The sequence below is a fragment of the Otolemur garnettii genome, unplaced genomic scaffold, assembly GCF_000181295.1.
Source record: "Otolemur garnettii isolate 467f Iridium unplaced genomic scaffold, OtoGar3 scaffold00030, whole genome shotgun sequence".
Taxonomy (NCBI): domain Eukaryota; kingdom Metazoa; phylum Chordata; class Mammalia; order Primates; family Galagidae; genus Otolemur; species Otolemur garnettii.
The window spans coordinates 5,093,594-5,157,458 of record NW_003852425.1 but is presented as its reverse complement, the minus strand read 5'-3'; the positions used below and the strand labels follow the sequence as shown (position 1 = coordinate 5,157,458).

Here is a 63,865-nt window from a genome sequence, read left to right as displayed (position 1 = left end):
CAGGAGACTCGCTTGAGCCCAGGAGTTGGAGGTTGCTATGAGCTGTAATGCCATGGCACTCTACCCAGGGGGACAGCTTGAGGCTCTGTCTCAAAAAATAAAAAAAATAAAAAAAAATAAAAAAAAAAGAAGTGATGTTTCAGAGAAGTTTTCAGAGATGAGAGATAACAAGACAGAGAACTTTGGGGGAGAAGGCCTTTCAGCTGTCATTAATATGATACTTTCTTTCTCCTGCCCTTTTAGGGGCATAATGAAAGGAATATGGAATTTTCAGATTGTTACTTTGCCATGCCTTAGTGTGTGAAGTTGCAACTGGTATCTTTCAGCCTAAAGTCTTTTATCTATAAAATGGATGATAGTAATACTGTTACCACATTATCAATGTTGCATAAACTCATTGAGGGAGTACACAGCCCGAGGTATCTAAAAATACTATGCAAATTAGTTATGACTTCTGTGAAATTCTGGTTCCAATTAATATTAGATCACAAGCTTCTCCAGGACAGGGTCTGGGTCTGCCCAACGGGTGTGTTGAGCCCCAGGCTGAGCACATGATTGGCACTGAGTTGGTATAGATTAAAATGTGTGAAGGGACAAGCTGCCTCCATTCTACTGAGTGTTCTTAATATATCTGGGATAAGAAGCAGCAGAACCATAATGAAGAGGTAAATAAACTGGAAAAGAAAGTGAATGTAAAAACTCTTCTGGATAGTGGCCAAGGCAGAAAATTTATGAAAAAGACCCCACTGACAACAACAAAGATTAATAAATATTATTTGATTAAACTAAATAGCTTCTGCACAGCTAAGGAAATAATCAAAAGAGCAAATAGACAACTGACAGAATAGGAGAAAATATTTGCAAGCTACGTATCTGACAAATTCTGTGCATAACCAGAATTTACAAAGAATTCAAGCAAGGGCGGAGCCTGTGGCTCAAAGGAGTAGGCCGCTGGCCCCACATGCTGGAAGTGGCAGGTTCAAACCCAGCCCCGGCCAAAAGCTGCAAAAAAAACCAAAAAAGAATTCAAGCAAATCGGCAAGAAAAAACAAACAACCCTATAAAAAGTGGGCAAAGGCATGAGAACAGAGCTTTTCAAAAGAAGAAAGACAAATGGCCAATATAGATATGAAAAAAAGGCTTAGCACTAATCATCAGGGAAATGCCAATTAAAACACAATGAGGTATCACCTTCCCCCCAGTTAGAACGGCATTTATTAAAAAGTCCATCTTGGCGTGGATACAGAGAGAAAGGAACACTCACACTTTGCTGGGACTGCAAATTAGTCCAAACTCTATGGAAAACAGTATGGGGATTCCTCAAAGAATTAAAAATAGACCTACCATCCAATCCAGCAATTCTGCTACTGGGTATCTACCCAAAGGAGAAGTCGTCATTTTATCAAAAAGATGTATGCACAGGCCAGGCATGGTGGCTCACACCTGTAATCCTAGCATTCTGGGAGGCTGATACATGTGGATTGCCTGAGCTCAGGAGTTTGAGACCAGCTTGAGCAAAAGCAAGACCCTATCTCCACTAAAAATAGAAAAACTAGCCCAGTGTTGTGGCAGGCATCTGTAGTCCCAGATACTCGGGAGTCTGAGGCAAGAGGATTGCTCAAACCCAGGAGTTTGAGGTTGCTGTGAGCTATGACACCATGGCACTATACTCAGGGTGACAGAGTAAGACTCTGTCTCAAAAAAAAAAAAAAAAAGATATCTGCACTCAAACGTTTATTGCAGCCCAATTTACAATTACAAAGGTCTGGAATTAACCCAGTGCCCATCAGTTCATGAGTGGTTTAATAAAATGTGTTATATGTATACCATGGAGTACTACTCAGCCATAAAAAGGATAAATTAATATCTTTTGCAACAACTTGGATGGAACTAAAGACAATTTTCCTTCCTAAGTGAAGCATCTCAAGAATGGAAAAACAAAGTCCAGGCTTAGTGGCTCATGCCTGTTAATTCTAGCACTCTGGGAGTCTGAGGCAAGTGGATTGCTTGAGCTCAGGAGTTCCAGACCAGTCTGAGCAAGAACAAGACACCATCTCTAAAAAACAGCCGGACATTGTGGTGGGTGCCTGTAGATCCAGCTCCTTGGGAAGCTGAGACAAGAGAATCACTTGAGGCTCGGTGCCTGTGGCTCAAGCGGCTAAGGCGCCAGCCACATACACCTAAGGTGGCGGGTTCGAATCCCCAGCCCGGACCCGCCAAACAACAATGATGGCTGCAATCAAAAAATGGCCAGGCGTTGTGGCGGGCGCCTGTAGTCCCAGCTACTTGGGAGGCTGAGGCAGGAGACTCGCTTGAGCCCAGGAGTTGAGGTTGCTGTGAGCTGTAATGCCATGGCACTCTACCCAGGGGGACAGCTTGAGGCTCTGTCTCAAAAAAAAAAAAAAAAAAGAGAATCACTTGAGCCCAAGAGTTTGAGGTTGCTGTGAGCTATGATGCCACTGCACTCTACTGAGGGGTCATAGTGAGACTGTGTCTTAGAAAGAAAAGAAAAGGAAAAAGAAGAATGGAAAAACAAAGACCACATGTATGCACTATTAAATTGGAGCTAACTGATGAGCACAATACCCACAGTGGGAAGTAAAGCTCGGTTGAAATCAGCTGGGAAAAGGGGAAAGAGGGGAAGAGAATAAACCAACCTAATGGGTACAATGGACATGATTTGGGTGACCTGCACACCTACAGCCAGGACTCAAATATTACAAAAATGGTAATGGTAACAAGTGGTTTGTTGCACTTTGGCCCCAAATTGGATGGAGTTATCATTAGCACATAAAATCTCAGTGTTCAGGTAGTGGCCATTCATAAACTGGCACAACCTTCCCTTGAGTAGTTCGACAAAGTGCACAAAAATCTTGAAAACAAACACAATTTGCTCCAAACTCCAATTCAAGGAATATTTGGGAAATACTCAAAGATATGCACAAACATGTAATTATAAGGAAGTTATACTGGATGCGAGAAAACCAAGAGCCACATCCTTTGGCCAGTAATAGGGACTTGCAAAATAAATTATGCATATCCAGGCAATAGGACACAATGCAGCTGACCTAAAATGATTGTATAGAAGTATTAATTTATTGATAAGGGAAGTTGTATAAATTTTTGACTATAAAATATACTCAATTAAAAAGAGGTTGCCACGTGATAAACACAAAAAGAAAAAATATCCCGTCATGCATTGAAAAACAGCATTTCAATAAACAATGAACCATATATACAACTATGGTCCCCATGATATTACAGCAAGGCTGAAAAATTCCTATGGCCTATGACATCACAGTTGCCCTAACACCATAGCACAATGCACTACTCATGTGTTTGTGGTGATGCCAGCACAAACCTATTGGGCACATGCAATTATGCATAGTATGTAAATAATTGATAATGATTATTAACTACTGTTACTGTAGTTTACTGTACTGTTTACTGTGCTGTTTATGCGTTTACTGTACTATACTTTCATCATTATTCTAGAGTATACTACTTCTACTTATGGAAGTACACAGCCTCAGGCAGGTCTTTCCGGAGCTATTCTAGAAGAAGGCCTTGTTATCCCAGGAGATGACAGCCCCACAGACCACCTTCCAGTGGGACAAAGTGTGAAGGTAGCAGACAATGATACTGATGATCCTGGCCCTGTGTAGGCTTAGGCCAATGTGGGCATTTGTGTCTTAGTTTTAAAAATAATTTTTTTTAATAAGAAAAAGCTTATAGAATATATAAGCATCGGGGAAGGGGATATTAGACAGAGAAGGAGGGAGGGGGTGTGGGCAAGGAAAAAAAAATAAGAAAGAAATTAGTGACTAATTCTTATATAAACTGTATTTAATTTGGATCAAAGTACATTACTTAAACATTAATTTTTAATTCAACATGTTAATACGTTGCTTAGGATATTGCATCCTCATTTATAAGTGAAATATGTTTGTAATTTCTCCCTTATAATAATATATTTTCTCCAATTTTAATATCAGGTATATCCAGATAAAGTAGAATGATTTTGAAGTATTTCTTTTTCTATTATCTTTAAGATTTGGCATGATCTGTTTTTTTGAAATTATCTGTTACTTTCATTTATAAATATTACTTGTCTATTTTTTTGAGACTTTGGAAAAAAACAAAATAATAAGAAGAAGCTAACTGGTCAAAGTATTCTATAATAGACATACTTCTATCTGACAATGTGAATGTCACTTTCTTTGCATTATTACTATTATTATTGCTTAATATTTTGTTGCAGCAAATCGTCTGATTTCTTTTCTGAATGTATTTATGTTCATTCATTCTTTATGAGGTTTTTGTTCTCAGTCCTTATGTTAAATATTGTTGTCATTAGATTTAGCCTTTTTAATTCTGTAAAGGCAAAAGTGGAAACCTAATATACACATGTATAAGTAGGAAAAATAAATTTAAAAATGTAAAAAGCTTACAGAATAAAGAAAAAAATTGTACGGCTCTACAATTTGTGTTTGTGTTTTAAGATAAGTGTTATTACAAGAGTCAAAAAGTTAAAAGTTGTTTTGAGTCTATAAAGTAAAAAAGTTACAGTAAGCTAAGTTTAATTTATTATTGAATAAAATATCTTTTGATAAGCAGAGTGTTCATAAAGTCTATGACAGAGCACAGTAGTGTCTAGGCCTTCACAGCCCCTCACCACGCCCTCGCTGACTCATGGCAACCACCCATTCTGCAAGCTCCATTCATGCTAAGCGCCCTATACAGCGTCCCATTTTCTTTTTATCTTTTATGCTGTATTTCTACTTTTTTTTTTGCAGTTTTTGGCAGGGGCTGGGTTTGAACCCGCCACCTCCGGCATATGGGGCCGGAGCCTTACTCCTTGAGCCACAGGCACCACCCTGCTGTATTTTCTACTTTATCTTTTCTATGTTTAGATTTACAAATACGTGGATGGTGTTACAATTGCCTACAGCCTTCAGGGCAGTAACATGCTGTCTAGGTGTGTGGCCTAGGAGCAAGAAGCTGTCCCTATAGACCAGGTGTGCAGGGGGCTGTGCCGTCTAGATTGGGGTGTCACACAATTGACTCCATGGTGTCACACAGCAGCAGAGTCCCCTGAGGGTGCATTCCTCAAAACACATCCTCACAATTAATTGACATTTTGACTACACCTGTAACAAAATGTTAACAATGATTACTGCTTACCCTAATTTTTTTCATTTTGTTTTTCTGAATTATCTTACATTTCTATAACAAGCATCAATTCTTGGTGTAATTGTGTGAAAACAGCTAACAACAAGACAAAAAGAAAGAACAAGTGGTCTCGCATGTTTCATGGAATTTGGAAGCCTTGGGGAACACATTAAAAACATCTTAGAGGAAAAAGATCTATATTCAGAGTCCACCAAGGGTGAGGTAGAGTCTACAAGATGTCAAACCAGCTGGTAGGTGACTAATTTTTGTCCCATGTCATTTGGTTGAGGAAAATGCCAGAAGTCCTGACTCTCCTGCTTCCCCAGCTGATGCCACACTGACCTCTGGCCAGCCCCACTTGGGAACCTGTCAGCCTCGGTTCCTGTTACCTCTTGTTTGAGGTCTGCTGATCACTGCGAAACAAAGGGAGGAATCAGCCATGCTCTGGGTCACTCAGGCCAGGTCTGAGCATGGAGCCCACTACACCTCCTTCCCTGTTCTGCAGAGGAAGGTGAGGTAGGGGCTTCAGGACAAGCAGATAACCAGGGCTTGCCAAACCATCACCAAGACGGACAAGGCACAGGGTCCAATGCGGAGTGTCTGCTGAAAAATGTGATGACTCAATTTTTTAACTTACACACACACAAACAGTGCTCACACAGTGGAACAGCTGAGAAGTATCAGTTCTGGTTTTTGGCAGTTGCTACATTTTCCGGTTGATGATTGCTTCATTTTCTGCAAATGTCCTCCCTGTTCATCTCCTTAGCTGTCTTGCTTTACTGAGCACCCCGAAAGTCCTTGCATCTCTAGAGTGCATAAACCTGTTCAACACCCCTGACACAGCCATGGGAATACTACAAATTCCTTCCAGCCAGTCCTTTCTCTGAAAATGTTTTTGTATTGCTAAATCTCTAATAACCTTGCAGCACATAATGCCTCCCGAAATCCCCTCAGTGGGATTATGTTTAGACGGGTCTGAGAATACTTGGGTAATTTCAGGAAAGGTTTTGTTGCCCCAAGAATAAAGGCCCCTTAGCACAAGCATCACATTTGTCCAGGTGTGTGGCCTAGGATCCAGAATTCTGTTTTATAAAGTTCTGGAGAACCATGCCCAGTTCTTCTGAGCACAGATTTGCTTGTTCTGAGGACAAGACCAAAGCCAAGGCTTTCAAGGCCGTCTGGTAGGCCCCTGATCACTTTCTTGCATTCTGAGAAAGAGACAAAGGGAAGGAAGAAGAACTTCAGCATTTTTACTGTTGTCAGATGACAAGTATTTTCTTCTTGTGGGTGTGGGCTTACAGCAAGAGTTAGCAATGCAGTGTTGGGACACTTGTTGGATGAATGAGTGTTTCGTTTTGTTTTGTTTTTGAGACAGAGTCTCACTCTGTTACTCTGGGTAGAGTGCCCTGGCATCATAGCTCATAGCAACCTCAAACTCTTGGGCTTGAGCAATCTTCCTGTCTCAGCCTACCAAGTAGCTGGGACTGCAGGTGACCGGCACTATATCTGGCTAGTTTTTCTATTTAGTAGAGATGGGGTCTCACTCTTGCTCAGGCTGGTCTGGAACTCCTGAGCTCAAGTAATCCACCGACCTGAGCCTCCCAGAGTGCTAGGACTGCAGGCATGAGCCACCATACCCGGCCTGTGAATGAGCTTGTAGAGGCTCTTTGAGTTCCAAATGAGAAAAACTCCAACATAAAATTAAGTAAAGGGAAACTTAGTGCCTCAAGAAAATGAAAATTTTAAGAGTTAATTTGGCTGATACATAATTCAGGCAAAAATAGAATTCGTCAGTCTCTCTCTTGCTAAATACAGTACTCATCTAATTTCCTCTATGTTGGCTGCATTCTTTTTTTTTGCACTTTTTTTTGGCCAGGGCTGGGTTTGAACCTGCCACCTCCGGCATATGGGACCGGCACCCTACCCTTTTGAGCCACAGGCACTGCCCTGTTGGCTATATTCTTAGCGGACTATCAAATTAGAACCCCAGAGAACTCAGATGTTCATCAAATTAGATTAAAGAAAGAGTACTTCTCTCTTTAAAAAAAGAAAAAAAGAATTCCCCAGCTTTATCAAGGTAGAACTATTGAAACTGTATATATTTATACAATACAACATGATGCTATGATGCACGCATACATTGTAGAATGATTAAATCAAGCCAATTAACGTCTCTACCACTTCACACACTTATCATTTTTTTGTGGTGAAGACATTAAAGATCTACTCTTTTAGCAACTTTCAAGTATATAATAACATCATTATTAGCTATAGTCATAGGCTGTACAATAGACCTTCAGAACTTTTTTTTATCCTGTTTCACTAAAACTTTGAATAATTTGACCATCATCTTCTCATCCCCCAAACTCCCAGTCCCTGGCAACCACTGTTCTACTCTCTGCTTCTACACATACATTATGTCAAGCAGTATTTGTCTTTCTGTGTCTGGCTTTTTTCCATTTAGCATAATATCCTCCAGGTTCACCCCTGTTGTTGTAAAAGACAGGACTTCCTTCTTTTTTAAGGGTGAATAATATTCCATTGTATGGAATATATATGTGTTCATCTCTTCAGCATCTCTGAAAATGCTTTTCTGTTGCTAAATCTCTAATAACCTTGCAGCATATAATACCTCCCCAAATCCCCTCAGCCTGTTTAGATGAGCCTGAGAATACTTGGGTAATTTCAGGAAAGGTTTTGTTTGCCCCGTGAATATATACATATCTCCATTCATCTACAAAGGTTACTGCATATCTTGGCTATGGTGAATAATGTGCAATGAGTATGGGGTGGAGATACTCCTTCGACATATCTGATTTTACTTTCTTTGGCTATATACCCAAAGTGGGATTGCTGCATCAAAGGGTACTTCTATTTTTAAGTTTTTGAGGAAACTCCCTATTGTTTTCCTTAACAGCTATACTAATTTATTGTATATTTCTACTAACAGTGTGGGAAGGTTTCCTTTCTTCCACATTCTCACCAATACTTGTTGTCGTTTGTCTTTTTGATAATACCATTCTAGCTGTAGTATCTCATTTTAGCTTTGATTTGTATATCTCTGATGATTAGTGATACTGAGCATTTTTTCATGTATCTGTTGGCCATTTGTATATCTTCTTTTGAGAAGTGTCTATTCAGGTCCTTTGCCCATCTTTTAATCAGGAATCGGTCCTTTGTTTTCTTACTATTGAGTTTTTAAGTTCCTTATATATTTTGGATGTTAAGTCCTTGTGGAGGCTAAAACAACTCTATCTTGGATCCTCTTCTGTCATGTTGACTTCTGATTAACCTCTGTTCCAGGAATGCCTCGAGATTTCTACTTTTTCTACTGTTACTGAAAATCTTGCCCTTAGGTCAAAACAAAGTTGACCATAAATCCTGCCCTCAGGCAGATGCACGTAGTATTCATCCTCTCTCTGAGCAGTACGATTGTCCTACACATTCCTTCCCTATGGTGGATAAGCCCTTGACCTGGGGGAGAGTGGCACGGGAATAGCATCTCATCTTGTCTCATTGAGCCTGAGACAGGCTTCTGTTCTTAAGACCCTATTAAATGTTTCTTTGTTTCACTTCACAGCTTCCTGGGACTTTGTTTCCCTTGTTGTGAAGAAACATTTTAATTAGCTGCAATCCCATTTGTCTAACTTTGCTTTTGTTGCCTGTGCTTTTGGAATCATAAGCTAAAACATCATTGCCCAGACCAACATCACAAACTATTTTCCTTATGTTATCTTCTAATAGTTTTACAGTTGCAGGTCTTATATTTAAGTCTTTAGTACATTTTGAATCGATTTTTGTATAAAGTGTGAGATAAGTATCCAATTTCATGCCTCCGTATATGGATGGATATACAGTTTTCTCAATACCATTTAATGAAGAGACTTTCCCTATTGTGTGTGTTTTGGGACTTTTGTCAAAAAAAATTAATGGCAAATAAGATGGACTTATTTCTGGGCTTTCTATACTGTTCCACTGGTCTATGTGTCTATTTTTGTGATGGAATCATGCTGTTTTTATTATTGTAGCTTTGTAGATTTTGAAATCAGGCAGTATCATTCCTCTGGTTTTGTCCTTTTTGCTCAAAATTGCTTTGTCTATTTTGGATTCTTTTCTGAATCCACATGAATTTTTGAATTTTTTTTTCTATTTCTGTGGAAAATGCCACTGGAATTTTGAAAGGAATTACACTGAATCTGTAGATTGTTGTGGGTAGTGCGCACATTTTAATAATAGGAATCCCTTCAAGGCATGACTATGGGCTTTCTTTCCATTGATTTGCATTTTCTTCAATTTCTTTCATCAGTGCCTTACAGTTTTTAGTGTATAGGTCTTTTACCTGTTTGGTCAAATGTATTCCCTTTTATTTTGATTCTATTGTAAATAGTTTTTTTTTTTCATTTCCTTTTTAGACAGTCCATTATTGGTCTACAGAACACTACTGATTTTTTATATTGATTTTGTATCCTACAACTTTACTATATTACTTTGCTTATTAGTCCTAATAGTTTGGGGGTAAAATTTTTAGGGATTTCTTTTGAGAATATCATGTCATCCATGAACAGAAATAATTTTTCTTCCTTTTCAATTTGGGTGCTTTTCTCTCCTTTAAAAATAGTTCCACACAAGTCTTAAACTGATTGTCATGTTAGACAGGTCTTAGTGATATGCTTTCTTTGAATACATAAGGTGATTTGGAAAATGAATTAAGCTGATTGTCCATGCCCTCTCTAGCTCCTCCAAAGGTGAAACAAAGAAAAAAAGGATGAGGTCAGACAAAAACATCAGATGCCCTCCACCATAGTCTTAGATAACAAAGACTGCTAAAGCACAAGAAAGGGCTTCCCAAGGGTCGGCAATTCCAAAGCCAATCAGTCAATGGCTCATAAGCTCAAAGGCTTCAGAAAGAGTGGGGGAAACAACTTCTAGAAGCACCCACACTTAGGAATTGAATCATCACAGCTTCTAAATAGCAACCTAAATTCAGGAACATGTAGGGACTCAAGTAAGCAGATATATTTCATGAAAGTTTCATAGAGAATATGGAACTCTCACAGTCTTAACGGATGGGTAGGATTTAGACTGAAAGATGGAGTAGGAACATTCCAGACCCACATGAATAAAGGCAAGGAATCTGGAACTAGAAGGGGAGGAAGGGCCAAAGCTTCCCAGTGAGATCAGCTACAGGGGGGGAGGAGGCACACTGGCAGGAGCTGCAAGGAATCAGGATCCAGACTGGCCTTGCCTTACTGAGTAGTGGTTAACTTTCATTCTGTCCTCTTCCTCTTTTGCTTGGTCTCTGATGTTTTAACATTCAATATTTCGATTTTACCTTGGTCTGCATGTAGGCTTTTTTCTGTATTCTATCCTAATCATTCTGAGGAGCAGAGTTGCAGAGTTTGAGCTGGCTCATCCTGAGAGCCACATGCAGGAAATCCTTCCCAAGGCCCCTGGCACACAGTGGTCCCAAGCAAGCCAACGGGCTTGCATGTTCTTTCACTGTCTGCCATAAGCCTAAGGTCACCTTGTTTTCATCAAGGTGTTGGGGCTGCCAAGAGACAGCTGCATGTTGACAAAGTCAAGGCATCCTGTTACTGAGAGATGTAGTAGATTATTTAGATCACTTGAGAGCAGAGAGGAGTATCCATTGCCACCCAGGAGAAAGCAAGGACCTGGGTCACAGAGCAGGTAAGGGGTAGAGAAAGATGAGGAAGAGAAAAGGTTGAGAACAAGGAGTCCCTTCCGAGTTTGGAAAGGCAGAAAAGTGGGAGACCTGGACAAAGTGAAAAATATAGGCTTGGAGTCAGAAAGATCTCAGTTTGAATCTTTTGCTTAGTAGCTGTGGGGCAGAACTTAAGCTCTTTAAGCTGCAGGTCTTTCATCAACAAAGCAAAGTTAATAAAACTTGGGTTTTATTGCAAGTATTAATAAAAGTGAAGGAACTGCCTGGTACTTCAGATCATTGTCCAGACACTTGCCTGCTGTGGGTCCTCAGACAGATTAACCTCCCTAAAGTGCAATTTCTGCATCTGTGAAACAGGAATGACAAAGCACCTAGCTCACCTGGTGGTAGTGAAGGTTAAATAAGGTAACACACAGGAGGAGCTCAGCACAGTGCTAGACAATAGTCAGCGCTCAGGAAGAGCTAAGGATGGTACGCAGTGATGCTGGTGATATTAATCATATCAGTCAGGATGCCTGCAACTGCATGTTACAGAAAACCCAAACAGAAGGGACTGCAACTGCCTGAAAATGTCATTATTCACATGACAAGAAGTACTGAGGTCCAGGGTTTTCAGAATGTGTAATTCATTCCTCAAAATTGTCATCAAGGACCTAAGTTCTTTTCTGCCTCCACTCTGAATTTCTTGGCAAGTTGGCTGTTTTCTACCTTGGATTCCTCGGCTCAGGGACATAAGATAGCTGCCACTACTCCACGTAGCACATCGTCTAACAATCTGCATAAGGTGAAGAGGGAAGGAAGAGACCACTCTTTCTTAAAACAGAAGAAAATTTTTCTGGAAAACACTCTGCACCAGATTTTTTCCTCATATGTCATTAGCCAGAATTGCATACACATGCTGATGCTTAAACCAATTAGGGGCCTCTCAAGAGATAAATAAAATCATGGCTCTGCTATCATGGGAGAAGGTGGGCATGACCGTTGAGAGGGCAACTAACATCAACCACCTCAAAGATGATGACAACTATGGGCTCATAGAGGACAGAGTGCTGGTAGGAGAAAGAAAGCCCCACTGGGAGAGGGTGAAGAGGTGCTTCAGCCATTTAGTGGAACTCTTAAGAGTCTGTCGAGTCACAAAGCTCTAAACTAAATTCTTGGCACTGCCACTTTCTAACTGTGTGAACCTCTGCAAGTTATTTACTATGCCTTTGTCTCCACAGCCGTAGAAAGCCACCAACTAAAGGACACTTGAAAATAAAATTAAGCCACATGGAGTAAGTGCTCAGTAAATAAGTGAAACTACTGTTCGTACTTCTGGCCTAGCAACCAGCGCAGAAGCTGGGTCTGCTGCTGAGCACATGCCCATGTCTATGCTGTGTGCGCTACTTCAGTAAGGAGGGAAAGCTCGTTCAGAACCAGGGGAAGAAATAAGGAGTGTGGCTGGGGAGCCAAACAGGATTCAAAATCTGCTCCCTCAGCCACTATTTAGGACCTGGTTTCAATTCTTGCTTCTATCAGGAGCCACCGGGCCTCTGAATAGCAAGAACTCTTCAGTGAAGTGATTGAGAGATGAGAGGCTCCAGATAAAATGTTCTGAAGACTGCGAGTCAACATCTGATGTCGCATTATTTATACTTATTCTTTCCCACGTTCTGGTTTTTGTCTTACTTGTTCTAGTCACCTATGCTTTTCTTTGTTTTCCTGCATGGAGCTTTTTCTTACATTATGTCGCTATACTTAATCTCCAGCATGGAGCTTTTCTTACACTATGTCACTATACTCACTGTAATCTCCAGCATCTCCACTTTCCCGTCTACCCAAATCTTTATACATCATTACTAATAATCTCCTAAATTTGCCTCAAATTTTTATTATCAGACAATGATGAGTACACAGAGGGTGCCAAAAAGATGTATGCACATTTAAAGAAAGAAAGCAACTGTATTAAAAGTCTAAATCAGTATATATTGAGTGTTACAATTTTAATATAGTTTTTTTCTTTAAGTGCATATATGTTCTTTGGCACCCTCTGTGTATATATATATTTTTTTCTTTTTATTTATTTTAAATTCATCTGTTTTTCCATAGCCCACAAGGACTGGGATTGAGTCAGCATGTGTAAAATGCTAAATAAGCATATAATAGTGCTTATTATAAATGCTAAATATTATTTCAACAAGTATTTATTGAGGTCCTATTATACACACAACATCGTGCCATGGAGATGACTCACATAGCTCCTGGCTTCAGAGAGCTGACATATTCCAGTTTGGGAGTTAAGACTCATGACTAAGTAAACACTACACATATAAACACTTCCAAAATAAATAGTGAAGTAATGATGTCCTTTTAGAAAGACTGATGGATTTCAAAGATTTTAAAATGTATGTAACTAAAAAAAAAAATCACTGTACGAATTCACTTGTAAACAAGGAATTTTCTTTAACAACCTTTATATTAAATACTTCAGCATGACATTCTAACCAACTGAGCTAACAGGCCACTTTAACATTAACATTTTAAATGTTTGAGATGATATCGTTTTCCCAGAATGAATGGAACCTATATGATAACTTGCTAAACTTGTATTTAGATATTTATCAGTTCCCTTTGTTCATCCTTTTCTGATCCTGCCTGAAGATGGAAGAAACACTGGGGGTAGTCACAGGATGTGATTATGGCCTCTAACCTAGGTGTTTAACCCTCACAAAACATGGTACTAACCAGGGTGCTGGAGGGACAAAGCCTTTATTGGACGGAAGGTGAAATGAATTCCTTTTCAGGTTTCTCTTTCACTCTGTGTTCTTGGTAGCAAACAATAGAAACCTATTCTGACTATATTAAGAAAAATATATATATTAGATTACAGGCATCCTCAAACTATGGCCATGGGCCACATGCAGCCCGCCTAGGACATTTATCTGGCCCGCCGGGTGTTTTTGCCACTGCTGCCTGTCCTGCTTAGCAACCGACTTGTCCTGGGGCCCGCAGTCCAGCCCTCCAAAGGTCTGAGGGACAGTGAACTGGCCCTCTGTTAAAAAAGTTTGAGGACCCCTGTGAAGGTTATTAGGAACTCTCAGACCCACAGGAAGCTACAGGTCGGCTTGGAAACAGGCTAAAATCAGTGCTGCTCCACTATTGAGGTATCAAGACCACAGTCAGGCACACTCCTAACATTCCAGAAGCCTAGGACAAGAGTCCAAATGGAGTCCATGTCTTGAGCCCATGGCCCACCCACTTTTTCATCCCAGCCCCAGCCCCGTTTCACACCATAAGTGGCCTGAAGCATGCTGGTGAGAACACTCAGCCCTTCTGTCAAGACTCCTTCTTCCCATACTGATGGTGGCTTGATCTCTCACAGACTTGGGGCCCTTTTGGCAGGAAACCACAGGATCCTGGATACCCAGATTATTGTCCAGAAAGAAGGATATGGACTCTGGGTGGGCAGAGTTGAAGCCAGAGGAGATCAAATTGGGGCCCCCTCTGGAGTCCAGTCCAGGGCCCCTCTTGTCCAGAGTTATAAGAGATACTGCTTACAGCAAAGGTCTGTCACAAGGACAGACTCCTCTGGGCTGCCTGGAACCACACTGCTGGTGTGAATCCCCACTGCTAACCTCGCCACACTGGGACATCACCCTCTCAAGAGGCCAGGTCTGGGTGATATCATTCAATGGCCAAGCCAAAGCTACTCTGGGCAAGAATAAACCCCACTTGGGCTTCCTCCCAGGATCATGGTACAGAAGGAAAAAGGGAATGTACAAAAGAAAACCAGGGTGCTGTAATAAGGGTGATTAGTTGGATAACCCCAAAGCAACAAACGTTTACAGCTGTCCCTTAGGACTCTATGATTCTTAACAGTTGTGTACTCTGTGTAGATCTAGTAGCATTACCACTGCCAAACACACCTAACAAACACTTCTCTAGTCAATACCAATTTTGAGAGTAGTATACCCATCTCTATAACCTCAGAGGACAAAAAGACATTTTATTTAATTATTGCTGGCATCTATCCATTTTCCTATACTTTTTCATGTACTTCACCTCAAGCACAAAGGTCTCTTGGAACTTAGTTATAAGTAGGAAAGAGAACAGTTACCCACCACATAGCAACATTTCAGGCAACAATGGGCTGTACATACAATGGTGGTCTCATTAGATTAGAATACCATATTTTGACTGTACTTTTCTGTGTTTAGATCCACAAATACTTCCCATTGTGTAGTAGTAGTCAGTACAGTAACATGTTGTATAGGTGTGGAGCCTAGGAGCAGTGATCTGTAGCTTATGGCCTGAGTGTATATAGTAGGCTATACCACATAGATTTGTGTAAGCACATCCTATCACGCCCACACAAAGTTGAAATCGGTTAGCAATGCATTTCTCAGAATGTATTCCTATTGTTCAGAATACACAACTGAACTAAGTACCGTAGACTATCCACTGAAAATCCCTCTGATGAGCACAGGACTCCAAAAGTCCATCGTATTGCAGAGGACAAAGCCAGTTCTAGCTTAGAACTGTGCTAGAATGGGACAGGAAATAGACACATCCACTGTAGCACTTTCCTGACACCAATATCCATCCTGGACACACATCGAAGATCATAGTCCGGGAGGGAAACAGCAAAGAAGTAGTTTGGAGCATCATAGAACCCTCAGTGTATTATTAGGCAGCAGCTCGTACTGTCATAACCAACTACCAAAGACTGGGTGGCTCAAACAATAGAAAATTTATTTTCTGACAGTTCTGGAAGCTAAAATTTCAAGATCAAGGTGCCAACTAATCAGTTTCTGATGAGCAGTCTCTTCCTGGCTCACAGACAGCCACCTTCTCACTATGTATTCACATGGCCTTTATTAGGTTGAGAGAGGGAGAGAGAGCAAGTGTGCTTTCTGGTGTCTCTTCTCAGAAGGACTCTAATTTTATGTAATAGGGGCCCCACCCTTATTCACCTCCAAATAGAGCCTTACTGGGGGTTATGGCTCAACATACAAATTTAGGGGAGACACAGACATTCAGCCCACAACACAGCGTCCTTGAGTTTTGGTATCTATTTCTACATTTATTAAAAAAACAGGGGTCCAGGCATTAGTGTGCCAAAAAACAAAAATTATTGAATGAAACCTTTAAGTACACATGCACATACACAAGGAAGGGAAGGAACCCATCTTTTAGAAACATAGAAACTTCTAATACTGTAATGACCAAGACATACCATTCAGTGCTAAAAGCAAGTTGATGAACATTGTGATGAGCATGGTACTAACTATGTAAAAGTAAGGCGGAATTACATACACATGCATACTTGCACATGTCTGAAATATCTCAGAAGATACTGGAACAACGTGATAAAAGCAATGGCAGGAACTGGGGGTTTGGGCCTAGGAGCATCAGGGCATTTCCCACCAATTCTCTGGTGCAGTTCAGCCTGAAAAGTGTTGTGAAAGCAAACAAAAGTTGGGGCACACTGGTTTACAATATTGCCCCGCACATTTGTAAAAGAACAGAACATATATTATCTGTTCAAATTTTTTTTAAAAAGAGAGAGAAAAATGCATTTGCACTTAAACTAGTAGGAAAATGAGCTGCAGAACTGCAGAGTGTACCAGCCACGCCTAACCCCTTTCAGAGGACATATGTCTTTTATTCCACCTCCTAGGACCAAATCCTTTAGCAGATGGGCTGGTTTTAAAGAAATCATTGGGGAATCCATGATTAATTAAAGCCTGGAATTTGCTTCCAGAAATTTGTTTCTTTTGTTTTCTTTGTTTCCTATTTATTTCTCATGCAGTGGAACCACAAGAATCAGCAACATTATTTTCTAACCTTTGGAGAAATAACTCAACATGGGTCAAGGAAACCCTGAAGAACACAAGAGGCAAAATGTCATCATATACTTTTTGGTGCAAAGTTGTGGGAGAAGCACAAGAGGAAGCACCAAATGTTTTAGTCAAATTGTAGGAAATTTCTGAAACATACTTAGAAACACAGAACAAATCTGTTAAAGAGAAAGGGAATTTGAAGTAATGGCAAAGGTGAACAAGGGCCGTTAGGAAAAAGAAATGAAAATCCACATGCCTCCTAAAGGAGAAAGAAAAAAGGAATTCAAATAATTGTTCTATTGACTAAATACTACAATGTAATTGCAAAATTACAGGATTTTGTTGACATTCTGAATATATCCAAATAAATACTTTTTTTTTTTTTTTTTTTTTTGGCAACAAAGTCTCACTCTGATACCCAGCCTAGCCTACAGCAACCTTAATCTACCTGACTCAAGCAATCCTCCTGCCTCAGCTTTCTGGGTAGCTGGGACTACAGACACACGCTATAGTGACTGGCTATTATTTTTTCTATTTTTAGTAGAGACAGAGTGTCCTGTTGCTTATGCTGGTCTCAGACTCCTGAGCTCAAGTGATCCTCCTGCCTCAGCTTCCCAGAGTGCTAGGATTTGAGGTGTGAGCCACCATACTTGGCCAATAAATATATTTTTTATTAGTAAAAAAGGTAAGAAAGATGTTATCTATTATTTGAAAAAACACAGGAATCCTCTAACATTGCTTAAGTAATTATCTTGAGAGATTTACTCTTATCTGTTAAAAATATGAATTGAAGAATAAAAGCACACTTGGTATTTTGCTCCAGAAAGCATAAAGGGGGTAAATAAAGCTTCCAGGATGCTACAATGGTACCAGATAGGGATGCCCTGATTTCCATCGTTGCACTTGATTCTGAGGCTCTGGCAGATCCTTCCTTGACTGGCTAACTGTGATTTCTAGCAATTACCATGTGAAACAAGAACAGGGGGTTTTGAGTTCGCATTACTATGTAGCCCCTTTCTCTCAAAAGAAACCTACCCTGGGGTATCAGCCCTTCATCATTAGAAGAAAAATGTGAGTAAATAGCAAAGTGGGAAACAAAGGTAAAGCAGAGCTAGGAGACAGATTTCTAAAGAGGATGCCTCTATCCTCCCAAAAGGAACAGGCAGAAGGGGCAACAGCTTTGTTCCTGACACTTGTGTGTGGACACTTTAGAGACTTCATCTGCATTAATCCTTACAAGAACTCAGAGAGGTGGCTGTTATTGTCTGTGGTCTTCCAATGAGGAAACAGGAAACCCTTGCCCAAAGTCACTGAGCTTCAAGTCTACAAGGCACTTGGATGGGGTGGGGGTGGGACAGCCCAAAATCTCCCTCCTGCTCCTGACTTCGCCTCTATCAGGGTCAACCTAGTTTCACATATGGCCTGTATTCCCTTGCGCTCAAGTTAATTTGTAAGATTGTCCTACATTTTTCTTTAGAGAATGACTCAATTTGAAGGTACTTCATCACCAGGGCACAAACATCTTTTCTAAGTGGGTACTGTTTAGGCTAATTAAAGAAGCCTGGACATGGAACAGCCTGGGAGGGCAGTCTCTGACTCACCCTCTTTGGCTTCATCTATGAAAATGGACCCTGAGAATTCAAAAGAAGAGCAATGATAGAAAGCAGGACTGGGCACCACCCTTCAGCTTGTTGGAAAACATTTGAACATGGCTTCTGTCTGACCCAGAAATAACTCTTCTACAACTGAAATCTGTTTAGACACTCATTAAAAATATCTCTGCCTCTTCTTTCTCCCAAAGTACCTCCAGAGCCACGGCAAATCTCAAAGCTCAAGTATTCCAGAATGCTTCCTTCCATTGGCAAAGAGGACGAAGCTGTCTAATTTTAGGGTCTAACAGTTGGTATGCAATTAAAACTATATTTATTATTGGCCTCAGAGGAGACTAATTTATTTATGGGTAAATTAGGATCACTGCAATATAAACATGCTCCCACGAATCAGGAATTTGCTGTGCTCAACCAGGGACATGAGAACTCTGCCACTTTTACAATACGGGGCTCATTGTTTCAAAACAAGCAAAAGATTAGACACCTCTAGTCCATCTTTTAACTTCAGTCCCAAATGATGCAGGAGGGTTATAGCTGACACCATCTATGTATGTATTTTAGCAGTGGTAATGATCTGATGGATTTGATCATAGGAAACCATAAAGAAAAAATTTGTTCTCCTTCCTGAAAAGAAATTAAACTGGTGCTACAATTCAGACTGATAGTATTTTGTTTCCATTTATGGTTTTGTTTTTGTTTTTTGCTTTGAAAACTTTACCAAGAAAAGATTTAGAGCAGGATAGAGGAATCTAACTGTGGTGGCTCATTCTGTGTCATGGATTTGCTAAAATAGAGGAAAGCAACTCTTATATTTAAATGAGAGAAGAAAAATAAATAAAATCGCTGATAGCATGTTATCACTGTTTTCCTGAGAACAGGGTTACTGTAATACTCCTGCTTGCCAATTCTGTATCATCTCTACTTTCTTCTGTACGAGTTTTCCAATCAAATCAGAGTATGTCCTCACCTCCAACACATTGGTTTTATAAAAAGATTAAAGCATATAAAAAAATACAAAAAGCACGTGTTGTTCCCAGCTTTTTAAAAACTATATCACAATGTTCTATGTGGGGTAACACATTTTTTTTTTCAACTTATTTTTGAGTTCCAATGTAGGAAAAGCAATCTAAAACATACAGCTGGGACTTCGTGTCATAGCTCAGTCATGTCATCTACTTTCCCCAGATTGAGGACATAGTATTTTTGGTGACCTGTGATTAGGTTCTCTTGGTTACTGGCTTCTGCTCCTTCTTTTCCTCCCACATACACTGTTACGTCTTGGCCCTGGTGTAAGTACTTCCACACGATTTCTAACTAGAACCTTCCAGGTCAAATGCATCCAGCAAAAAGAGAAACAGAGAGGTGGTAACTACCCTTGAGCACTCATCCCACACGCACAGTCGTCTTCCCTTGAGTCAGTCTCATTAGGAACTGCCCCTGAGCATCAGCCTACCTTTGGTCATGTCTCCTCATTCCCACTCCATCCCTGGTCCCAGTCTCCTCCATCTTTCACTTGGACTACAATAAGAGCCTCCCAAAGGTTTCCAGCATCTACTCACAATTGATTCTCCAGGCAGCAGCCACAGTAAGCTTTCAATAACAAAGCACACGTCAGGACCTTCTTGTCACTTAACCTGACAACCAGAATAAAACACAAAATCCTCCACATGTCCTACAAGGCCTGATTTTTGGCAGATAAAGGAAATTAGAGATCAAGTCTTCTTCAAAGTCTAGGCCTATGTCTTGACATCATAGAACTTGCCCTGTCTCCCTTGCAGCTGTGGTCTAACTCTGACCCTGTGTTAGTCCCTGGAAATGGAAGAGGATTCATGGTAAGGGTGGCAGTAAGAATTCTGCACTGGGAGCCAGAAAACAGAGGCTGGAAATTATGATCACTGACACTTGTAAGTCTTGTGACCTTTACGCTTCAGAAGAGCTTATTCCATCATCTGTGAAGTGATGGTAATACACCTCCTTCCCGGGGTATTGTGGAGTCTGTGAGATGTGGCCTTCGTGGAGGGAGCCCAGTGGTCACATGGGAGTGTTCATTTCCTTCCATCCTTCAAACTCTTTATCTCTTTTCTTTTCTCCCATCAAAAACAAAAGAATGATTTGATTTGCCAAACATGCTTCCAAAGCATCTATATATATATATAGGCTTTTAAGGTTTGCTTTCTGAGCCTCAAGTAATCAGATGAGTTATGTCTAATCAGCCAGAGGTGCACTCTCCTTTGGCTGGTAACAGCCGTGGATTTTGAAAACACATGGCCTTTGCTGCATTTTCTTCTCTGTGCATCACTACTGTGACAAGCTGCTTTCCTCAGAATGTATCAGGAATTCTGTTTCTTAGCAACACCTCTCCCACAGGCAATAAAAGATGGAATATAATTCCCTTTGGGCATTAGGAATCTGGCTCATAATACTGAAAATATGGCCAATTTTTCTTCATATTCAGAGTCTGAAATCAGTTTCCACCTTTGGAACAAAATACAATTGAGACCCTTCAAGGTGAAAAGTTTAGCACAGTTCTTATTCCAAGGCCCGCTATTTCAGGACTAATTTGTAAGGGTATTATAGAACTTTAGTGTCTCAGGTCTCGTGGCCTTGCTTGTCATGATTCAGAATTAAGAATGGAGGCTTTCTAATTCTAAGCTCTTTTCTCCTACTACCTTCCAAGTTAATCTTTCAAGAAAGGGTATCAACTTACTTCTTTCGACTACCAGCTATAATTTTTGGTTTTATATTCTATATTTCAAAAAATAAAAATTTTCCATTTTTAATCACATATAAAAGAAGGTCATTGTAGACCTAAAGTTCATTTAAAGGTTAAAATTCAAATAAATCTAGTATTTATGGGTATATTAATGATCTACATTTCCACCAAATAATAATACTGGTTCCTACATTTATTAATAAATTATTAAGTGCCAGGTGCTCTACTTAACCTTTCATATGCTGTTTTTACTCCTCATAAAAACCTTGTTAGATATGTATTAATTCTCATTAATGGTGGAACTGAGTTTTAGAAAAGTTAATTAACTAGCTCCACATCATATAGCTAGTAAATAGAGACCCACGTGTACAAGTAATTTATCAATCTTTACCCTATAATATTTTATTCCTTAGTTCCCTTTTTTTCTTTAGTTTGTGTTCTAGTCATCATTGTCTTTGATCTAGTTTGTTGAATCTAGTTAAACAAATAAATAAAACCACATGTGATTTTACATTTCTACAAAAGCTGACTTTCCCCCAAGGAAACTTGAGCCATCCAGAATTAACACTTAATTATATAGAATGGATTATATATACAAAGAATTATATAGAATGGATTCAATGTAGTAAAAAAGCTCCAATGAGCTGTGAGTTATTTTCTGAACAGATTAAGTTTCTTACCCCCAGAGCCAAACTATTTTTCAGCTGTTTAGTAATTAGGGTAATTCACCACATCTTCTCTATGTCTGCAATTTTGCCATGTCCTGTGTATAACTAGGCAACTAGCAAGCAAAACAAGGTGGTCATAATTATTTGAAGTGTGTTGCCATTTGATGGATTTACTTTTTCCTGTCATTTTTTTAAAATGACACCTAGCATTTGGATGGCTTGCATATTCTTTTTTTTTTTTTTTTTGAGACAGAGCCTCAAGCTATTCCCCTGGGTAGAGTGCCGTGGCATTACAGCTCACAGCAACCTCCAACTCCTGGGCTCAAGCGAGTCTCCTGCCTCCACCTCCCAAGTAGCTGGGACCACAGGCGCCCGCCACAACGCCCGGCCATTTTTTGGTTGCAGCCATCATTGTTGTTTGGCGGGATCGGGCTGGGGATTCGAACCCGCCACCTTAGGTGTACATGGCTGGCGCCTTAGCCGGTTGAGCTATAGGCGCCGAGCCTGGCTTGCATATTCTATGACTAAAAACAGTTTTGACATTATAATTTAATGAGATACTCCTTAACCTTAAATGAGCACTCCAGCAAATATACTACCTGTTATACTGTTGGTACAATCCAACAAAGTACGTTATCATTTTGATATTTATTAAATACGGTCTTGGAAGGGATAGCTTTCTCTTTCTACATATAGAAATGTATGTGTACATATATATATTTCTCTCTACTTATATTTACATATATATGTGTATATTAAATGGAATGTCTTAAGTGTCAATATATAATATCTATTAAATGGAGTGCTTATGATGAAAGGATATATTAAATACACATTGCTTCTTTCAGTTACCTTGAGATATTAGTATATTGCTAGAGGCATATGACATTATTTTAAAGGGCCATTAAACATTAAATACCTCATATATGAATAAATGACAATAAAAACAACAGTTGTACTTCATACAGAATAAGCCAGGAGTGAATTTTCTAGTTAAGTAGAGGAAATGCACTCTCTAAACTCTCAACGCTTGTCTTATTCGGGACCTTGTGGAAGGTTTACTTGACATGCGCTACAGTCTGTGACTACACAATAAAGACAAGCTCAGTGGCTCAAAAGGTTCTCAGTCCCAAATCTTGGCCTCATTACAGGTTGCTCGAAGCAACTTTGTTTTCCATTGTGGCAGAGGAATGACAATGTTCACATTCAGAATTGAATTCCATGAGTGTACCCAAAGTGTCGTATAATTCTCAGCACAATTATAAATCTACACTTTGCTGATCCATTAATGGCAAACTGAACTTTAGGGAGAGAATGTCAGTAAGAATGACCTTGAATCAATTCTAATTCACGAAACAGAAAATCCCTTAACTTTGGTACTTGTGACCAGCACAATTTGAAATGAGAATGATGGCCTAGATTAACACAGTCTACTCTCCCATTCCAAACATATGGAAATACTGGATAAATACACTCACACACTTTTTAAAAAAGCATATACACAGCTAAGCTTGAAAGAAAAGAAAATCCTAAAGTTTCAAAAGTGGAGGGAATTCAAAGTCAGAGCAGTAAGTGGACAAGATAAAACCAGTCCTAATGGAGGTGGAGGACTGGGTTTTGGCACCCACTGAAGGCCTCTCCCTCAGTCCAGGGTAGACAGACAGCCGCTGCTGAATTCCATGTAATGGCAGGAACACTAGAAAGAGGGGGCCAAGAAAACCTTAGCTTTCTAGTCCAAGGACACAGCAAGAATCCCTTGTCTGCCTATTACTCTGGATTAGGTTAAAAAATAAAATGCTCCCATGAGAAAATGGAACTTTGGCTGCACTTTGCTCACAAATCCAAATGAACTCCATCCATCCTCTTCCTACAAAATGCTCAAGCTGAAAATTTAACATTAAAAAAATCGATTCTGGAATCAATGGGACCCTGATTGGTCTGCAGGAAAACTCCCAAAGCCATGAACACACAGGTTTTCACTTGAAGAAATACCATCTGCTGAGCATAAAATCACAGTCTACATGAGAAAAGCATCCGTCATAGAGTGGGCAGCATGGCAACAGAAGGGTTAGCACCCCAGGAACTCGAGATAATATAACTAAAGAAAATCACAAAGTGGGGATGTTTTGAAAAATAGGATACACAGAAAGTGAAACAAGAACAGGTGAACTTGAAAAGAACAGAACTTCTAGAAGTAGGCATAGAAATTTAGAATCTAAATAGATGTATTAGCAGATCATGTAAGTAGTAATAGAATTTGTCAACAGAAGAAAGATTTAAGAAAATTACACAGAGATGGATGATATAAGAAAAATTAAGACACAAAAAATGGATTGGAAAAGTCTAATAATATACTTCATAGAGGCTTCAGAAGGAAAGAAAAAAAGAAGGCGTCAAGAGGTACAGATATAATGGTAATAATTTTCCAGGACTAAATAAAGACATGATCCCACAGATTGAAGAATCATTGTGAGGTCACAGCAAGATAAATAAATAAATCCAAACTCGTCACGTCATACTGAAACTGCAAAATGACAAAGAGAAAATCTAAAAGGAAATGAAAGGGAAAAAAAGGATTATTCACAATGGAACAAAGACTGACAAAATTCACCAACGTTCTAGGACAAAAGACAATGGATTAATATCTGCAAAAGGCTGAAGGAAAAGCTGTCAAAGTGAGACAAACAGTTCAACACACACAGTACCCTCCTCCTCCAAAAGAGTATTAAAGGAAGTGGTTTAGAAAGAACTTGTCCGGGCCGTGCCTGTGGCTCAGAGTAGGGCACTGGCCCCATATACTGGAGGTGGCTGGTTCAAACGCAGGGCCCAGCCCCCCCCAAAAAAAATTAAAAAAGAACTGGTTCCTAAAGAATGGAATGCAAACCAGAATTCATCAACAAACCCGGTAAGTAAATGAGCACATCTGAGCACAAACTTAAAACAACAATGTCAACAAAATGATTCATTAGGGTGGGAGGAGAGTAAACATCTGAGATTTACAACAACCTGAAAAATGAGGGCAAGATGATAAAACGGTCCCAGGTCCATGTACTACGCGTAGCTCCATTAGGCCAAAACCGCGTTGGATTAGCTTCCTGGGGCTGCCATAACAAATTACCACAAATTTGGTGGCTTAAATAAAACAGAAAGTTATTCTCTCACAGTTGTGGAAGCCATGACGGAACCGCAGACAGGGTGGGCTCCCTTGGAGGCGCTGAGGCAGGAGCCTTCCGTGTCTCCCTTCCCGCCGCCGCCGCAATCCTCCGCAATCCTCCGCGTTCCTGACTTTGCGTCACTTTTTATTTACGTCACTTCAGTCTCCGCCACTGTCCACACGCGGCCTTCTTCCTATTTGGGACTCTGTCTTCGTAGGCTTTCCTCCCCTGTCTCTGTGCCTTCTCCTTTTAGGTCTCATTCATTAGATTTCGGGCCTTCCCTAATCCAGGATGACCTCGTCTTGAGATGCTTAATTACACGTGTAAAGACCCTTACTTCAAATAAGGCCACGTTCTAGATTCTGGGTGGACATATCCTTTGGGGACTGTAGTTCAACCCCAGTGCTTATATTAAAATGTAGGTAACCACTAAAAAAGTTTTTCTAAAGAATACAGTGTATAAGTTCTAAACAAGTGGGGGGTCGGTAACAAGAAATAAAGCTAAGTAAAATGGCACAGTGGCTCACACCTATAATCCTGGCATCTGGGAACCGAGGCAGGAGGATAGTTTGAGGTTGCTGTGAGCTGTGATGACACCACCGTACTCAAGCCCAAGCAACCGAGCAAGACCCTCATTGTATGTTCTTACTACCTTTGTTGAAAATAAGTTGGCTATAAATGTGTGGATTTATCTGTGTTCTCTGTTCTGTTCCATTGGTCTGTGTGTCTATTTTTACGTGAATACCATACTGATTTGGTAACTATGGCATTATAGTATATATTTTGGAATGAGAAAAATGCATGCCGCTAACTTTGTTCTTGCTCAAGAATGCTTTGGCTTATTCAGGGTCTTTGTGGTGCCATTTGAATTTTAAAATTTCTGTAAAGAAATAGGATGGGCACAGTGGGATCCCTTGAGCTCAGGGGATTGAGACCATCCTAAGCAAGAGCAAGAGTGAGATCCTGCAATAGATAGAAAAACTAGCCTGGTGTTGTGGTGGGCACCTGTAGTCCCAGTTACTTGAAAGGATGAGGCAGGAGGATTGCTTGAGCCCAGGAGTTTAAGGTTGCTGTGAATTAGGCTGAAGCCACTGCACTTTAACCTGGGCAACAGAGCAAGACTGTCCCCCCCCCCCAAAAAAAGAAAAAAGCTAAGTAAAAGGTGGTAAAATAAGATGGTTATCATTAGTCCAGATAAATTAGAAATGACTTTAAATGTGAGTTAAAATACACTTATTAAAAGACTAATTCAGATTAAATTAAAAAAAAAAACCCTATACAGAGTATTACTGGTCTCAATATTCACAGACTTGGGTCTCATTCACTTTAACACTTTGCTCAGTGCCTTAGCTGAGCAAGGCAGAAGTACATTTTCATTTGATTAATGTCCTCAAATGGTTTTCACCTGTGACAATGTATGACAAAGGTATAAAAAGAGGTTACAGAACAGAAAAAAGAAAAAAATCTCTTTCAAGCCAAATTTCCCCTTTTCAGACATCAAGTTAAGTTTTCTGGATCAATTTCAAGATTTTTTATTTTTAACAAAAGGTGAAAACTGTAAGATTTATTTTTGATCCCCCATTCATCTTTATTCTTATGCCAATTCCATGTCTTAATTAGAAAAAAGAAAATTCTTTGAAATTCCTGACTACAAAGAATAGCTGTTGTTACCAAACCTGGTAGACTGGTTGATTTTCAATCATGGTGAGCACGAATTCTGAATGCACAGCATGGGTCAGTTTTAATGAGTTCAGAATACCAAAAAAAAGAAGTCATTTGCAAATACATACACACACATTCTCTGAAAGGATAGCTCCTATAATTTTACTAAGAAAAAGTACAAGTTTCAAAATAAAATATAAAGTACAAATTTTCGGCACAATGGTGTAGCGATGTTAAAAAACGAAGAAAATTCAGTCAATGGACTGTGCACTTTTCCTTTCCATTTTGATAAAAAGATGCAACAGCCAGCCAGCCCTAAACAGTGTGAACTATGGTTTTAAACAAAATTGGACAATGTAATATATAAGCAATTTTAACTCAAGACCTACCTCCATTCATATTACACATAAAAGTCATAAAAATTCTCTGCTCTTCAGAGCATAGTTAAAAATTAGCTTTGTTTTCCCCCAAATACCACTCACTCTTCAAGGATTATATCATTCAGCTTTACATCCCAGACTCACTACATACTGCTAATTCAGTGAATTTGCTGAATGTGTGAATTTACACAATAAATTTCAAAACTTCCTTAGATCATAAGACTCTCTCTCCTAACTTTCACCACATTAGCAGGCCAGAAGAGTTTAGGTTCTATCATTCTGACCCAGTGATACTCTTTCATGTCACGAGACATATGAAGAAGTAGTTGAGGCCTAAAGAAAAGCCAGTTTGTTCAGTACAGAGCACCAAGATGTACTATGAAGATGACCAGAAATGCTAACTCTTATTTTGATTTTTAGCACAAATTAATTAGTGTTTCAATATTTAAACATGGAGAATTTCCTTTTAATAAACACAATTTAAAAGATAATTAAAAGAAAGATTCTTCCTAACCCCACTCCCACCTACTAACCACTCTTAAAACATCTCTTCATTTTTTAAGGACGTATTCAAAATGGCAGGAACATAGCTTCAATTTTTGAAATCAAAACTTCTAAATTGTAAAAAATGAGCTAGAAAATCAACAGTAGTGAAAACAAACTGGAATTAGATTTGTTGGACAATCAGCTGAGACAGGAAGGAGAGAACAAGTGGCAACAGCTTTCTACTTTATCTGTCTTTTATACATTTACTTGTTTTTAATGGAGGTGAGCTTATAGTGGTAGTCAGGATCTTAAATCACCCCAAAGTCATTCTCTTTGATGCCTATTAAAAAAGTCACTTAAAAAAGTTTTGCAGGGGAAAAAAGTGCTACTGTAACTCTAGAATATGTGTTTTGGCTGGCTACGTTAAGATTAAAAAAGAAATGTACATAAACACTACAAGGTATATTTCTCATAGGTGTACTGAGTTAGCAATTCTGAAATGAATTCATATGTGTATTAGGGCTGAAAAACTAGATAAGTAAATTGGAGATAATGAGAGATTTCTTAATGGCAGAGAAAAGAGAGACGAAGGGGGAAAACTAGAATGAACCCCAATGCTAAATTAGGAGTTGGAGGTTGCTGTGACGCTACAGCACTCTACCCAGGCGACAGCTTGAGGCTCTGTCCAAAAAGCAATTCTCTTGCCTCAGCCTCCCAAGTAGCTGGGACTACAGACACTTGCCACAACACCTGGCTATTTTTTGGTTGTAGTTGTCATTGCTGTTTGGCAGGGCCGGGTGGGATTCGAACCTGCCAGCTTTGGTGTATATGGCTGGCACCTTAGGCTGCTTGAGCTACAGGTGCCAAACCTGAAAGTGTTAACTTTGCAATCTTCTTAAGGCAGGGAACTCAGACATAGACATATTAGGAAAAGTCAACCAAACTGACATCATTCTATAAAGCTGTTATTTTATAGGAAAAAAATCTTATTTAAGAGTCTTGCCAGGTGTGGTAGCTCATACCTGTAATCTAAGAACTTTAGGAGGCTGAGGCAGGAGGATAGCTTGAGGCCAGGAGTTCAAGAGCAGCCTGAGTAACAGCACAACACTCTACGAAAAAAAAAATTAATGGGGCATGAGAGTGCATGACTACTCAGACACTGAAGAAAGATGTTCCTTTGAGCCCAGGAGTTATGGGCTGCAGTGAGCTCTGTACTCCAGCATGAACAACAGAGCAAGAGAGACCTGTCAAAAAATAAACAAATAAAAATAAAATAAAAGAGCTTTTACAACATACAGTGAGGTAACATGCACCCGGAAAACAATTTTTTCATTTACCTCCCACAACCTCAAATTTCTCAAGAATGTTCTACCCAATGGTAGACATGAAAAAAGGTGGAATAGAGTATTTGGAGAAATACTAAAATACTTAAAAATATTATTTTTTCCTTATAAATGAAGTAAGATTTATTTTTAAATAATGGTGTGGTAGTGAGGACAACTATAGAATCACAAGAATGAGGATAAAGGACACTACTGTTTGAAAGGGCCCTGCTCAAGGATGATAAAACCTATACTTGTCATGGGCAGCATATTAATGATTTAAAAAGGAAAGAACAGATAAAATTGGGTATTTTAATTTATGCTTAGAATTTTCCCAGTAGAAATTATGACCAGTGCATTTTCCAGCTCTATTAAAATTTTTTGTATTAGGTTAACTTACACATAAAGAAAAAACAAGGACTACTTAGATTTTACAATTTAAAAGTGACAGAAAATAAACTTTTAAAACTTTATCATAGTGATATACCAAACCAATTATAAAACAAGAACAAGAATTAAAGGCAGCCCTTCTATGCATTTGACAAGTCTTTCCCTATCTTCAGTTTCTGTGGTCTTTACTACACAAAAATTTAGAACTGTACATAAATCATTTTATGGAGGTATTAATAATAAATGCTATTGCAAGTTCTAACTGGCCATAAATTATCAATTAGGTGTTTTCGGGAACAGGAGTCATCTGCATTAAGATAATACCAATCAAGTACTAAGAGTTAATAAGAATACACTTAAATTTGGTGCAAATTTAATTTTATTAAACCTTACAATGAATGTTGTGGCATATCATTTTCCATTGTGTGACAATTTCTTGGCTGGCATCTGAATACAGTACTTCTTTTGAAAAATACACAATGGGAACTGACAAAAGGGAAAGAAACTAGTTGTTTAGTGATATATGAGGGCAAAAAAAGGATTTAAAAAATGATCAATTAGCTTGTTTCCTTAGTATTTAACCCTAAAATGGTTCAAGTTCCAAGCAATAATGCTGCTGTTACAGTGTACAAGAATATGTTTTTACCTTATTCAGCCCCCAAAATTCTAAGAAAATTAATTACAAGGATTATATACCACTAAATTCAGCTAAGGTTTCTGCTGGGTGATAGGATTTTTAAAGAGCTACTTTCCCAAATATAACCTAAAGAATTTTCCCAAGTCACAGTAGATGGGGTCTCTAAAATATTACACATTAAGGTAGTCATTTTATAAGTGATCAATCACTTAACTTCAAAATCATAAAGGTCACCAAATTATCTTTGCTGATTTGGACTTATACCTGTCAGACTTACAAGAAAAAAAGATTATTTCTTAATGTATAATCCATTTCATCTTTATAAAGTAGACTATCTAATCTGAGTCAGATGATGATTTCTATTACAGAAATGATCAAAAGAGTGGAACATCTAAAATTCAGCAGTCCCCAGTAGGGCATTTTTTGTAGAAATGTTAATAGAAACTTACACATTAACCCCGGTCAACCACCATGTTACAGTGCACAAGTTTAGTTTGACTCATGAGTATAATTAGCTCATTAAGTATTAAACATATTCATCTGTAGTAAAACAGCACAAATTTAAGTATTTTATTCAGTCTCACAACAATTTTGAGAATACTTAAGAATTACTTAGAATACTAAGGCCTGATGAAGGCCTTAACAGTGAGTATCTGAGGTCACACTTATGAATTAAGGTCCCCTAAAATAAAATCTGAAATTATTTTGAGCTATTAAAGTAACTGATTTTTCAAGAGCTCCCAATAGCATCTGTGGAGATGGCAAACAGGGAAGAGAGAATTGTTTCCTAATTGAAATAAGGAATTTTAGTTATCAAGACTGCATTCTAAGCTTTCTTTTTTAAGTGGTGCATAATGCTATTTAAAGAAATCCTTGTTTTATACGAGTTGCACAAGTCAAGCTCACTTGTAAAAATAGTGTGAGATACGCCTTACTTAACAGAATGTAAGCCCTCCCACTCATCCCCCAAAAGGAGGGGAAATACTAAATCACTTAAAAATCCAGTTGTTACCTTTTACCTCAGAATCACTGAGGTCAACTAAGCAATGTTTTCCTTTTTAAAAATATAGCTCATGCATATATAATTTTTATACCACAAGGTTAAAGGCAGATATATCAAAATATTGATGTTTGATATTTCTAGAATATTGATCTAAATCACAAAGTATCTTAATATATGTGGCAGTTCAAATATTTCATCAAATTTGCCCATAGTAAATAAGAGATAGTAAAACTTCATGAAAAGGTTGGAGAGTGCCCATTTATATCTAATCCACCTTTTTCAATGGTGAAATTAACTTTACAACCTAGTAAAAAATGAGTAAGAATATCTCTTAAAAAATTAAAGCTCAATTATTTAACCCAAAAGTCGAATTTCTTTTTATTTACTATTCTGTTACCAGTTTTTTACTAAGGATGATGGTAAACAATGTGACTGTCTGCAATGATGACTCCTTAAATAGCACAACATCCACCCTCAGAATAAAATGTTGACACAAAAATCCAAATGAGTGATCCATCTCATTAAACTCACAGGTAAACTGAGTTTCTCTCAAATCAATAAGGAACTTTTTATTCAGAACAATTTCATTAAGACATTTGCAGGGCAAATACGCCATCATAAATTTTATTCTGAATTACAATAAAGTGCTGAATGATAATTACCTGAATCTTTTTTAGTACTTTTCATTTATCTTTTCTTAAGTTAAAAGAGCCCTTTCTGTGGCAACAGCAAATTAGGGAAGGAGAGACAGAGAGACAGAGAAAGAGACAGAGACAAAGAGACAGAGAAAAGAAAAGCTAACTTTAGTAAGGGAATAGGAAGCACTGCAACCTTTTGTGTTTAACTAGGGTAACAAATAATTGAGACCAAAGTAATTCATGCAAGTTATTTCAAAGGTATACTTAAGCTTGAAGGAAGAAAGAAACACTGTTACTGACCTTTGATACTATGGGAGTAAATTGCATACTAAAATACCTTAATTATCCTAGATGCCTAGATCTGGCTCGGCAAGCATCATGCCACTGACATGCTTTAGCTCTTTTTATAACTAAAAGTGATTTGCAGTTCAATTACTGAATATTTCAATGTGACTTGTTAAGCTGTGTGATAAGCTTTGAAGTTAAATTTAAGCAAATTCTCTACACCTAGTCACACCATCAGCACAAGCAGGACGACGCTGGAGCAGCATGAAAGGTGGGTCACTTGAGAAGATTCTTCCTTTTACTGCATGATATATTAAGATGACAGACCTAAATTTCAATTGGGTTAATGAGTTAGAATAGATTTGTTTCCCAAATTTAGCACACAATAATTTCAGTGGGTTAGAGAAAGAAACCTCAGATGTGAAGAAAAAAACAAAAAAGCTTGAGCTAAGATAGCTGGCTAACCTGCAGCTCTAAAAAATGTCATGCTATTAAGAGTACTTTCATAAAATGAACTTTGTAACACACTTAAGAAAACAGTGTTTGGAGTTGAAGTTGACCAACTGCTGCATAGAAAATATGCTAACATACAACAGTCAAGTTTAAGCCGGTGCATAGAGAAGATAAAGCACTTATGGTAACTGCAAATGGTAACAAGTCCATAAAGTTTGTACAGTCTAGCATGTGTCCACAAGGAGAAAAAATTGTAGTAGAAATGGTTAGGAAAAAAAATAAAGTAGTAACAGGAGAAACTTGAAGGAAGCAGCAGGGGAAAAAAAAAAAAAAAAGACCTTCAATTGTATAAAATTCACAAAGCAGTAAAGTATAAAGACACCACTGAAAAACACTTAACTCTGTACCAAACACCAAAAGCGAACAAAACCAGAATGAATAAGCCTTTGGCAGACAATTTTAGAAATTTGATTATGACATCACATTTCTCAATAATTCACAAACAATATATTATATGGTATTTTTATATTAAATACTGGGAAACCAATCATGTAAATTTGATGCTTATAATGCTTTAGCCAATGAGAGCACGATGATATCAAGCTAAATGAATGCTGGTGTTATCACAACAGTGCTCGTTTATGAAACAACTGTTACCAATTCGTGCTTTAAGAGTGCTAAAATACAGTCAAATTATCATCTATGAAGTGAAACAAAGGTCTCTAGCTTTTCTGGGATATGCCCTTTATAATATATTCTATGATTCACTATGACACGAGCAGCAAGACACTGCAGTGTGGTATGATTTATGGGCTGGATCAAATTTTTAGCTATTTCCTTCTCGTCCAGCAAGTCACTAGCAGTTTGTTTGTGCAAGTTTGTGGCATCAAAATGTGCACCTGATTTAATAAGGAGATTCATGATATCTGGATGGTTGTTCAGAGCAGCGATATGTAGGGGACTGTTGTCATCGGAGTCTCTGACGTTCACATCAGCACCACATTCTATTAGTATCGCAGTAACTTGCAGAGATGGAAATTTACAAACAGGGTACCGCCCCACACACGTAGTATTCTTGTCCACAGCCAGATGAAGAGGGCTGAAGTTGTTCTTTCCCCTCGGATGCAGCTTAAGAAATCTGTATATAGTCTGCTTTTTGAAATGGTCCTGTTCTAGAGTACAAGGAACTTTTTCTAACAAGCAAATTAAGTGCAAAATGATGGAAAGGGCTTTATTTAACTGTAATGGGTCAGCTGGACACTGAGTTTGTTTGATAGCTCGCTCTATTTCAAGTACACTTTTGCATAGGATGCCCATAAGATCATCAAATGTAACAGTGGTACCCAGCAGGCCTTTAGCCCTATCCTGTAGCATAAAAGAGAATAGTTCTGCAAAAGATAATAAGCTGCTGGCAGTCATTGGGCTTAGAGGGTCCAAATTATTTTGCTGCATATCCAAAGCATACTTCCACAGGTTGATGCATCGTTTGAAATTGCCAGAGTCTGCATAGACAGCGCCTCTGTATCTAATATAGTAAGAGGTATCAGGATGAGAAGGACCTAGAATACGCTCTCTAATTAATAGTGCCTGCATTCTCATCTCATCAGGATCAGCAATAAGACCTTCTAGCTCTTCCGTACTGTTTACCTCCTTGGCATAATCATAAGCCATTATTAGCGTCTGAGGTACTGGTTTACTAATTATATTAGTCCTGTCACTGTACCTCATGTTCATTGCCTTTTTCCAATACTTCAAAGCCCCTAGGAGATCTCTTTTTTTGTCTACAAATGTAGCTCCCAGAAGCTCTAGAGCATTGATACGTTCTGTCTTGCTGGTCTGTGCATGGTGTGTCAGAAAATCCACAATATTTGTGTGACCAGTCACACTTGCTGAGAGAAGAGGAGTCATTCCATAACCATCCTTTTCCATCTTGGCACAATACATAAGAAGCATCTTCATGATGTCCAAACTTCCAGATTCTGCACAATCATGTAATGCAGTATTACCTTAAAGAGAGGGAAAAAAAGATACACTTTGAGGGACCAGGATGTAATGTAGTACATGTATTTTCTCCACCACCCCCCCTTTTTTAGTACATGTATTTTCAAACCTAAAGAAAAGCAAGCATCTCCAAGCCACCTATAAGTAGGACATACTTTAATTTGATTACAAATGAGAAAAAAAAATTATCTGCAGCACCTAAAATTAGTGTCTGATCCATAGTAGAGGCAGAAGATACTTGTTAAATATCATGACCAAATTAGGGAGAAAAAGCTATTCAAAGCTGCCAGATGAAACTCAAAATTAATCCATAGCCTCTTGGTATTTTTCACTGTTTCAAGTGCATATTCTGACTAAAAATGGATGAAATAAAAGTAACAGCTAAGCCCAGTTTTGCTGATAGTCACTTAACTTTCTGGTCAGTTTCCACATTTATAAACAAGGAATCTAGTCTTTAATATCTAAGATTCCTCAATTTGATTTTAACAGTAGTCAGAAATTACTTTTTTTTTTTTTTTTTGAGAGAGAGTCTCACTTTGTTGCCCTTGGTTAGAATGAGACAAAGTAACTCTAACTCTTGGGCTTAAGGGATTCTCTTCCCTCAGCCTCTAGAGTAGCTGGGACTATAGGCACCTGCCACAAGGCCCAGCTATTTTTAGAGACGAGGTCTCAGTCTGGCTCAGGCTGGTCTCAAACCTGTGAGCTCAGGCATTCCACCCTCCTCAGCCTCCCAAATCCTGGAATTACAGACATGAGCCATTGTGCCTGGCCTAGAAATTACTTTTTCAATATTTTTTTATGAGTGCCAAGCGAACTTCAGCTGCTTTAACCAAAATTCATGGTAACAAAGTACTTCCCTTAAAAAACTCCCATAAGAAAAACAAGTCCACTGAAATCTGAAAAATATGTGATGAGTTCAATATGAACTTTAAAAAGAGACATCTGAAGCATCTTTTCATATGCATTATTTCCCGTTATAATTTAATTTTTTAAACATTCTTTTTAGATGTACTAAATGTTCTAACACTGTCCTCTTCTTCCCACACACAGATTAAAACTAACAACAGGCACTGGCACATTAGTAAAAGCCTGTAAGAAACATATTAAAACATTATAAATACTAGGTATTTTAACTATCTAAGTTTAACAATAAAACATTTTACTACTCATCAAAATAAAAATTATCATTCAGACCTTTGATATTTACAAACAATGCAGAAAATTTCAATAGTGAGTCACTTTACTCATGTCTGTAAAAAAGAGTTAATACAGCAGGCTGAGACTACTATCCCTAGAAAGACCTACTTGCAAGGTTGACCCATGGCTGGCATCAGGGAACTTGTCCAGTAACTTTATACTCATATGAGACTTTTCCTAAACTGCTCACACCAACAATGAAGTTTATACTGAACACCTAGTTTCCTTCTAGGAGTCTGAAATTTTGGACATGTGCTAGGAAAAGGGCACCTACAAGATCAGCCCTCAATAACAACCCTAAGTGTGGAGTCTCGCGTGGGTTGCTGTGAGCAGAAACAGCACCCATGCATATTCACTGCTAGGGAAGAGTGTTGTTCTTCCCTCATGACGGCGCACATAAAAATGCCTACACACCGATTCCTCTAAACCTCACCTGTGCTTTCCCCACTTTGTGATCCAGCTGCATGTCCTTATTACATACATTACTATAATAAATCTTAACTGTGTGTGAGTAAAACTGTATAGCGAGTCACCTTTAAATACAAGGGTGGATTTACAGACCTCCCAACACAGAATGTGTACCAGAATGTGGTTTGATCTGAATACTTCAACTAACAAATCTACTTTCTACGTAAAATTAGAAAAGACAATCATCATACCTTAAAAATTTAATCTTTCCACAAATGTTATCCTGTTTAGTCTTTTGTGATATCTATAAGGACTACATAAATATTCTGGATATGTTTATTCTGACTCAGGATATCAATGATCTACAAGAAATAGTGTCTGATAAAAATGTCTTAGCAATATGCAGTGTAACCAAGCACTAAGAGCGCCCACAACTTCTGATAATTGCTGTTCATTTGTTCAAAATAATTTCCATTAAATATGACTCCTACTGAGTATTGAATTTAGAACTTTTGTTATACTTATTTTTCTAATAAATAAGCAATATAAGGAGAAATCTGAATATAAAAAGAAAGTTCAGATGGCATTCTTCTCTAATCATAGTAGTATATAATCAGGAATAAAAATGTAGCAAAAGTCAATTTACATTTCTGCATTTCTCTTCTTTTTTCTTTTTTTTTTTTTGCAGTTTTGGCCAGGGCCAGGCTTGAAACCGCCACCCCTGGTATATGGGGATATGGGGCCAGCACCCTACTCCTTGAGCCACAGGCACCACCCTACATTTCTGCATTTCTTTATTGAAATGAAAGACTATATTTACTTTGAGTATACCTACCTCTTTCTTAAAGGTGGCTTTAAAAAAAATAAGGAAAATTTTCACATCTAGTAACGGCAGAGATAACTTTTACTATGATTATCCTCCCACTAAGAACTAGTAAAGCTGAAAAAAGGAATTTTTATTTATTTATTTATTTGAGACACATTCTCACTTTCTTGCCCCCTCCCTCCAGGTAGAGTGCTATAGAATCATAGCTCACTTCAACCTCAAACTCTTGGGTTCAAGCAATCCTCTTGCCTCAGCCTCCCAAGTAGCTGGGACTATAGGCACCGCCATAATGCCCCGGCTGTTTTTTAGAGACAGGGTCGCACTCTTGCTCTGGCTAGTCTCCAACTCATGAGCTCAAGTGATCCACCCATCTGGGCCTCCCAGAGTGCTGGGATTACAGGCATAATCCACCGTGGTTGGCCCTTGAAAAAAAAGAATTTTAAAAAATCTGCCTGACATGTGAAATTTACTAGGTGTAGAATATAAATGTCTTAACACAGTAACTAAGAAAATGCCATGAAGGCTATGTTAACTAGTTTGATGAAAACATTTCAAATTGTATATAAAACCAGCTCATTATATCTACCCCATGATTGCATTAATGTACACAGCTATGATTTAATTTAAAAAAAAAATCTGCCTGACAGAAATTAAGAGATAACAAGGGGGTAGTATTGAGGAGGCGAAAATACTAGAGGAGTAAAGTCCAGAATTTGAGGCAACTTTCTTACAATGGCCCCCACTGCTTCTGGAACAGACAGCTGAAACTCTAAGCAAAACTTTTAACAGTCCTTCCTGGAGGGCTAAAGGAGAAAAATGGATTCATAGTCCATGTAGAGGAGAATTTTGAAAACTCCCCACACTTTAGGTTAGAGCTCTGAAGGCTACACCCTAGGGAGCCAAAGTAAACTAATAAACAAGCCATCACAGGAACTGAAATCTAATTTAAAATCATCTCAACATTGAATTAAAATACTCCAAGATGCTAGTATACATAATCAAAAGTTACATGTAAATACAAATAGTGTTTAGAGGAAGATGTTATCATACTAGGATTCAAATTATTTTTGTTTGTTTTTTGTTTTGTTTTTAGAGACAGAGTCTCACTTTATTGCCCTAGGTACAGTGCCGTGGCATCACAGCTCACAGCAACCTCCAACTTCCGGGCTTAGGTGATTCTTTTGCCTCAGCCTCCCACATAGCTGGGACTACAGGCACCCACCACAACGCCCGGCTATTTTTTTGTTGTGGTTCAGCCAGGACCAGGTTTGAACCCACCACCCTTGGTATATGGGGCCGGGGCCCTACTCACTGAGCCACAGGCGCCGCCTGTGGATTCAAATTATTTTTTATATTTTTCATATGTAATGCTTGGTATCCAATCAAAATTAATGAACAAAAAACAAGGAACCACAACAAAAACCAAGAGAAGAGCTTACAGGCGTAACAAGAGATCCAGATAATCGAGTTACTAACACACATTTTAAAATAACCAAGTTCAGAATATTCAAATAGACTTTTAAAAATTGAGAATTCAAAAGAAAAGTGGAAACTTAAAAAATATCCAATGGATATTCTATAAGTGAAAAAGTCAATGAGTAGTTTTATTGGCAGATTTATACACAGCTGAATTAGTGAACTAGATGACAAATCAAATGAAAATATACAGAAAGCAGCATGGAGCAGTAAAAGATGAAAAGCACAGGGACAATGTCACAAGGGATAACATACTCAAAACCATAATTCTTGAGGAAGAAATTGAGGCAAAAGCAATATTTAATGAGATAATATCTGAGATTTTCAGAAACCGATGAAAACTACAAATTCAATAAGTTTTATAAACTCCAAGAAAGATAAATAAAAAGAAAACCACATTGAGGCACCCAATAGCAAAACTGCTGAGAACTAAAAACAGAGAAATATCTTAAATGAGAGAACAGGTAGAAATTACCTCTAAGAGAACGACAATCAAACTGAGAGCCAAGTTCTCACGAGGAACAGCAGATCCCAGGAGACACAAAATGATATTTAAAAGCAATAAAGAAAGTAATTACCAACTTAGAATTCTATACTCACATCATGATAAATGTGAAAATAAAAGACCATTTCAGGTGAGAAAGAAAAGAAAAAGGAGGCTTGGCGCCTGTGGCTCAAGCGGCTAAGGCGCCAGCCACATACACCTAAGGTGGCGGGTTCGAATCCCCACCCCGGGCCCGCCAAACAACAACGATGGCTGCAACCAAAAAATGGCCAGGCGTTGTGGCGGGCGCCTGTAGTCCCAGCTACTTGGGAGGCTGAGGCAGGAGACTCGCTTGAGCCCAGGAGTTGGAGGTTGCTATGAGCTGTGATGCCATTGCACTCTACCCAGGGGGATAGCTTGAGGCTCCGTCTCAAAAAAAAAAAAAAAAAGAAAAGAAAAGAAAAAGGAAAAACTAAGATTTACTACCAGCAGACCTAAATACTATAGGGTGTTCATTAGACAGAATGAAGCTGAGCCACATAGAAGCTTAGAACTGTGGGCATAAATATCAACAAAAATGTGTAAATTTGTGGGTAAATCTAAGTAAATACAGAATTTAAAAATACGAATGTCCTGTAAGGCTTGAGATATATATAGATATAGAAATAAAATACTTTACAAAAAAGCAAGACAACTAGAGTTAAAGTGTTCTAAGATCTCTGCATTGTTCAAAAAACATAAAATTAGAAATTTATGTTGGCCCTTGGTAAGTCAAAGTACTACTATCTAGGATAACCACTAAAATAATAGCTAGAAGGTATACACACATAACTACTGCATCATCTTAATACAGAGAAAGAAAAATCAAATAAGACAAAATAGAAAAGACAAAGGAACACAAAATAGGACAAATAAAAATCAAAAAGGTAGAAGGTAGCCAGGAAATTAGAATCCAAATATCAGAAATTACATTAAATGTAAGAGAACTAAGTGGTTCCATTATAAGATAGAAACTGTCAGACTTAATATATAAACAGAAAACAAGACACACTGTTTACAAGAGACACACCCTAAATACAAGGATAGAGAAAAGTCTCGAAGTGAGGTGAAAAAAATATAACTATAAGCAAAAATTAAATATAAGAAGCCTAACTGATATTAAAATATCAAAGTAGACTTTAAAAATCAGATTTAGATAGCAGGGAACATTTTATAATGATATAAAATTCAAAACACAATTCTATATTTGTTTTTATCCAATAACACAAATTTAAGTTATACAAAGCAAAAATCAACAGAACTACAAGTAAAATCAGACAAATCCACAAAAACATTACATCTGAACACACCTTTCTCATTTTAGAACACCAAATGTAAGGATAAGAAGATTTAAAGACAATTAACAAAGTTAATTTAACTGGCATATATAAAAGAACACCAGAGCTAGAAGGTACACGCACATAACTACTATATTGTCTTTAATACAGAGGAAAAAACCTCAACAACCATAGAAAAGCATTTTTCCCCCCAAGGATACATGCAGCATATACAAACAGTGACCATATTCTGGTCCATAAAGCAAGTCTCTAAGACCACAATACAATGATCTTAGATATCAAAAAGATACCTAGAAAAATCTCTTGTATATTGGACATTTTAAAATTCACTTCTAAATAATTCATAGGTCAAAGAAAAAAGTCCAATAGAAATTGGAAAACAATTTTAACTGGCTGACAATGAAAACAATAACAAATCTTGTGAGATATGGCTAAGACTACACTTTAAAGGTACACAGAGCCTTAAAAGTACATATTAGAAAAGAAGAAAGGCTTAACAACATAGCTAACAGTCTGTTAAACCCAGAGAAAGTAGAAGCGAATAATAAGCAGAAATTAATGAAAAATTATAAGTATGCTAATATGACATTTTCTGTTTTCCTAAATTTTGTTTAACTGTTACCCCCTTTTACTCTTATATATTAATAACTACGCAAGACAGAGAAGATAAACTTATTCTACATACAAATAGGGAACAACACAAAAAGACATTAGTGGTAAAACATTAGCCCATGTCTCCCAAATGCCACTTCAGGGTACTGCAAACTTTTTTGTTTTTGAGACAGTCTCAAGCTGTTGCCCTGGGTAGAGTGCTGTAGCGTCATAGTTCACAGTAACTTCAAACTCTTGGGCTTAAGCGATTCTCTTGCCTCAGCCTCCCAAGTAGCTGGGACTACAGGTGCCTGCCACAATGCCCAGCTATTTGTTGTTGTTGTTGTTGCAGCTGTCATTGCTGTTTGGCAGGCCTGGGGCTGTATTTGAACCCACCAGCTCTGATGTATGTGACTGGTGCCCTAGACGCTGTGCTACAGGTGCCAAGCCGCAATAATTTCTGAGGATACGTTTTAGGTGCCAGTCATACTAAACTCCAATGAGTAAGCTGTACCTAATATAAACCAAATCTCTTAATGAAACTTCAACTAATAACATCACCTTCCAACTCAAAAACCTTCATGTTTCCACTAAGGAAATAGCATGAAATCTTTGAGATGGCTTTCAAAATTCTACAGCATTGATTCTCAAAGCCCTATTTATAAGGAAGGGAGGGCAACAAGGAAGAAATCTATAGTTTTAGAAAGTATATTATGTGAAATAAAGCTTAACCCTCACTATTCTGGAATATGAATTTTAAAAGAAAAATATTGCCCTATTTCACCTGTTCAGGCTATTTCTGGTATGGAAGGTTCACTATGAATCTAATGAACACAAATCAAACACAAAGATACAATTCTACATTAAATAACAAATTTAAGTGTGTATGATTTCTCAAACATACATATGTGAAATGGACACTTCTTAGAAATCAAGCTAATGGCATTATATTCATGAAGTATTAATTTAGTTAAAGCATTTCTTTAGAAAGTTAGTACAGTCCAAATACACTAATGTTCAACTACATAATTAGACACAGAAACAGTACTAAGAAAATCGAGAAGAATGAAAAGAGCCATATTCCTTTAGATGCTTCTGAGATGGATATTAAAGGCAGGAAACTATATGTGCTCATGAATCAAAAAACAGTAGTATTTCTCAAGAATTATCTGAACTGCCAAACTTCACCATCATTTATTTTTAAAGACATCTGCTAATCTTTTGATAGCAGGCACATAAGAGATAAAAATTCATGCAGAACTGTGAAGTTTAACTGCCTAACAACGGGGCCAGTATTTTTGGTAAAAACCAGTTTGGAGCCTAAGAATTCTCTGGATTCAACAGATGTTTGGGGTCTGTATGAACAATAAATAAGGGTAAATGAGTATTAACCAATCAACCACTTAAGCCATAAAAGAACTTCAAGTTGGCACATGAATACCTCAATTTGGGTAAGATCACTAAGACTCACCAAGATCAAGATTAAGTCACTTTCTAAACCATGCCCATGCAGTAGACAGAATTTATAGACTTTTATTATTTATTTATTTTGAGACAGAGTCTCAATGTTGCTCTCAGTGGAGTACCATGGCATTACAGCTCACAGCAACCTCAAACTCTTGGGCATAAGAGATTCTCTTGCCTCAGCCTCCCAAGTAGCTGGGACTATAGGTGTGAGGTTGTTTTTAGCTGTTGTTGTTGCAGTTGTCATTGTTGTCTGGCAGGCCCGGGCCTAGTTCAAACCTGCCAGCCCCATGTATGTAGCCAGCAAAGCCCAGACTTTTTTAATAAAATAAAAATGTCGGCTCGGTGCCTGTGGCTCAAGTGGCTAAGTTGCCAGCCACATATACCTAAGGTGGTGGGTTCAAATCCAGCTCGGGCGCTCTGGCAGGTGCCTGTGGTCCCAGCTACTTGGGAGGCTGAGGCAGGAGACTGAGGCAAGAGTTGGAGGTTGCCATGAGCTGTGATGCCACAGCACTCTACCCAGGGGGACAGCTTGAGGCTCTGTCTCAAAAAAATAAAATAAAATAAAATAAAAATGTCTTCATAAGGATGGCAAAATATAGTAGAACCTCTGTAAGTTGATCACCCAAAGGACTACAAGAAACTGGTCAACATACAGAGGTGGTCAACATAAGCAACTAGGTCTACTGTACTGATACAAACATGTGGTGCATGCCCAGTCTACAAAAATCGGGTTAACTTAAGAAGGTGGTCATTGTAGGGAAGTAGTCAACTATGGAGGTTCTACTGTTATTAACAAAATGTCTATAAATTTGCATTTCCTAGCAATAACAATTTGATAGTTTCTGCTGTGTATTTCTCACACTGGTCAAGCTATGAGAGACACAGTGTGTGTGGGTGTGAGAGTTAAGTCAGATAAAACTCTGCTTCTCAAACTTCAACATACAAAATCACCAGAAGATCACAGTAAAATGCAGATTTTGACTCAGCTGATCTGTGTGGGTCCAACAGAGGCCTATGCTGCTGGTTCTGGAGTGGTAGGGAAATAGAGGAGGAATCTTACTTGTTTGCTACATAACATTTGCCACATAGCTAACATGTGTAACATATCAAGTTACATGAATATAAATTTAAAAGGTGGGCCAGGTCAAACTATTTTATACGATATAGAAATGACATTTTCATCATTCCCTTACTGTAAATTTAAATGTATGTCAAAGCAGGAATGGGGTGTGTTTTACAACTAGATTACACAGTTTCATGCATAGAAAAGTTCTTATGTAGTAAGATAGGAGGTTCGTATGTAGTGAGATGTGAAATTCATATGTAGAAGATTTCAAATGCCTTATGACTACGTGTCAGTTGAGTGCATGAAAAGATACTCAGTATCATTAGCCACTGGAGAAATATAAATCAAAATCACAATGAGATAGCACTTCACACTTCCTAAAATGGCTATATTAAAAAAGAGGGGCAACAACAAGTACTGGAGAGGGTGTGAAGAAATTGGATCCTTCCTACATTGCTGATAGGAATGTAAACTGGTAAAGCCACTTTGGAAAGCACTTTGGCAGTTCTTTAAAAGATTAAATATAGAGCTACCACATGACCCAACAATTCCACTCCTGGGTATATGCCTGAGAGAAATAAAAATATATATCCACAGAAGAACTTGTACATGAATGTTCACAGCAGAATTACTTGTAATAGCTAAAAGGTAGAAACAACCCAAATTCTCACCAAGTGCCAGATGGATTAAAGTGGTAGATACAAATGAAACAACATTCAGTATAAAAAGAAATGAAAGTACTGATATGTGCCACAAAATGGATGAACTCTGAGAACATTATGCTGTGTGAAAGAAGTCACAAAAGACCACATACACGATTTCATTTGTACAAAATGTTTATAATAGGTAATTTATGGAGTCATGAAGATCTGCAGTTGCCTACCAGTAGAGCAGGTATGGGGGAAGAGAAGGGACAGGAGAGAGAGACTGTCAATAGATAAAGGAGTTTTGGAGGGGAGTGAGGAAAAAGATTGTGATGGTTGCACAATTCCAAAAACAAACTAAAACCGACTGAATTGAACACTTTAAATGGGTAAATGGTATGTGAAATAAAGCTGTTTTAAAATCCAATTAAAACTGAAATACTTATATTTCAATATAAGTATTGAAAATATATATAAATATATTTATATATTACATATAATTATATATATATAAATACGATATTTTTGGAAAAAGTGTTAAGTTTTGACTGATAGAAGCAGAAATTAAAGGGTCTTTTACTGTAATAGATGTGTCTGGAAATGTACAAAAAACTATTTTCATTCCTCTTTAGCCTATAAGGCCTGACACTAACCCCATTCTTACTCAATTTTGTGGCTGGGGCTAACCTGTGTCTAGAAAAAAAGAAAGACAAATAGTGCTGAGACTACCATGTGCCCTGCCTTTATTAATTCTTTGTAAGGCACTGAGACAGGAACAGATAGAAATTTACTAATAACAATACATGTCCTCGAGCTCACCACTAAGTTTAGTACTAAAAAATATCTGCACCCACAAAGATACAATCATATACCTGGAGGGAGATCAGGAATTGCTTTTGAAATGGGTCTTGATGTTAAGTAGAATTTTCAAGACTAAGAGCAGTGGAACTAAAACCACTAATGTGTGTGTAAAAAGCTCATTTAAAAACTGAAACTTCAACATTACAATTCCCTTTTTTGGCTACTCTAGTTCAGACTCCCCATTCAATCACAGCTCTTACTGAAAGGAGTAAACTAAAAAAGAAAGTAGTTTTGGTCAGATTTGCATCCATGTGACTTCTTAATCTGAGCCTCTCCTTACCTCTTCTACCTTTTATCTTCCATTACATATTCCCGAAGCCTCAATAGCATAAATTTCTAGGCTGTTCAGGAATTCCTGAATTTTAAACAAACAAATTTAATTAATCAATCTCTGAAAATCTGATAAAGATGAATCCAATGAGGAAACCACATGTACTCAAAGATCAATAAGTTTTGTCTTAAGTTCATGTTGCTGTCAACAACACTAAAATAGCAGTGTTGAGTGCTCAAGAGCTACTCATTTTCACAAAACTCCATTCAATCCTGTAAGGATTCACAGTTTAAAATCCAGTCTTTGCAGACTGAGGACCACATGAACATTTCCCTACTGAACTCGATTTACACACTCACTACAGCTTAGCTTGTTCAACTAGGAAATCAAATTTCTCTAAGGATATAGAGAAGGTAAAAGGAAAAAGAACATGGAACTTTTAGGATTAAAATGTTAATGAATTTAACAGACAAGTTAAACATTATCATAAATAAAAATAAATACAAACATGTTACACAGTAGAATAACATTTTAAGTCTTCCTTCCTCCATTTACTTTTCTCTGCAATAGGTGTGATGAAGTAATCAACAGTTGAGAAGAGTTTTCAAAGTCATGAAGGAAAAGAAAACTTCAGCTTCCAACACTCTCAAATAATACACTAAAACAATTAATCTACCATAACAACAATCACTATCTTGGCCTCTTATCTGAATACTAACAGTTTTTAATTGACAGGGGAGACTTTTATAATACACTTCAGATTTTTGCACGTATATAATGAAGAAAAAAATAAGTTCTTTTTTCTTTTGAGACAGAGTCTCATTCTGTTGCCCTCCGTAGAGTACCGTAGAGTCACAGCTCACAGCAACCTCTAACTCTTGGGCTTAAGCAATTCTCTTGCCTCAACCTCCCAAGTAGCAGGGACTACAGGCACCTGCAGGCACCCGCCACAAAGCCTGGCTTTTCTTTTTTTCTGTTGTTGCAGTTGTCATTTTTGTTTAGCTGGCCCAGGCTGGGTTTGAACCCGCCAGCCTGGCTGTATGTGGCCCACGCTGTAACCACTGTGCTTACAGGAGCCACGCCAAAATCATAAAATTTCAAAGAAATACATCTATACCCTAAAATGCCTCTACTGTGTAAGAGAAATAATATAATGCCTTGGGTTTGCTTTAACGACTACAGAAAACAAGAAGTAGGCAGAGAAATATTGTTTTAAAACTTGGGCAAATGGGTAATTATTGAAGTAAGGTGAGGTACATACATAGTGTTTCAATGTATTCTTTCCATTAAGTTAGAAAGTTTCCATAATAAAACTACCTAAACTAGCTCTCTCAAAGCCTTTTAATACTACCTGTATCTGTCCCATGCCTACATGGATTTCTCCCTTTTCTGAACCCATATGGAATTCTACCTGCACCACTCGTCTTTGACCATTACTGTCTACTTTGTCCCTTCAAGTCTTCGTGTATATATATATATTTCTCTATAGAAACAGTGCCATCAAGGGGCTTATATTCTTTCTTTTCTAAAATCCAAAATGTTCATACAAGAAGCTCATTTACCAAATGGCCAGTATGGGCCAGATACTCTTCCTAATTAATGCACAGGATAAAAACACCGGGTCTCTAGCCTCACAGACTCACAGTGTAGTGGAATCCAGTTAGATGAGTTTCTCTAAAAAAAGTCCACTTATTTCTCTGCTGAAAAACTTTCATTGGCTTGCCACTACATAAAGATTCAAATTAAAATCCCTTACTGAAAACTCAGTCCTTTATAAATCTAGTCCTGACTGTCCCTTGGTCCAAAGGGACCTACTTTCCAATTCCTAGGCACCTCCAAGCATATTCCTCAATGTGCCTTTCCTTATTCCATTTACTAAGCCTGCAAAACTGTATCAAAACCCTTCTTCAAATCTAACCCTCACCAATCCTTTCAAGGGTATTTAATTTCTGCTTTCTCCATGAAGTGTTCCTAGACAATACACTCTAAAATCCTATAGCATACATTGCTTACTCTATTCCTGTAGCAGTTAACAACTGTGGTGCCCTGTATCTTCTCATAGCTGCCCCATCATCCAACCCAATGCCTTGCCTACAGAAAGTGTGCATTAATTACTTTATTACCAATTTACCTTAATTACCTTGGGGTTCTAATGACTGTCCCATAAATGAAGACAGTGTGTCTTCTAGGGCCAGTCTCCTAATCCCAATCTACAAAGGGGTTCTACTGGCCTGCAGTATTGAAATCAAGTACTTTCAGCTGCTCAATTCCCATCAATTAGGATGCAAAAGAATTGAAGGACCAGAGTAACTTCATGGTGCACCTGCAAAATCTCATTCTGAGTCCAAACAGAAACAACTCAAAGTCAAATAAAACAAAAAACCCAAAGAAAGCCAAAGATGACTGACTACGTGATACATGAAGCTTTGAGAACAGTGTGACAGCTGTGAGGGGAGCTTATCTCATCACTTCCAATTTGAGGGCTACACCTTTAAAATAGGAACCCATTGTCCCCAAAATCAAGTGTAGTGTTAAACTGATGAGGTACCCCTAACTATCCCAAGAATTTTCTCCCCTTTTGGAATGCTACAGGAAAAGAAGGAACCCTTTGACTTCTCAGTTGTTGGAGTTTATCCAAATAAGTTTGGATAACGTATTATGTATTTCCAAACATCTAATAAAATAATGTACTACTGTTGCACTTAGCAACAGTGTGAGTTAAGTATCTGCTTATGAACTTGTCTCTCAGATCAAACCATGAGCTCCTCAAGAGCAGGGAATCAAGGATTTGTTTTACTCCTCTTTGTAAATCCTAAGTCTGGCACACTGAGGTAACTCAAAAAGTACTCTCAATTAATGAATTCTTTCTTAGGTTAAAACATGTTCAACTGCCAACATTCTGTTAAAAAGTAATGAAAAGGGGTTAAATAATATATTCAAGTATCAACTGCCTGTTAAAAATGGAATGTAGAAGTCACATGCGTTTTTTTCCTCACAACTATGATAACACATAAAATATCTTAAGAAATTATTCCATTTTATCCCTAGTCCTGCTGGTCTTTTCTACCATTTAAATGGATCTAAAAAATGTGGGGAAAATCCTTCCTTGCTGCTGTATAAGAGACTTCTCCAGTGTCCCTGCCTTTTTTTTTTTAGAGACAGAGTCTTACTTTGTTGCCCTTGGTGGAGAGCTGTGGCATCACAGCTCACAGCAACCTCCAGCTCTTGGGCTTAGGCGATTTTCTTGCCTCAGCCTCCTGAGTAGCTGGGACTACAGGTGACCCACCACAACGCTTGGCTATTTTTCTGTTCCAGTTTGGCATGGATCAGATTTGAACCCACCACCCTTGGTACATGGGGCCAGCGCCCTACTCACTGAGCCACAGGTGGGGCCCTGTTCCTGCTTTTTTAATTATGGTTAAGTCATTTAAAAATCCAGAATAAGTAAGAGAATGATTATCAAAGAACTGAAACTTTAGGATCAGAATAGGGGTGGGTACATGTGTACTTTAATCTGCCCTCAACATTTATGAAGAGTCACTGTAGAAATTGAAAGGCATCATGAAAAGGTGAAAGTACTGCATACATAGTGATAAAATCTATATATGTTATAAAACTGAGGTTATCTGAAAACAAATTTCAGTATGAAATTATCTTCTCATGTTATATGTGTTTGAGCGTATTTTTTTAAAGGCATACTGGATATAATGTCAGATATTGACACTGGGGAAAAAATGACTAAGTATTAGCAGCCCATGTGGCCAATGAGGGGGCATACACACCCTCACCTATAAGGCTATAAGATGATGGTCATAAAGGAAATATTCTTCTAAAATAGTTCAAAGGTAATCAAATTAAATAGTGTTCACAGTTTACTAGGAAAAAATGCTGATAAAATATGAGCTATTTATATTACATAAGGAGTCCCAAAAGTGGCCCTAAAGTTGCCATACTTAGGGAAAATGGGAAATTGAAGCTAAATGTACCTTTATTTACAAAATATTCCCTACATGTCAGCCACCTCTTAGTAAAATTTTGTAATGAATTTTACAAAAGATAAAAAAGTAAAGACACATTTAGCTACAATTTCCCATTTTCTCTATGTATGGCTTCTTTAGGGGCCACTTTTGGGACACCCTGTAGTTTTTTTCATACACTCTATCTCCAAAAGTACAGACAGCAGCTTTGGAAATTTAAGGGAAACGGTACCAGTGCTCTGCTCCAATAACATAGGAGTTTAAAAGAGAACCCAATGTGACTTAAATAGGAGTGTATCAATAATCTGTACATCAGCAAGCTGATGAATAAAAAACCTAAAACAAATAAAAAATCTAAGAAGCCCAAACAACCAACCCACTCTTTAACTCTTCCACTTCTAGTTATGCTTTAAAAGCATTCCCAGTGTTAACATAGTTCAGTAGTAATTTGTTCCCTTAAGCATTCTTCAAAAGATGATGATCGTTTAAAAAAAGAAAAAAGCCATGGTGCCTTTTGACCCAATAGCTAAAGATAATCAAGAACTTACAAGAATGCTTACAGAAACATTTTTTGTCATGCTAAAAAACTGGAAGCAACATAAAATTCCAGTAGTAGAAGAGTATACAGCTACTTAAAGAGCTATAATGACACTAAAGATAACATTTATTAAGCTAAAAAGCAGGTTATAGAATAGCATATAAATTGAAAGTACTATAAGTCTAATATCCAAAATTCAGAATTATCTTTGGAAGGATTAACTCTGAGTAGTGGAATTTTGTGAGATTTTTATACTTTCCCTAAAAGGAAATTTCAGAAAACCACAATGATCTTGTATCATTTTTACAATTTTTAAAAAAATGTTATACTACACATATGTGCAGTGAATATGGTCAGTACCTATGTAGCACCTCATAATTGCATGGTTAACCTGAAAGGCAACCAGACACTATCACAAACCTATGCACATTCACTTTGATTCAGCAATTCCAAATACTATAGCTATTATCACACAAATGTGCAAAGACACATTTTTGTTTAAGAATGTTCACAGCAGGATTGTTTATATTAGAAATACCAGATGTGACTTAAATGTCCATCAATAGAGACTAAAGTATGTACATTCATACAACGAACTCCTATAGCTATGAAACAGAGTAAGATAGCTACGTGAGTTGAATGACATCCAAAATAAATTAAGGTTAAAAATAAATAAATAAAGACAGAACAGTATGTGTCAACCGTGAGGAGTAAAAGAGAGGGAAGACTACACAAAGAAGTATGCATGTATTTGCACAGACTATCTCTAAGAGTATACACAAAAAACTGTAGATAGTAGCTGCCAGTGGAGTGCAGGTCTGGAAATCAGAGGTATTAAGACTTATCGTTTATTGTAAACCAATCTGTACTGTTTGAATTTTCTTTAACATATCTGTATGCTACTTTTAAATTTTAATAGCTTTTTTAAATTAGGTTGTAAATTACTTTGCTGTTGTATAAATAGATTGAAGGAAAATAAGTTTCCAAAGTATGAAATTTATGCTATAAGAACTGTTGGGGTTTTTGGTGGGTTTTTTTTTTTTTTTTTTTGCAGTTTTTGGCTGGGGCTGGGCTTGAATCTGCCACCTCCGGCATATGGGGCCAGCGCCCTACTCCTTTGAGCCATAGGAGTCATCCAGAACTGCTGTTTTTAAGGGTTTAAAAAAATTCTAAACTATCATTTGCTGCTTTTAGTTTATTACAGTCAATGAAAATTATACACAATTGTAAACCTGAGCTCTTCTGTACAAAGGTGTTTACATCGTTGCTAGCCAACAAATCCACATCTGTTTAACCAAGTCCTTGTTTTGCACTCTCAGTATAGAAGCAGTTTTAAAAATCTGCTTTCTCTCTTGCTGTATTTTATATATATCCTATATAAAAGAACTATCTGCCACAAATAACTATGGAATAAATGAACAGATTTTCTTCTTTTCCTGATAGGAATCCTTCCAGGTCAGTTTGGCCTAGCCTTCTCTGACAGAGTAACAAATGAAATGCCTACCTAGAACAAACAAGATGATGACTCATTAAACATAGTAGTTCCTACAGGAAGGTTTTCCTAAGGAAAACTAAAAAGGTAAGAAAAATGTAATACATTTAACTATATTCTCAGATTAAATAGAATAGAATAAAATAGAATAGAATTCATAGATTAAACATAAACAGAAGGGCTCAGATCAACTATTATTAATATGCTCTGTTAACTTTGGAAGACCCATTTCCCAGGAATTTGAAGTAACTCCAGGAGAGAAAATGCTGCTCAACATAGTGACAGAAGTCTTTTATCACACTTGTTCAATGTTTTAACAAATATCAGAAAAACACTATTCAAGGTTATATTCTAAGAACTACCTAAACAGGTCTGTCAATGTTGGCTTACTCAACACCAGTGCTTATAATTACATACCAAACTTCCTGAAAATAAGTGGTAGACATTATTTAAAAAACAAAAACAAAGCTGCACTCACCTTTAACACTTTTTCTGTTAACATCTGCTCCCTTTTCAAGTAAATACTGAGCGATCTCTTTATGTCCTTTGTAACATGAAATCATCAAGCACGTATGCCCATGTCGATTTGACACTTCCAAATCAGCTTTGTGTTCTACAAGGTACTTCACTATTTCCAAATGGCCATCAAAACATGCAGCTCGAAGAGGAGTTGAATTGGTTAAAGTTGTGTTGTTGACAGACGCTCCATGATTTAACAAAGACTGAACCACCTTCAGATGTCCTGCTGCAGAAGCTGCCCACAAAGGAGGAGCCCCCTCAATGGTTTCGCCATCAAAATTGACAGAGCCCCCGACTTCTATGGAGGCGCTGCATTGCTCTAGGAGGAATTCCACCATGTCAAGGTGCCCATACCTCGCAGCCATCAAGAGTGGGGTGGCCCCATTTGTTTTTTCAGAGATCAAGGAGGAAACCTCCTCTTTGGATTTGCTTGCCAACAACTTGGTGAGAAGTCGGAGTTTGCCATCCCGAGCTGCGTTAAATACTGCTGTCTTTAGATCCATTTATGTCCAATGGAAAGGCTGTGCTTTATTTATCCTTCGAAGCAGAGATCCAGCTTAACTCTACCGACACAGGCAGGAGTTACAGGAACCAAAGTGCAAGGTTAATCCACTGCACCCCAGAACGGATATAAAACCACGGAGAGTATGCTCTGTCCTACTTCCTTCCAACATCTGACAACCAGAGAGAAAGAAAAAAAAGTAATTTTGAATTTTCCATGGGTGAAGGCAAAAACACTATTTAAATTTTCTTAGTTTCCACTTCTGTGGCAAAAGCCAGGGGGAAGCCCTACTTTAGGGATTATTCCGTCGCGCCCCCAATCCCCGAAAAAAGTGGAAAAGGAAAACACAGAAGGGGACACGCAGAGACCCGAATGTTTTGGTGGGAGGCCGTCTCTTCCTCGTGTGCGGAAAATTTAAACATCACAGGCAACCGGTTTCCTCGCCTCCAGCTCTACCCGGCCAAGCTTTGTTCTAGTTTTGCTTTGCACACGCTCAGGGCGAGTACAACCGAGAGAGGCACAGCCGAGAGGCTCGGAAATGTTTCTTTCTTCCATCTATCTGCAGAAGAGCTGACCAAGGGCGCGAGGCTGGAAGGCCTCACTGTGGCCAAGACGGGTTTCGACCAGAAACAAAAAGGTCGGACACACCAAACCTCCGCCAACTACGGCCCAAGCCCTCACCCGAAAGGCTCTGTCCTTTATAACCACCCGAGGATCTCAGGAAATCCGGCCGCCTGGTAGCCACTAACTTCGCCCGCCCCACTTGCATCTGCCCCCTCCGGAGAACCACAGTTGCCCCCACATAACCTTCCCATACTCCACACACGGCAGCCCCTTCCCCATCTCCACCAGTGACTATAACCCCGCCGACCGGCCGGTAAGGCTGTGGCCTCCGGCCCGCCGCCCGCCCGCCGCTCCCTGGGCGCCCTCCTTCCCGCCCAGGCCTCCCGCGGGCGTCCCAGGCCACGGCACCGGCCCTAGCCGGCCGCCGCCACTACCTGCCCGGGGGCAAGTCCTCCCCGCCGCCGCTGGCTGCTCGGGCCGCCCCCTTCAAATGGGAACCGTTGTGCCCGCCGTCGCCCGGGCCGCCCAGCTCCGCCTGCGGCCGCACAGCTCCTCCATGCCCCGCGCCCCACAGGAATGAATCCGGCCGCGCCGCTCGCCCCGCCCCGCCACGCCGAGCCGCCTCCCGCCCTCTCAATCTGCTCTGGCTGCAGCGGTTGCAGCAGCTGCCGCGGTGGATGGTGTAATGGGCTGCGGGCCGGGGGCCGGACAAGCCCGAACACTGCTTCTCATCACTGACGCGGCAGCCTCGCCATTGGGCCGAGGGAGGGCGGCGGCTGCCGCGAGCAACCGCCTAGGGGCGGGGCGGGGCGCCGCGGCCGGGGCGGGGCGCCGTGGGAGGGGGACCGCGAGCTCCGCGAAGGTGCGCCTGCGCGCGGCGGGCCGGGGGCGGGGCGTTGCGAGGGGGCGGTCCCCACCGCTCGGCGGCGGCCGGAGGTGGAGGAAGAGTCGGCTAAGATCTCGCGTGTTCCCGGTACTCGCGCGTTTTCTAAGGATGCCGCTGAGTGAATCCTTTGGTCTCATTCCAGAGTCCCCAGAAGAGCAGTAGAAAGTATTTCTTTCAAGTACTGCTAAACACTCTGGGACTGGTCTCTTCTGTGTTCTGGGGTAGGTCCTGGAATATGCCCAGGTCGTGATTATGCCACAGAACGCACACAGGAAACAGATGTTCCGAAAATAAGATTAGTTTTGGAACCTCCCAACCGTGGCTGTAAATATATAGATATCTGTAAAATATATAAAGCCTACGAGGAATGGTAAAACCTAGAAGCAGTAACCTTGTTTACCAAGTCAACAAAGAGTTCTTGAACTCTGGAGAGTAAAAACTGAAAATGAAAGAAAGCTAAGAAGTTTATATGGATGAAAAGAATTATTAGTTCATGCAGGATGAAATAAACTTATGGAATTTTGTCGTTAAGACCTGGGATGTACTGAAGTAGGCTGAAAAAGAGTTTAAGTTTGGGAAATAACGTCCATAATGAGGAGAAAATAGAGATTTTGAGAACAGATCTTCAACCTCTTCAATACTATATTTGGGAGAAATCAAACATACAGTGCCTAGTACATAGAGAGAAAGAATAGTAAACAGACTGACACCCCCACCACCAGCATCACAAATGTAATCATTTTGTTAGAAACTGCAACACTAAAAATATTTTATAAAAAAATCATAACTTCATTGATACATATTTACACATAGTGTTGTCCAAAAGTTTGTTTTGTATAATTGGAATAATTTTCACAAAACTATGTACTTTACTTTTCCCCCTGCCATACCCTGAACATTTCTTATGTTTTTACGGTCTTAATAATCATTTTTAAGTGGAGCATAGTAATTTCCCTTTGGCAGTCACTATATACACTCAACATCAGACTCCTAAGCATGAAGTTAAGGTTACTACCACTGCGAAAAAAACATAAAAGACCGGAAAATAAGGGATGGGATCAGCCATCTGTAAAGATGAAGCAACCAAAAAGACTGTTGCATCCCTAGTGTATAGAAAACACTTCTGTACTCCCAGCATATGGACACCAGCATACAAGGTACCAACCATGGTTTAACCAGAGCTGACCTAATTCACTAAGATGAGTAAAACTTTACATCAGTGGTCTTCAAATTGAGGTGTGTATCCCCCACGGGCTTTTTAAGGGATAAGTGGACACTTTTAAAGGCCGCCAGTTTCTGAATCTTCAAATATCTACCTGTAGTCTTTCCTAAAATTGATCTGCTGGTGAAGGAATGTGATTAAATGTGTTCATTTTCGAACTCTTTCACAATAATTGTATAATTCCCAATTTATAAGAAGAAGGTGCATTGCTCTGGGTTGTAAAAACCTCAGACGACCTATGTCAGTTCTTTACCAATTTTAAATACAGGGCAGTATTGAGAAAGTGTATACCTCTAATGCCTACCTAGGGAACAAATTCTCTTGCAAGTCAGATGATTTTCAAATAATTGCTTTTAACAAAATATAACCTAAGGATCACTGACTTTATAAGTTGGAAGGCATTCAAAGAATGGAATGACAGTAATAAAAATAACAGAACCCCTTATAGGTGTACCTCCTTATTAATGTGAAAATATTTTCTCAGCATTTATGCAAATGAAACATTAAGACACTGATACTGAACTCTCATTCTAGTATGTAGTATTTAACAAATTCATGCACTAATTATTAAATATTACATATTTGGCTTGGTGCCTGTAGTTCAGTGGTTAGGGTGCCAGCCACATACCCAGGGGCTGGCAGTTTACAACCCAGCTGGGCCTGCTAAACAACAAGGACAACTACAACAAAAAAATAGCCAGGCGTTGTGGCGGGCACCTGTAGTCCCAGCTACTTGGGAGACTGAAGCAAGAGAATGGCTTGAGCCCAGGAGTTTGAGGTTGCTGTGAGCTGTGACACCATAGCACTCTACCGAGGGTGACATACTAAGACTCTGTCTCAAAAAAATAAATAAAATATTACATGTTTAATAATTATAAAAATGTGTAATACATTTTGTATTGTTTTGAATGCCTAATAATTACTAATAAATATGACGATGCCTCTATTTAGAAGAAAATGTTTGCACACATATAATCTTTCAGTCATAAGAAATTTAAAATTTAAATTTTTATGCCTTTTTATTGCTGAGAAATACAGTAGGGTGATTCATAGAATACATTCAAACATAAAAATGCATAATTAGGATATACTCCTGAGAGATGGGGATGCAGAATGGAATTTTAAGTGTGAAAAGAAAAATCATGTATTTCACCTAAGTTGCAACTAGCAAAAAAGAAAAACAAATTATGTAAAATCATCTATATGTAAAGAACAGTTTGTTCATATATTCTTTAAATGATTGATGGGTAAGGCATAACTGCCATATTTAGATTTAATTGGATTCGTTTAAAAGTATGACTATCTTATTTGAAAATGTTAATTTTAATGGTATAGGAGAAATTCCATCCTTTACAACTGCTTAAATTTATGATGAAAAATTTTGGATGTCAATTGAAAAATAGGCGAGAAGGTATATAGTATTTCATGTGTGGGCAAAAATTTTGAAGACCACTGATTCATTTATCAACCCTTTTGTTTTAAAGATTGTGGAAATATTTGTTAATTTTTTCTCTTAAATAGAAATTCAATGACATTTTCTTTCACATGGATCTTACGTTGTGTTTATGTAACACACATATGTACCTACCTCCTCCTTAACTTCTATGAATGGGAAGGACTATTTTGTTTGGTTTGGTTGTCAAGACATTGGACTCTGGTATAACCAGCAATTACTATCTTCCTGAAAGCCTCAGAATGCTTTTGTAGATATAAAAAGAAAGATCATAAACTCAAGCATAAGGAGTCTGCAGATGGTGCAGGTGGGAGCCAGAAGTGGACCAGAGATGGTCTCTAAATTATTCAACGAGGTAGTGCCCAGAGATGCAGGCAAAAAGACCACTTTCAAGAGCCAAGGTGAATACTCAGGCAGGGATCCTCAAACTTTTTAAAACAGGGGGCCAGTTCACTGTCCCTAAAACCACTGGAGGGCCAGACTGCAGGCCCCGGGACAAGTCGGCTGCTAAGCAGGACAGGCAGTGGCAGCAAAAACACCCCGCGAGCTGGATAAATGTCCTCAGCGGGCCACATGTGGCCCACAGGCCGTAGTTAGAGGACACCTGAGTCTATCCTGAGGGAGAGCAGTATGTTACTCACATCCACAGTGCTGACTCCTTAGTTTTGCCTGAGGCCCAAGGCTTATAAAATGGTATCTCAAAGTCACCCAAATTTGCCTGGCCAACTTTGTGATTTTATTTTTTGTTTATGTAATCTCTTGTAATTAGTGGAGTATTCAGAGTATTCCTGCTGTAGTATTTCTTCTGGGGATTTTCAAGTCTTTAAACTAAAAGGTTTAGTGAAACAATCTGCTTGCATGGTTTTGGCACACTTTGTTAACATGGTCTAATTTGGGGAAAGGCCAGGATAAATAAAAATTATGCCTCTACTTTTTTGTAACTAACTAGGTTAACAATTATATTTAGAAAGGTATGAAAGAAACCTGCTTTAATAAATATAAAAGTTACATAAAAATAGCATGCAACATCTATGCTCCCCATGCTAGTTAGAAATAGCTTTCTTGTATAAGGGGTTTATTTTATTAACACTGATAATTTGCTTAGCCAAGGTGAGGTATTTTATTTGTCATAAATTCCTTCATAACATCAAAAATTATTGGATCCTATTGTGTACTATGGTAGGTGCTAGATGACTATGATATGATCCCTGCTTTCAAGGAATTAATGATCTGTGGAAGAAATGTAGCTATAAACAGATCAGGACAAAATAAACAACAGAGAGAGCCCAAAGGACAGAACCGCTAACTGCTTGGGCTGGGAAGGAGGTGAAGGTTAAACTCAATCTTAAGGGATTAGTAGAAGTGGGCCTGGCCACAAGGCAGCAGAAGGGAAGGACAGTATCCAGAATGCAGGGAGCTGATGGAAGGCACGAGGTGGACACTGCTTTTTCTCCTCCCCCCACCACATAGACAGGGTGGTGTCTTAGGCTCCCTCCTGACTGAAAATAAGTCCCCAGTCCCTTCCCTCAAAGTACATCCTGATAGGAGTATATCATACCATGTCCTATTTATGCAGCTCAACCAGAAAGCCATTCTCTCAGTGCAGCTGCTCTCTTCCAAGTTTTAGAGGTGCAACCTGCTTCCAAAAGCAAGAATACTTCCTTGAGGTACTAGTGTTTTAAAAAGAAAACATGTCAACCCAAATCAATCTTAAAATCACAGAAATACACAAGGCAGAATTCTTTTAGCAGATAGAGCGCTGGGTTCCCCTTGTGTGTTTTGCTCTAGACTCTACTCCCCTGAGCGATACCAGATATGAGGTGACAACTCAGCCACCAAATCCTGATTAACTGTCTCTTGACACAGTCTCCCTCCTTGGTATGGTTTTACTCATCACTTTTTTCTTTTTGGAGACAAAGTCTCACTCTGTTGCCCTGACTAGAGTGCCCTGATGTCATAGCTCACACCAACCTCAAACTCTTGGGCCGAAGTGATCGATCCTCTTGCCTCAGCCTCCCAAATAACTTAGGTCGATGGTCACTTGCCACAGTGCCCAGTTAATTTTTCTATTTTTAGTAAAGATTTGGTCTCACTCTTAGTTGGGTTGGAACTCCTGAGCTCAAGGAATTTGCCTGCCTCAGCCTCCCAGAGTGCTAGGATTACAGTGTCAGCCACTGTCCTGCCTGACTCTTTATATTATCATAAGCTGGAAATCTTGTGTTATCATGAAAGTGTGTTTCTTTTGTTATCTTGTTTCCTGAAGTGGTCAGGGCCCTAACTGTAGCTCTCTAGTAGTAATAGATGAAAAAGAATCTTAAGAATGAATATTAAGAATCAACTTCTACCTATTGGTAGCTCCCCGCCCCACAACCCCACCCAGCCCACCCAAACACCATCCAGCCTTTCTAGGTCAGAAGCCCAAGTATTTTGGAGAGATAAGGATGTAACTGATAACCTAGAAGCAGAGGATCTGTTCTGAGAATTCTTTATAGCTTAAAAGAGTCTCCCAGGAGTAAGACAGAGGAAGGAGGGCAAAGTCACCCCAGATAGGAGGCCTCTATCATCAGCAGATTCCTATCAGCACAGCAAGAGCAGAGGAAAGTGCTCCCTAGGTATTGACCTTGGCTGCAACTTCAGTCTCAGGCCTTCCTCTTGCCCCAGCCTCCATCCATGACTCTGACAGGCTGTCCAGACCTGTGTGGGTATCTGTCCAGTCAACCAGGAAAGCTCACCATTAATTCCTTGGCCTCAGCCCCAGTGTACCTGATGAGTCCAGAAAATATCCAGCCTCAACATCTATCTATCTTTTTTTTTTGAGACAGAGTCTCACTCTGTCACCCTTGGTAGAATGCCATGGTGTCATAGCTCACAGCAACCTCAAACTCTTTGGCTCAAGTGATACTCTTGCCTCAGCCTCCCAAGGAGCAAGTGACTGGGACCCACACCTGTGATGTCACCTGCCTCAAAGCCTGGCCATTTTTAGAGACAGGGTCTCAGTCTTACTCAGGCTGGTCTCAAACCTGTGAACTCAGGTGATCCACCCTCCTCAGCTTCCCAGAGTGCTAGAATTATAGGTGTGAGCCACTGGACCTGCCCAATCCATCTTAATTAACTATTGCACAGTCTGACTATCCTCATCTCTCTCAAAGTCCTTATAACTATTAATGCACCTAGGCCTAATCCCCATGAAATGAAGAAGCCGTGTTTACTTGCTGCCCCGGAAGGGCCTCTACATTATCGTCCTTTAGAATGTGGCCTACAGGGCTCACCACACAAACCATCTGGTAAATTGATTACAAATGAAGATTCCTGGGACACACTCTCAGAAATTCAGATTCATTGGTTCTGATGTAAGGTGCAAGAGTCTGCATTTTTAACAAATCTCAGAGATGATCCTTTTGCCTTCTAAGTTTGAGACCCATGGCCTAACAGGTTCTTGTCCTCCCACCTTCTAAAGAGAAGGTGACATCACAGGTGTGGGTCCCAATCACTTGTCTGGTGCTGTGAGTCCCAGACACATTTCCTTCACATTAAGTGAGTATCTGCTAAGTAGGATAAGGCAGATAGAAAGCCCAGGACTGCTATGTAAGGCTTGTCACCCCAGGTCCACATGTATATGGCTTTATGGCTGAGAGGTCACCCCACCAATGTTGTAAGATTGCTAGTGAGTTAATCACCTGGTTTACAGCCTGCTGAGCCCCACCTTCAGTGAGGAACCCTGGTCCTGAGTTCTCTGTCACCACTCAGACTGATATCAGATGGGGCCAGGTTCTTGTCAGTTAGAAACATATGGGACCACACCCGAAGTCACTGGAGTTACACTTTATTGGAGAGGGAAGAGTCAGCTCTTTTCTAACTTGGTAGTCTATCTGGGCCTCCACAGAGAACAGGGAATCCCTCTTGCCTCCCCTGGCCTGGGCTTAGGGCACTCTCAGCCCCTTCCCCAGCCCTGGGAAGAATGCCTCAGCCAGAACTGCAAAGCCCCTCCTGGCCAGGCCGTAACGATCTCTGGCGATTTACTTCTTTCAGACCCACAAAATGAACTTTGCTTTTACAACCTCACTCCTTTGGTGTCTTCACATCCTGCCTCTGTTCCAGCCTGTGTCAAAGCTGACTGCTCACACACCCAGTGACATCATCCCTGCCCAGGACCTTACAACTGCCTCCCGGGACACTCAGCTCGAAGGCCCTCTTCCCCCTTTGCAGTAGGGATGAATTATTATTGATGATTACCTCTCCCAAGGTCATTATCCTAAACTCCAGAGCTGCTTCAACACCTCCCAGAAGATGCTCACAGGTCTAGAGCCTCGTGCCATCCACGCTGCCGGTGGGATCCTCTCCATCCCATGTGGCGTTCTGTGAGAAGATTCTGCTCTAGAAGAGCTTCCCCTCATTGCCCATCCCTTGGCCTCCCGGGCATCTAGTGACTGTGTCCACTGACGTCATCTTTACGTCCTTCCTACACAGGCTCATGTTTCACTGCTGACCACTCTCTGAAGAGGCCAGAGCCTCAGCAGGGTCACTATTCCCAGCCTCAGTCCCACCTGTCTGTGTCTTCTTTCTCCTGCCACCAATTGGCAATTCCAACATGTCTTGTCCCTACCCCAGTTCAGAACTTCACCCTGATGGAGGAAAGGACTCGTTTCCTGCTGGAGCCAATCGTGAACATACCTCCAGACTCCCAGCACTATGATTGGAAACCCCCCTGGCCAAATTGTGGCTGAGGCTGCAGTGCCTCTTGATAGTGGTGCCTCTTCCACTGGCGTCGTTCTCAGCAGCCAGGTCAGTCTTTAAAGCCTATCCTGATATGGTAGGAAGGTTTCCTGCCAAGGCTTGGCCTCTCTTCCTGCCACAGAGTAGCTCACCCTACTTACAACCAAATTTGTGATTCTGAACAGAAGAGGACAGCCCCTTAGGGTCAGTTTTAGGAATTCACTACTGCTGTGGGGTAGCTGTGAGGAACCACCTGAAGACTCACACTAGTGGCAGGTCTGTCCTGTAGATGTAAGTGTCCCCCCACCACCCCCATTACTGAGAAGTGCTGCTCAAGTCCTCCTGAGCAGGCTGGCGGGTGTGTCCTTGACACTGAGCCCTCTGCACATCCATCCCACTTAGGTTCAGCACAATCAATCAGTTTACCTATTGGGTTTTTTTTTTTTTTTTTTTTGCTAAATTAGTTTACTGTTATTTTAACTAATAGGTTGTTCCTTAGACAAACTTCAATTCCTTTGTCTGAGACATCAAGTCCAAACACACCCAAAATACCCTTACCTTCCAAGTCCCTGTTGAAAGCAACCCTCTGATTGGTCATTTGTGGAGGACAGGCGTATTTTATCCATTGATTCATGCATTCATTCTTTCCTGCTGACTAGGTACAGTGCCCCATGATTAGTCTGGGGACACTGGGTACATGAGCAAGATACATATGTCCTCCTGGAACTTCAGGCAACCTTATCTGGGCTGAGCGTGGCCCAGAGGAAGGCTTTTCAGAGGCCATGATGATTGAGCAAAAGTCTGAAGGGCACGTAGGTGTTTTCCCAGATGAGAGGAAGTATGAAGAAAGTTGCAGGCAAAAAGAAGTACTCACAGGCAAGAGGGGAGCTGGGTGCTGAAGAACTGAAAGAAGCACCACACCGCTGGAAAATCACCCCCAATAGGGGAGCAGGGAGAAAGGAGGGAGGCAGGTCAGGGAGCATCTCAGGAAGTTGTGTAAGTAATTTGAACGTGATGCTGTGGCTGTATACTTTTCCCCAGGTAGAACCCAAATCTGAGCAGATGGGAAGGGCTAGGCCTCGCTTCTGCTAGCCCGGAGGGTACCAAGTGGAAATCCATGTCTGGTTGTACTGAAAGCTGGATGGACACAACACTGAAAACTGTCCAGCAAAGCACTGGCTGCACAGCCACAGGGGCCCCAGAGGACAATCTTTTACCTAGATCTCAAGGTCTGCCTTCTTGATCAATGAGTTAAAAAAAAAAAAAAAGTAGTTTGCTCATGTTCTACCTCCATATCAAGAACAAAAACAAAAATATAAACAAAACAAATTTAAAAACCAGTCCATCCCCTAACTCTGTAGGTTCTGGGATTGGAATCCCATGTTTTCCCTCCCCAGAAGAACCCTACCTGTTACTGTTCTGCCTCATCCAACCTTAGAACAAACAATAATACCTAGGATGTGTTTGTTTGGATAAAATTGCCAGCCTGGGTCCCTAAATTACAATAATGTAAAGCCCCCACTCTCTTCCCCGGGGAAACATGAGATTGCTAAAGCTCTAATGAAAACGATGGATGTCTTGGGAAAATAAAATGGTTTGAGCAATGCCTTGGTTCTGAGTCTAGGGAGGGGAGAGAGAGATGATTTCTATTAATAACTACTCTGAGAAATATGTTTTTGAAAGATGTATTTTTTAAACTCCATTTGTAGAAGAAAACTCACAAAATATACTTGCAAGATTTCTGCTGTTCCATTTCAAAGAAAAATGTCTATGTACTGACTCAAGGTGGGCCCTGCCAATTTCTCAGTGTCTGGATCTCCCTTGTTATAACAGGATGCCACTTGGTGTCCTGCCTTCCGCCTTCCTCCTCCCCCCCACCCATGGCTCCCACTGTACCTTTTTCTTTCTTCTTTTTTTTGAGACAGAGTCTCACTTGCTCACGAGTGCTATGGCATCTTAGGTGACAGCAGATTCAAACTCTTGGGTTCAAGTGATCTCTTGCCTCAGCCTTCCAAGTAGCTGAGATTACAGGCACCTAACACATCACCCAGCTATTTTTAGAGACAGGGTCTTGCTCTGGCTCAGGTTGGTCTCTAACCGGTGAGCTCAGGCAATCTCCCCTCCTTGGCCTCGCAAGTGTTGGGATTACAGGCGTGAGCCACCACACCCGGCTTTTTCTTTTGAAACGGAGTTTTACTTCGTCACCCTTGGTAGAGTGCTGTGGCATCATGGCTCACAGAAACCTCAAACTCTTAGGCTCAAGTGATACTCTTGCCTCAGCCTCCCAAGTAGCTGGGACTATAGGCACGTGCCACTACACCCGGCTAGTTTTAGAGATGGGGCTCTTCCTTTTGCTCAGGTAATCCACCCACGTTGGCTTCCCAGAGTGCTGCGATTACAGGCATGAGCCACCGGGCTGGCTCTCCCACTGTACTCTTACCTGATCATTCAGGAGCCTTGAGATGCTGGATCTGTTTCCCTTGTACAACTGGAAGGCCCAGGAGGGCAGGCAGGGGTGGTATTAGGATGTTCAACTTTGAATTGTCATAATTCAGCAGCGTGCCTGGCACATAGAACACATTTAGAGAATATTTGTTGAACAAAAATGAAAGAGTGGATATGGAGATTCAGTCCACCTGTGTGTTGGAGTCCAAGCTGGCTTTGAAGAGGAAGAGAGCCTCTGCCCTGTCCCAGGCCAGACTGATACAGTGAGGCAAATTCAAGTGTGCTGTGTACTCATCAGGTCAGTGCTCCAAGGACAGCAGGAACCCCAACTAAGGGACATGTAAGGTAGGTCTGAAGGAGCTGAGGCGGTTCTGCGCAGATGTAGAGGAGGGAAATAGGCTCCAGGCATGCGGAATACCTCGTGCAAAAGTCTTCATGGAGAAAAGGGGCGTGCGAATCAGAGCCTGCCTCCGAGGGCGCCAGCGCTGACTGGGGATTTTCAATTTGTTCCTCAGTTGCCTTCACTGCTAATTATATTATAATTTACTGCTGCTGACAATTAACAAGGAACATTTATTTAGTGTTTCTGTATGTAAGAAGCTGTGCAAAAAGTGATTGTGATTGCTACTTCAAAAAATTTTCATAACAGGTATTTTAAGTCCTTCATTAGAGAAGTCGAGTAATTTAAGCAAAATAAGGGGGCCAGTAAGTGGCAGGGTGGGCTCGGCGCCTATAGCTCAACCAGCTAAGGCCCCAGCCACGTACACCTAAGGTGGCGGGTTCGAATCCCCAGCCCGGACCCGCCAAACAACAATGACGGCTGCAACCAAAAAATAGCCGGGCGTT

At 39.5% G+C, this 63,865-nt stretch overlaps 1 protein-coding gene across 2 annotated transcripts; it reads right to left on the bottom strand.

Moving 5' to 3' along the window:
* Positions 1 to 29,424: 29,424 nt before the first annotated feature.
* Positions 29,425 to 52,945, bottom strand: FEM1C (fem-1 homolog C). Of its 2 annotated transcripts, XM_023512725.1 has the most exons (3): positions 52,735 to 52,945; positions 51,194 to 51,908; positions 29,425 to 34,085 (listed from the first exon to the last, which is right to left on the bottom strand). In XM_023512725.1, exons 2-3 carry the CDS (start codon positions 51,735 to 51,737, stop codon positions 32,776 to 32,778), a joined length of 1,854 nt encoding a protein of 617 aa, XP_023368493.1. In that variant the 5' UTR covers positions 51,738 to 51,908; positions 52,735 to 52,945; the 3' UTR covers positions 29,425 to 32,775. The 2 variants fall into 2 exon arrangements, with proteins under 2 accessions (XP_023368493.1, XP_003788955.1); XM_003788907.3 differs by lacking the exon at positions 52,735 to 52,945 and having other exon boundaries at positions 51,194 to 52,021.
* Positions 52,946 to 63,865: the final 10,920 nt, after the last annotated feature.

Bases quoted from the DNA above. Each gene is read 5' to 3' on its own strand.
- FEM1C (XM_023512725.1), bottom strand. From the start codon at position 51,737: ATGGATCTAAAGACAGCAGTATTTAACGCAGCTCGGGATGGCAAACTC. The intron at 34,086-51,193 runs GTGAGTGCAGCT...CCTCTCTTTAAG, and splicing joins TAACAGAAAAAGTGTTAAAG to GTAATACTGCATTACATGAT.